The 72,089-nt window shown below is 34.8% G+C and overlaps 1 protein-coding gene across 1 annotated transcript; it reads left to right on the forward strand.

Annotated features, from left to right (window-relative positions):
* The first annotated feature begins 30,334 nt into the window (after positions 1 to 30,334).
* LOC115697262 (uncharacterized) lies at positions 30,335 to 32,874 on the forward strand. The gene has a single exon (XM_030624196.2). It carries the CDS (start codon positions 30,999 to 31,001, stop codon positions 32,511 to 32,513), a length of 1,515 nt encoding a protein of 504 aa, XP_030480056.1. The 5' UTR covers positions 30,335 to 30,998; the 3' UTR covers positions 32,514 to 32,874.
* The last annotated feature ends 39,215 nt before the right edge of the window (positions 32,875 to 72,089 follow it).

Genomic DNA, 72,089 nt, shown 5'->3' on the forward strand with positions numbered 1-72,089 from the left:
AATAATCAAATTTTAAAGGAAATAAGAAAAAAGGTAAGCAAAACTTGATTTTTCCTATTTTCAAAATCAAATTACACTAATATCTAAAATTAATTTTAAAAATAAAATTAATTTATTTCTGATAATTAGATTTGAAATTTGAAAAACAAAAATCAACATACAAAACTACACAAAAAATCGGAATTTAATTCCATGAAATAGCATGAAAAATCGAAAAAATTAAAAAATTGGATGAACTGTACGGATGGCATGCCATGCATGCCCATCCGTACGCGTTTCTGGGGTGCATGGTCGAGAAATCACGGCGCAGGAAGGCTGCAGGCAGCCATTCCGCGCGCGTGATGAGGTTGCTCGTCACCCCGATTTTTTCAATTTTCAAAAATTCATAACTAATTCAAATTAAATCGAAATCGAGTTCTGTAAAAAAGTAAATTGCTTAGAATTTTCCAAACTATCCAACAAAAATAATTACAGAATCAGAACAGTAACAATTTTTCCCAGAATTCACAAACAACAATCAAACATCAATATGACACTCAAAGCAACATGATACCATCCAAAAAACAAGCAAATCGTTTTAAGTCCAAATTTCTTGCAAGCAAATCAATTACCATGGCTCTGGTGCCAGTTGTTGGAAGTTATTTTACCAGGAACTTAGATCTACTCACAAGTATGTTGATTTAACAACCTAAATATGAACTTCTAAAACGATAGGAAATTAAACACATAAGAGTATCAGAAATCTTACAGTGATTGCAGCGGAATATATGTCTCCTCCCACTCAGATCTCTAACCCTTGATTCCTTTCTGTAGCAGAGTATAATCAAGATCTGAGCCCGATAGTCCTTCTTTGTTGTTTCTGAATTCTACAAAGCCTTCCTCACTATGATTGAGGTATTACTTGATGTGTGTGGGCACTACTCTAGCACTTATACTTTTCGAAACAGTGAAGGAAGAGAGAGAGAGAGGGTGGCGGCTCAAAGAGAATTTTCTGAGAGAAAATTCTTTCAGAATAATGTTGTGAAAAGGTTGTACAGTTGTGTTCAACTCTGAAGCCTTTGCCTTCTATTTATAGAAGACCACCCAGGGCTATGATTGACATTTGGAATTGAAAAAATCAAAGAGAAAAGGAAGCTAAGTGGCCGGCCTAGGCATTGTGGAAACAAGGCTTGCCACTTTTCCAACTTTCCTTTTTCCTACACTGATAGTTTCCTGTTTTGTCAAAAACTGCCAATTCCTTTGTTCAACCTCATAAATGTCAAATCTAATTATTTAATAATTAAAATTAATTATCAAATAATATATTGTCATTTATTTTATTAATAATGAAACTAATTAAAGTTTCCTAATTAATAAATATGCCCTTCAAAATCTCTATTTACTGTTTTGCCCTCAATAAGTGATAAATTCTCAAATAGACAAGTCTATCTTGAGAATTTTTAATTGATTAATTAAAATCAATTAAATGAGTCTTACAAGTAATATCATCTCAACTAGTGAGGGGACCATGGGTCTATATATCCGAGCTTCCAATAAGCAGATCTAGAATTTACCACTTAAATTCACTGACTTATTAATTCTTCGTTGAATCCACACATAGAACTCAGAATTGCACTCTCAGTATATAGAATGCTCTATATGTTCCACCATATAGACACATTATTAGTTATCCATTGTTATAATCCTAATGTGATCAATGATCCTCTATATGGATGATTTACACTGTAAAGGGACTAAATTACCGTAACACCCTACAATGTATTTTATCCTTAAAACACTTAACCCTGTATAAATGATATTTCAACTAAGTGAAATGAGTACTCAATCATTTATCTCGTTTGGTTAAGCTCGAAGGAAATCACCCTTTGCTTACTATTCGCCAGATAGAAGCTATAGATTCCATATTTATGTTAGCGCTCCCACTCAATCGCACTACCGTGTTCCCAAAATGTATGTATTGCCCAGACTAAAGATTAGGCTTAACTAACAAATCAAAGAACACGAATAATACTCTTCAAATTAAGCCTAACCATATCAAGATTTCGATCATGTGATCTAGGATCAACTTATGATATTGAATTGAATATATGTTTACGGTAAGTTTCAAAATCTAATTCAAAGTTCAATATCGGTCCATTCCAATGCATACTCCATGCATCCAACCTGAGCTTTACTTTAACCTATGTTCTGGAAAGAACATAACATTTCTCCAAATGTAAGTAAACTCTGTTGTAGATTATCATATCAGTAAAACCCAGTGTTCTGATAAATCTAGGAATACTTTATTCACATAGTCATGTTTATTTTCCACTGTTTTGACAACACAATAAACATGATCAAGTATGTGAAAAGGGGTTTGGATGAATTTATAAATCAAATAGACAAGCAATTGATTAAGTGAACCAAAACATACACAAGTGAATGAAAAATTACTTCTGTTACTTTATTGATATTGAATAATCTGGATTACATTGAAACAGAGTTTTATTTAGGGCATAAAACCCAACACTATCGTCATACTGGATAAATCCCCATAGTTTCCAACAAGGCCACACGACCAGGAAACAAGCATTGGACTAAGGTCAATCAATGCCTTAGATAAATTGTAAGATAATAGAGCATGCATGACAACATCAACATGAAGCGGCCAATTGATACGCACATCACCACACATGATGTATGTAGGGCCGAATTTGACACCCTTGCTGCTTTTTCTAAGGGTATTACTACTCTGAAGCCAACAGAGTACCAACTAGATTGAAAGCAATTTTCTCCTCTCTCAATTGAATCAAGGCTTTAGATATCCCCTCCAAATTCAAAATCTAGTGTGGCTACCATACACTGGAAAAGAAGACCATCACTCTCTCACATACATAACTTTAAAGTACAAACTGACCTGAAAGGGATTTGAGACGATTCTCATTGTCAAATATTTCTAGCCTCGTAATCAAAAGAATCACATCATTGGTATCTCAAGCTTTCCCTGAGATCTATCAATTCTTGGGTGACTCTCAAGCAAGCATTCTATGACCAATTCTCCCCATCAAGGTACAAACCAATTGAGCCTAACTATTTGGTCTACGCCAAGCAATAAGAAGATAAACCTCTAAAGGATTACCAACAACGATTCTTAGAGGCAACCACGTAGATGAAGATAGTCAGTGAAGATGCCAAGCTCATGGCAATAAAAACTGTTAACAGTAATGAGTCCATTTTGGAAAGAATTGAAACTCAAATCAGTACACATCATTTAAGAGTTTCTAGACAAACTTGACGGTTTTGTCAAGATCGAATAAGCAATCAAGGAGGTCAGAGAAGTTGCTCAGCTAGAAGCAAATAATAACACTGCTTATCTGTTGTCAAATGTCTGATAACGATTGGTATTTGTTACCTCCTTAGTTGTAACATTGTCAGGAGACCTCTGACTCATGGCTAGTCAAGTTTTCCCTTTCCTTTACCTACACCAGATAGCACCCGTGAGTCACAAAGACTTAGCAAGAGAAGCGGATAAAACATAATCAACACATAAAGCATAATCTTATAATAATACATCATATAGACTAAGTAATCATTCAACCGTAATGCCATAAAGATAATAAATTAGTTTTCTTATAAGACAAACCAATCTTGATGCTTTGTAAAGCATCCTTACTGCTCATTATTGTTATCCGCATTTTTGTAAGCATGATATATGGATCTTAATCAATGAAGGCCAAGGAGTCATCAGCTGCCCAGCCTCCTCTATTGATGCTTCGGGAAAACAAATGCACCAACTTCGCGGAAAGAGCCTAAGTAAACTTAGAACCCATAAAAGAAAAGAGATTGATAATAATGATGAAATATATCTATGGCATTTACGACTAGGTCATATAGGCTATGATAGACTTCGCAGGTTAACCAAAGATGGTCCATTTGTCATCTTGGGTGAATTACCAGTTTGTGAATCTTGCCTAGAAAGAAAAATGACTAAGTGTTCTTTCTCTACAAAGGGAGAGCGTGCCAAAGAACCCCTAGGGTTAGTGCATTCAGATGTCTGTGGACCTCTAAATGTAAAAGCCAGAGGTGGTTATGAGTATTTTGTCACTTTCATTGATGATTTCTCTAGATATAGTTTTCTATACCTAATGCAAATGAAATCTAAAACGTTTGAGAAGTTTCAAGAATTTCATGCTTTGGCTCAAAACTAATTAGGTAAAAAATTAAAGATCTTGCGAACAGATATGTGTGAGAGTATATGGATATGCAGCTCAAATATCATTTAATTAAACTTGGAATTGAATCACAATATACTGTCACTGGCACTCCACAGCAAAATGGAGTTGCAGAAAGAGGAAATCACACACTTTTAGAAATGGTCAGGTCTATGCTGAGCTATTCAACCTTGTGAACGTCCTTCTAGGGGTATACTATTCAGATGGCTAATGACATTTTAAATGTTGTACCATCTAAATCAATCCCTAAGACACCCGTAGAACTCTAGAATGGTTGTATACCTAGTTTACGCTATTATAGAATCTGGGGGTGCCCTACTCTTGTCTTAAGAAAGAAAGAAGGAAAACTGGAAGCGCGAACTGAAGTTTTCATATTTTTTGGAAATTCTAAGGAGACTAGGGGTGGACTATTTTATAGTTGCAAGGATGATAAAGTGTTTGTTTCTACAAACAACACTTTCCTTGAAGATTAATATGTAAAGAACTTCAAGCCGTAAAGTAAAGTAGTGTTCGATGAAATGCTTTTGGAAATAACTCCATCTATTGTTCCATCATCTTCTACTCAAGTAGAGGATAATCCCACTCCCGTGGTTGAACCAATGCAAGTTGTTACAACTGAGAAATCTACCATAAATATTCTTGTTCAGAAGGTCATGACTCCTTGTCGTAGTGGGAGGGTTTCCACAAAACTAACTCGTTATAGCTTGGATGGTGAAATCAATATGGTTGTTGGTGACGGTATTGATGAAAATCCATTAACCTATAAATAGGCAATGGCAAGTCCGAAACGAAAATAATGGTCAGCCGGCATGCATTCACAAATGGATTCCATGAAAAAGAACAAAGTTTGGAAATATGTAGACGCACTTAATGATTATCATCCAATTAGATGTAAGTGGGTCTACAAGAAGAAAAAAGGTGTTGGTGGTGAAGTCGAAACTTTTAAAGCTAGACTTGTCGCTAAAGGTTATACCCAAATAGAAGGTGTGGACTATGAGGATACTTTTAGTTTGGTCGCCATGCTGAAATCCATCAGAATTCTTCTCACCATAGCTGCTGCTTTAGATTATGAAATCTGACAAATGGACGTCAAGAAAGCTTTCCTTAATGGAATTCTTGAAGAAACCATCTATATGGAGGAACCAGAAGGTTATGAGCTTCCAGGACAAGAAAAGAAAGTTTGCAAACTCAATAGGTCCATTTATGGACTTAAGCAAGCTTCTCGTTCTTGGTACAAAAGGTTTGATGAAATAATCAAGACCTACGACTTTCACCAAAATGATGATGAACCTTGCGTTTACCAACTCATGGATAATCAAGTGGTAGTATTCCTGGTCCTTTATGTTGATGACATTTTTATTATTGGCAACAATATCAAGAAAATGACTCACATAAAGGAATGGCTTGACACTCAATTCAAAATGAAAGATTTGGGTGAAGCTACTTATGTTCTTGGTATTCAAATTATCAAAAAGTGGAAGAACAGATCCCTTGCTCCCTCTCAAACAACTTACATTGATAATGTGCTAGAGAGATTCACAATGACAAATACCAAAGGAGTAGTGATGCCTTCTAGACTTGGTATCTGTCTATCTAAGGAACAGTTCCCCACTAATCCTTAAGAGATAGAGGACATGAGAAGGGTTTCTTATGCTTCAGCAGATGGAAGTCTAATGTATGCAATGTTATCCATTAGACTCGACATTTACTATGCAGTAGGAATTGTGAGCAGGTATCAGACAAATCCAGGAGAGGAACATTGGACGACAGTTAAACATATTCTAAAGTACTTGAAAAGTACAAGGCATTATGTGTTAGTCTACAAGGGTGGTGCTTTAAATCTCGTAGGCCATACCGACTCAGATTTCTAAGCTTGTCTTAATGACAGGAAGTCTACATTTGGGATAATATTTACTCTTGTGGGTGGAGCAGTTGTTTGGAGAAGTGCTAAGCAAATCGCAACATCAAACTCTACCATGGAGGGGAAATACATAGCTGTCACTGAGGCTGCTAAGGAACTTGTCTGACTTAGAAAGTTTTTCTCAAGACTTGGTGTTGTTCCTGGAATGGAAAAACCATTGGTTTTACATTATGAGAATACTGGAGCTATAGCCAATAGTAAAGAGCCTTGAAACCATAAGAGACGCAAACACATAGAGAGGAAATATCATATCATCAGGAATATGTGGCAAGAGTGGATGTACTGGTGGAGAAAATAGATATTGAAGACAACTTAGCGGATCCATTCACCAAAGTTTTGAGTATAACTACATTTGAAAAGTACATACTGAATTTAGGATTACTTCAAATGTACTGATAGTTTTATGTTAGTGCAAGTGAGAGTTTGTTGGGCTTTGTGCCCTAAATAAAACTCTATCTCAATGTAATCTTCTCTATTCATTTATCAATGAAGAAACAAATTTGTTTTCATTACTTATTCAATGTGTTATTTGGTTAATGTGATCAGTAATTTGTTTATTTGATTTATAAATTCATCCAAATCCTTATCACATTGATATTCTTATTTATTGTGTTGTCAACACAGTGGAAAGTAATCAAGATTGTGTGATTAAATATATTCCTATGATTTATTAGTACCCAGGGTTTAACTGATAGGATAATCTACAATGCAGTTTACTTACACATTGGATAAGTGTTATGTCCTTTCTAGGGCATTGGTTAAAGTAAGCTTGGGTTGGATGTATGGAGTATTCATCCAAAGGGACCGATATTGAACTTGAATTAGATATACTAAACTTACCGTAATATCAATTCAATTCAATATCACCTAGTTGATCTTAGATCAAGTGATCTCAATCCTGAGATGATTAGGTTCTAGTTCTGTTGCATTATTTGTGTTCTTCAATCTGTTCGTTAAAGTTGACCAATGGATCTTTTCGTGACATATAGATTTAGGACATGGTAGTTCAATTGAGTGGGAGCGCTAATCATAGATAAGGAATCTATAGCTTCTATTTGGACATAGAAGTCAAACGATGATTTCCTTCGAGCTTGGCTTAATAGAGATAAATGTTGGGTTTTATGCCCTAAATAAAACACTCTTTCAATGTAATCCAGATTATTCAATATCAATAAAATAACAGAAGTATTTTTCATTCATTTGTGTATGTTTTGGTTCACCTTATCAATTGTTTATCTATTTGATTTATAAATTCATTCAAACCCTTTTCACATACTTGATCATGTTTATTGTGTTGTCAACACAGTGGAAAGTAAACATGACTATGTGATTAAAGATTCCTAGATTTATCAGAACACTAGGGTTTTACTAATATGACAATCTACAACAGAGTTTACTTGCATTTGGTGAAAGGCTATGTTCTTCCAGAGCATTGGTTAAAGTGAAGCTTGGGTTGAATGCATGGAGTATGCATTGGAATGGATCGATATTGATTTTGATATAGATTTATTAAACTTACTGTAATATCTATTCAATTCAATATCACTTAGTTGATCCTAGATCAAATGATCTTAATCCTGATATGATTAGGTTCAATCTCAAGAGTATTATTCGTGTTCTTTGATTTGTTACTTAAGCCTACTTTTGGGTCAGGGTGATACGTACATTTTGGGAACACGGTAGTGCAATTGAGTGGGAGCGCTAACATAAATATGGAATCTATAGCTTCTATCTGGCGAATAGAAAGTAAAGGATGATTTCCTTCGAGCTTAACCAAACGAAAATAAATGGTGGAGTACTCATTTCACTTAGCTGAAATATCATTTATACATGGTTAAGTGTTTTAATGATAAAATACATTGTAGGGTGTTACGGTAATTTGATCCCTTTACAGTGTAAATCATCTATATAGAGGATCATTGATCAAATTAGGATTATAACAATGGATAATTAATGACGTGTCTACATGGTGGAACATATAGAGAGTTCTATATAGCTGAGAGTGCAATTTTAAGTTCTATGCGTAGATTCAACGAAGAATTAATAAGTCAGTGAATTTAAGATGTACATTCTTGATCTGCTTATTGGAAGCTCGGATATATAGACCCATGATCCCCACACTAGTTGAGACAATATTACTTGTAAGACTCATTTAATTTGTTTTAATTAATCAATTATAATTCTCAAGTTAGACTATGTCTATTTGTGAATTTATCACTTATTAAGGGCAAAACAGTAAATAGAGAGTTTATAGGGTATATTTATTAATTAGGAAACTTTGATTAGTTTTATTAATAAATAAAATAAATGACAATATATTATTTGATAATTAATTATAATTATTAAATAATTAGATTTGACATTTATGTGGTTGAATGAGAAAATTTGTAATTTTTGAGAAAATGGGAAACTAGAAATGATAAAATAGGAAAGTTGCAAAACTGAAAGGCTTGTTTCCACATTTCTATGGCCGGCCACTTTACTTCCCTTTTTATCATTTATTTTTTTAATTTTTAATGCCAAGTAATTCAATCCTAACCCTATGTGGTATTCTATAAATAAAAGGTAAAGGCTCCAGGATTCAGAGACACATACCTGCATTCTTTTCTTTCACACAAACACTCCTGAGCTGCCACTCTCTCTCTCTCTCTCTCTCTCTCTCTCTCTCTCTCTCTCTCTCTCTCTCTCTCTCTCTCTCTCTCTCTCTCTCTCTCTCTCTCTCTCTTTCTTCTCTGTTTTCGAAATCCCTCTAAGTGATAGAGTAGTGCCCACACACATCAAGTAATACCTCAATCATAGTGAGGAAGGCTGTGTAGAATTCAGAGTCAACAAAGAAGGACATTCGGGCTCAGATCTTGATTATACTCTGTGACAGAAAGGAATCAAGGGTTAGAGATCTGAGTGGGAGGAGACATATTATTCCGCTGCACCCAATGTAAGGTTTCTCATACTTTATATGTGTTTAATTATATTCGTTTTAGAAGTTCATATTTAGGTTGTTAATCAACATACTTGTGAGTAGATCTAAGATCCTAGTAAAATAATTCCAACAATAAATGGTTGAATACTCATTTCAATGATTATATTAGTTCACTGCAATATCATTTATAGGTAGCTAAGTGTTTTAAGGATAAAATACATTGAAGGGTGTAAAGGTAAAATTTGTCCCTACTTAGTGTAGATCATCTATAAAGGATCATTGAATATTAGGATTATAACAAATGGATAATCTCATAGCGTATCTATATCGTAGAGCATATAGAGTGTTCTATATAATTTAGAGTGCAATTCTAAATCTATAGTGGTGCAAGGAGGAATTAATAAGTTAGAGAATGTACTTGGTAAATTCTAGATCTGCTTATTGGAAGCTCAGTTATATAGCCCATGGTCCCCATACTAGTTGAGACAAACTGCTTGTAAGACTCAGGTAATTGATTTTAATTAATTAATTATAATTCTAAAATTAGACTATGTCTAGTTTATGAATTTTCACTAAGATATGGCTTGATTGTGAAGAAATAGGATTTTAGGGTTTATTTGTTAATTAAAAGACTTTGTGGAGTCTAATTAATAAATAATATAAATGATAATTTTATTTGATAATTAATTTTAATTATTAAACAAATAGTTTTGGCATTTATAGGATTAGAATTGGAAAATATAGCATTTGTGAAATAATAGAGAAATGGTTGAGAAAAATGGCAAAAATGTAATTAGTGTTGGGCCTACATTGTAGCCAGCCATTAAGTCCTATTTTTGCTATTATTTTATCATTTTTTATTTCATATAAATTCAATCATAACCCTAAATGGATTAGTATAAAAAGAAAAGAATAGTCTCATTATCCAACTAATACTTTTAAACCTAGTTTTCATTCGATCAGACAATTAGTTGTTTGAGACTTCTTCTTCTTTTCTCACTTCTAATTCGAAATTCTATAGTGTTCTTTACAATAAAATTTGAGCCTTAATGATTGAGTGCATGCCCACCCATAGCAAGTTAGTCCTCAATCATAGTGTGTAAGATTGTGAAGAATCCAAACAACTAAAGCAGTGTCAGGCTCAGATCTTGATTATACTCTGCGACACAAAGGAACAAGGGTTAGAGATCCGAGCGGAAGGAGTCATTTAATTCCGCTGCAACCAATGTAAGGTTTCTCATACTTTATATGTGTTTAATTTTCATCATTTTAGAAATTCATATTTTGGATATTAAGAAAATACTTGTTAGTAAATCTAGGTCCTTGTAAAATATATCTAACACACCGTAAGTCCTTTTCTCTTTGGAATTTTGAAGAAAAGTTGGTTGTTATGTGTGATTTTGAGGTATTGTTTCTGTTCGAGTTTGATGTTGTTAGAAACTGTTTTAAACTTGATTTTATGATTTTTTTTAAGGTCGATTTGAGAGGCTAGTAGAAACTGTTGTGGCTTGAACCAAGTTTTGAGTTTTGGAATTTCAAAGTTTGGTCTCCAATGGCGGATTCCTTATCTGGGATTTGTTGTTGCATTTAAGTGGTGGGATATGTTTATTATGATGTTATAAGTATTCTAAAAAGATTGGTGTGATTTGGGGTAGAATTGAAGAAGAAAATGGAGTGTTGGAGTTTCTGCTATGAAACGGTCCACCGTTTTCCCAGGTAGAACCCAAGAAATGGTGAACCATTCGGGAATCCGGTTCACCAGTTGGGGTGATTTTTGGGTACCTCAGTTTTTGTGTTTTCTCGATATTTAAGGTATTTCCATGCTATTTATTGATAGGGAAACTCTTGGTTTTGAGTTTAAGTCCCTGAAAGTGTTTTAAAGAGATGCTTACCTGTTTTACGTGATTGGGACTTAGTGCCTTAGAATTGTTGAGAAGTATTTTCCACTGTGGTTGATTGACACACCTGATTATGGAAGTGAGGTAAGATTAGTATAAAAAATGCACATATGTACATGTTTAACATGCATGTTTTAGAAAGTACAAACTAATCCTACTAACATTAGTACTTGCAGGGTACTGAGTGTAGATGGTAAAACAATGGCTTGTGCTACTAATCCTACCAACACTAGTACTTTTGGGGTGTTGAGTACATATGGTACATTGATTAGTCAGATTACTAATCCTACCAACACTAGTAATTTTGGGGTAGTAGTGCATACGGTTAACAATTATTCAGGCTACTAATCCTACCAACACTCGTACTTTCGCGGTACTGAGTGCATATTGTACAATGATTAGTCAGGTTACTAATTCTTCCAACACTAGTGCTTATGGGGTGCCAAGTGCATATGGTACAATGATTAGTCAGGTTACTAATCCTACTAACACTAGTACTTTCGGGGTACTGATTGCATATGGTACAATGATTAGTCGTGCTACCAATCCTACCAACACTAGTATTTTTAAGGTACTGAGTGCATTTGGTACATCGATTGGTCGTGCAACCAACACTACCAACACTAGTACTTTCAGGGTACTAAGTGTATGTGGTATAGTTATTGGTTCTACATAGTCAAGAACGTTCGAGATTCATACATGTTGGACGCAGGTTAGGCTTGTGATTAGGTGTATTCACACCTAAGTTACAAGTCAGGATATATATGTTTATGATTTATGCTTTTCTTACTAACTCTGTCGACTCACAGATATGTGCTTCATGTGTAGGTAAAGGCAAGGCGACAGCTGAATCGCAGTGAATTTGGAGTTCAATAAAGATTGTACATATCTAGATGATTAGACCTAAAGTGTTCAAATCTTCGAGACATCATGGCCTCAGTTTTGTTAGTCTCTGGGTGACACCTTTCGATTGGTTATATTTTGTAAACGTTTGAAAAAAGGATTCGGGATCCCAGAGTGCGTAAACTTTATATTTTATTTGATTAGTAAAGTTTATGCTTATTGTAAAAGTTTTTGTTAAACACAATTTTATATTAAACCCTTGAATTAGCAAAGGTTGACACAATAATTTAGAAAAAAAAATAGTATTTTTATTTTTACACTTCAAAGTAGTATATTTTGTATTTTTACGAAAATCTACATAACAATACACATATTAAATGACGGAGCAATCTAAATCGTAACTAAATCCAAATAGCAACTCACATAGAAACTACCAAAACAATCTAAACTGCAAATTTAAAAGAAAAATTAAAAAAAAATAATATATAAAATAATTCATCTTATATGAAAAGGTATATTTTTTATGGGGTTTCCTTCTGGACTCTTCCTTCAAACCTGTGCTAGGGTTTCTTCGTGTGCTGCCTCCATGTTCCTGTCGTCGTCGTTGTCGGTGCCCGGCATTTTTGTCCGTCTGGGGTCTGCAACTCTTGGTGACGGTAGCTCTCAACCTACGAAGCTCCTTGGTTCACACCGTTAAAGGCTTCGTCAATCCACAGCAACACTTAGAAGCAATCATCACCACCTACGACGCCTCCTTGGAAATAGACTCCCCCAAAACATGTATGCATCACTTCCCACATAAATTCCTCTTTTATCTCAATTTTTCCATAAATGTGCATGCCCTAATATGGTTTTCTCCCTATTTTAGCATTAACCGTATCTCCCCCTTTAATTTCGGCCTAATTTTTCCACAAATAGACTTAATTCACCATCAAATCTCTGCTCCCTAGTTTTTCATCATTACCCTACGATCCTCAAAATTCACTCTGATTCCAGGCATCCTTTGGATATCTATAGGGGGTACTGACAGCATCTACCCATTGACCCCTGAATTTACTGATATGTAGAGCCTTACATTCAATTTCAAGGCATTTGTTCTATTGTGTTATCTGTATGGGCTCACTAATTCCTTTTGTCATCGTGTCTCACCAACCTCTCAGAGGTCTTCTCACTTCACGATTATATCACTTAATCTTTCCACTATAAATACCACATTCTCCATTCCATTTCCCCCCCAGCCTGATGATCACTGCTCAACCAAAGTCACTCCATCGCTCCAACACTGCTCAAACATATTCCCCCCAACCCGTCCAAATTCACTTCCTCACTTCCCAAACATATTCACTTCGCACTACAACATAAAACGATTACTACACCTCCACAAACATCTCACAACATTTCTCTGGTCCTTCTTAATTGTTTTGTCTAAATTTACCATGGAAGAACTTTCCCATTCTCTCAACAGTGCTCTAAACCTCACTGATACTGAAAACAAAATTCACTCTCTCTCTGAACTCCCCAATGAGCCTGAAGAAGATGCAGGAGAAGAACCATCTATTTTCCTTGTTGTTAAGTTGCTCACTAATCACCATTTTACTGAAGATGATTTCAAAAAACGCCTTCACCAAATGTGGCTTGAGCGTTACTATCAATGTTCTGATGAAAGAACCAAACTTATTCATTGTGGAATTTGGATGTTTTGGTGATCGACAGCGTGTTCTTATTGGCCAACCATGGAATTTCGATTATAAGCTCATTGTTATGACCCCTCTCGAAACTAGTTCCACAGTCACTACCGAGATGCTAACTTCCACCCCTTTTTGGATTTAAGTTTTTGGAATCCCTTTCCTTCATCATTCCCAGGCTTTAGCAAGAAAACTCGGTGAGATTCTCGGCCGCTTCATTGAAGTGGATACTGCCTCTCTCAAAGAAACATGGGGGCCTTATCTTAGGGTCCGAATAGAAATGGACGCTACTCAGCCCCTTCCTCGTGGAATTGGTTTCCATTTCACCAACATGGCTGCCCTTGTTTGGCTTGAATTTCGGTATGAAAACCTGCCTGATTTTTGCCATTACTGTGGTCACCTAAGTCACATTGTGAACCACTGGGCCGAGTTTTTGGCCAAATGTGATTCGTCTTCTGTGCCCCCCTCGCTCAGCTATGACCACACCCTTAGAGCTAAGGTCTGCATCACCTCCAATCCTTTTTACATGGCCAATACCCGCGCCACGCTTCGCCCACACATACACCATCCTCACCTTATGGCTACCCACCAATTTATGTTTGTTCCTCAGGGACAGAACACACCAACTCATGCCTATAATGCCCCCACTTTGGATTATGGCATTCAACACTTTAGTCAAGCCCGTACGGTTTCAGCAGGCCTTTTTGTGGTGGGATCTTCCAACACACACGAAACGCTGCCCTTACACTTAGTTTCGTATGCTCCCTCCTTTGCGACAGGATGGAATCCCCATCTAACCGCACCCATACGCAACATCATGCTCCCTAACACCTCCCACCACCCCTGTCCACCCAATGAGCCCTACACCGACACCCATCAACTCCCCTAGATTTAACGCTGATGTCCCATTAGAAACCAATACTCACCCACCACTTTATCCTGCTGTCACAACTGTGGAGCAACTCCATAACCCGATGCCACCACTATCCACACCTCCTTCTATACCGATCCCCTGTCACGGAAGGCACAACTTGGCACACCGTTCCCTCAAAGGCATTCTCCACTATACTTGCTGACCTAACGACCTCTTAGCCACTGCAATTCTCTCCCAGAGCCTCCTCTACACCATCTACAAGTGCTCCACCTGGTCGTAAAATCAAGCCTAAGCGACCCTCTGGAATCAATGAAGCTGAGTTTAGAAAGCTCCTCAAGCATAATCATAGTCAAGCCAAGTCCTTAGATGAAAGCTACCTCGATGAGGCGGGTGAAGCTCAGTGCACCCGCCAGGAGCCATGAGCATTATAAATTGGAATGCTCCTGGATTAGGGAGTAAACGAGTATTCCGTCGGCTCTCCCTTTTAGTTAAGCAATATAAACCAACCATTTTGTATATTATGGAGACTAGACTCCATGTTGGTGCTATAAATAAATTTAGAACTAAGCTTTCTTTTGCTAATGGACTTGAAGTCCCTCGGCTCGGCCTTAGTGGCGGTCTCCTTTTGTTATGGACTCAGGATGTTGATGTAACTTTACTTTCATATAATATAAATCATTTTCACTGTTATATCTGGTTTCCTAATCATTGCCCTTTCACTTTCACTGGTTTTTATGGAGCCCCTCAACATAATAATCACCCCATTACGTGGCAACTTCTCCATCGTCTTAGTGACACTGTATATAACAACCCTTGGCTCTTAATGGACGACTTTAATGCTTTTCTCTCCCATGCAGACAAACTTGGAGGCTCCATTAATAAAATTCCGTCGCCTTCTTTCCGAACTTTCTTAGACACTTACACACTCCATCCCATCCATGGCAATGGGAACCCTTACACCTAGACTAATAAACACTCACACCCCACCTGTATCCAAGAACGATTAGACTGGGGGATCTCGAACCCCCTGTGCACATCATCCTTTCCCAATGCTCACCTTCGCCACGGTGATTTTTTTGGCTCTGACCATCGAACCTTAATCATTTCTCTTAGAAAAACTGAAGCCAGCTCCTCTGCCTCCCACCAACGATTCCATTTCGACAACAGATGGCTCACCAAAACTGACTTTGAGAATTGCATTGGTGAGGCATGGATTTCCACCAATAATTTTCATGACCAGGATCCCATATCCAGTCTTATTACAAAGCTTCAGAGTTGTGCTTCTAATCTCTCCAAGTGGAAACAAACGGTAGGACCTCCCCTTCCTCGCCAAATCAAAAACATCCACTCTCAGCTCTATATGCTCAAAACAACCCCTAACCTTCCAACACTCTGCTTCTCCAATGTCGTCAGCTTCAAGGGGATCTTGGTAGACTTCTCTTTAAAGAGGAGGAATATTGGCAACAACGCTCCCGTGTTACTTCCCTAAAACTTGGTGACAAGAACACACGTTACTTTCACCAATTTTCTTCTTCCTGACGAGCCAAAAACACGATTCGTTCCCTTACACGCCAAGATGGCTCAATTGTCACTGATACTCCAAGCATTCTGACAACAATTAAACAACACTTTGCTCAACTCTTCACCAGCCAACAACCCATTGAGATGCACATGGACTTTGGTCTTTACGGTATCTCTGAGAGACTTAATGACACAAATCGCTAATGCCTGGAGACCCCTTTCACGGCCGCTGAGATCAAGCATGCAGTGTTTCAATTGGCTAGTGACAAGTCACCTGGCCCAGATAGTTTCAATGGAACTTCTTACCAAAACAAGTGACACTTAATTGGCAATGAAGTGACTCAAGCTGCGCTTAGCTTCCTAAACAGCAATGCTGATTTATCTCCTATCAATAAGACCATCATCGTTTTAATTCCCAAAAAGAGTCACCCACTTTCCATTACAGACTATCAGCCAATTAGTCTTTATTCTACAATGTACAAAATCATTTCCCACACCTTGGTCAATCGTCTCAAACCAATTCTTTAACGAATTATCTATCCGGCCCAAAGCGCCTTCTTGCCCAATCGCTTGATCTCTAGTAACATTATTATCGAACAAGAAATCTTTCACTCTCTAAACCATTGCAAGCATGGAAAGGTTGGTTGGATGGCCTTAAAACTCGACATGGCCAAAGCTTTTGATCGTGTTGAATGGAATTTCCTTTGGAGAGTCATGGAAAAATTTCAATTCCCGCCCAATTTTACCAACCTTATTATGTCCTGCATCTCCACTACCTGATTCACCTTTTCAATTAACCGACAGCTGAATGGTTCTGTAACCCCATCCCGTGGAATTCGCCAAGGCGACCCTCTCTCCCCTACGTTTTCCTTCTATGTTCTGAGGGCCTCTCTTCGCTCATAACCCAACATGTCCATCAACGCATTCCCTGGAAGCATGCCCTTGGACTCAAGATCTACCAGAATGCGCCTATCATCTCCCATCTTTTTTTCGCTGATGACAACATCCTTTTCAGTGCTGCCTCCCCTATTACAGCCGCACAAATTAAGGATATCCTTCACACCTATAGCTTGGCCTCGGGTCAACTTGTCAATTATGACAAATCATCCCTCTATTTGTCACCCAATACCACTGCCTCTGTGAAGGATCAGATCACAACTTTGCTTAATGTGCCTATTCGTACTTCTATAGAAAAATACCTAGGTTTGCCTCAATCTTTTGGGCGTTCGAAAAACGAAGCCTTTGTTTACCTCCAAGACTGTGTGTGGTCCCACCTCAATAGGTGGAACTCAACTTTTTTCTCAAAAGGAGGCAAAGAAATTCTTCTCAAATCAGTGGTTCAAGCGATTCCGTCTTATGCAATGACTTGCTTTAAGTTACCCCACTACTTTTATCAAAAGGTGGAATCCATGATGGCTCAATTATGGTGGGGCGGTACAAATCAAAGTAGGAAAATCCATTGGAAGAGTTGGTCCTCCCTGTGTAAATCCAAGTTTCATGGTGGTCTCATATTCCGTTCTATGAAAGCTTTCAACCAAGCCTTGTTGGCAAAATAAGCTTGGTGTATTCTTCAGGCTCCTTCCTCTCTTGTTGCCCAACTTCTCAAATCACGATACTAACCCCACTCATCCTTCCTTGACTCTGGTAGAGGACATTACCCTTCTCTTGTTTGGAATAGCATCTCTTGGGGAAAAACACTTCTCCGATCTGGGTTACGCAGTCTTGTGGGTAATGGTACCTCCATCTTTATTTACAAGGATGCCTGGATTTCGGGATATGAGAAACTTCTCTATCTTCAAACGCCAGCTACCCTTGATAATAAAGTTTCCAGTCTCATAACCCCTAATCGAGATTGGGATTCTTAGCAACTTCAACACCTCTTCCGACCGATATCTCCCAAGCTATCCAGTCCATCCCACTCCTACAGCCTCCTGGCCAAGACCGCTTATACTACTCCCGTATGTTGGAATTATTTTACCAGGATCTAGATTTACTAACAAGTATGTTTCATTAACATCCTAATATGAATTCTAAAACAATGAAATAAACACATAAGAGTTTAAGAAAACCTTACATTGGGTGCAGCGGACTATTATGACTCCTTCCATTCAGATCTTTAGCCCTTGATTCCTTTCTGTAGCAGAGCATAATAAAGACCTGAATCTGGATCTCTTTCTCTCCTTCTTTGATGCTGATTTTCCATAGTCTTACATACTATGATTGAGATACCACTTGATATGTGTGGGCACTACTCATCACTCAAAGAAATTTCGAAAAACAGAGAAGAAAGAGAGCGGGAGTGGGGCTTCAGAGTGTTTGAGTGAAAGAAAATAATACAATAATGTGTGTGTAAAACCTGAAGCCTTTACCTTCTATTTATAGAATACCACATAGGGATAAAGTTGAATTACTTGGCATTTAAAAATGAAAAATAAAATGAGAAAAAGGAAGCAAAGTGGCCGACCATGGAATAAGGAAACAAGCCTCTCACTTTTGCAACTTTCCTATTTTATCATTCCTAGTTTCCCATTCTCCAAAATTGCCAATTTTCTCATTCAACCACATAAATGTCAAATATAATTATTTAATAACTATAATTAATTATTAAATAATATTTTGTCATTTATTTTATTTATTAATAAAAACTAATCAAAGTTTCCCAATTAATAAATATACCCTTTAAACTCTCTATTTACTGTTTTACCCTTGCTTAGTGAAAATTCATAGAGTAGACATAGTCTAACTTTTAAAATTATAATTGATTAATTAAAATCAATTAACTGAGTCTTACAAGCAATATGGTCTCAACTAGTATGGGGACCATGGGTCTATATAACCGAGTTTCCAATAATTCGAACCGAATTTACCAAGTAAATTCCCTAACTTATTAATTCCTTATTGAATCCACTCTTAGAACTTGGAATTGCACTCTCAGTCATATAGAACGCTCTATATATTTTATGATATAGACACGTCATTAGTTATCCATTGTTATAATCCTAATGTGATCAATGACCCTCTAATAGATGATCTACATTGAAAAGGCACTAAGTTACCATTACACCTTCAATGTATTTTATCCTTAAAACACTTAGCTCTGTATAAATGATATTTCAGCAAAGTGAAATGAGATCTCCACCATTTATCTCTGTTTAGCCAAGCTCGAAGAATATCATCGTTTCACTTCTAAATTCCTATAGAAGTTATAGATTCCATATTTATGGTAGCACTCCCACTCAATTATACTATCATGTTGCCAAAATGTACGTATCAAAGAACATGTATAGTACTCTTGAGATCGAACCTAACCATATCAGGATTAAGATCATTTGATCTAGGATCAATAGGTGATATTGAATTGAATAGATATTACGGTAAGTTTTAATATATCTAATCAAAGTTCAATATCGGTCCCTTCCGATGTATACTCCATACATCCGATACTGGTAAACTTTGCCTATGTCCTAGAAAGGACATACCACTTTTCCAAGGTGTAAGAATACCTATCGCTGATTATACCATGTCAGTCTAAATCCAGTGTTCTGACACATCAGGGAATAAAACTTTCGAACATATAATTAAGATTATATTCCACTGTGCTGACAACACTATAATCATTAACAAATTCATATGTTCTGGACTTAAATAGAATTCATACATTATATATAATCATGAAATAAATCATGTGAACCATGCAACATAAAATGTTAATTCTGATCTTTATTAATAAGTAAATCTGATTATATTGAAATGGGTTTTATTTAGGGCACAAAACCCAACAAACTCCCACTAGCACTAATATAAAACAAAATGTGCATTTCAAATAATCATTAACACCTTGATATACAAATCAAGTGTAGTAGTAGTAAACTCCTCGTAATAGGATCTGACAGGTTGAATTAACAACAACCTTTTCTCCACCATTACTTTCCCTTAATCACAAAATCCTTGATATTGTGAAATTCCTCTCTATATGTCTACTCTTTTGGGATACTGGATTCTATACCTTTGGCAACTACTTTTGGTTATTCAGGAAATAACACTAGTAGTTAAGACAGGTTGGAACGGTGCCACAATTGTATAGAACTTTCCTTAGACTGAATAAGTATGTTTCCTGCAACTTTAACATTCAGTCTCTCTCTGGTAGACTAAGAGATTTCAGATAGGTTTTTACACTTCTCCAAAATCACTACTCCACCCCCAGAGTAATCACCATCAGCAGACTTTCTAGCACAAAGGCAAGTCTTGAAATCTGATATGGTGTAGTCTAAGAGTTTTAAACACACCCTTATTAACTAACATATAGTTCCTCTTCTTAATCTTAAGATTTACTTGATTGTCTTCCAATGTTCCTCTCCTGGATTAATCTGATACGTACTATTACTCCCACTCAACAGCAGGTGTCTGGTCTAAGGCATACTAAAGCAAATCTGAGACCTCTCACTGTTGATTTAAGAAATTCTTTCATGGCTTTATCTTCTCTGGAATAGTTGAGACTTTTCCTTAGATAAATAAAATCTATGTCTAAGAAGTTGTGAAGCTTCTATAGATTGCCATTGGAAAGAAAATGCTTTAGCATCTTACTAAAGTAAGTTGCTTGCATTAGAGTAAGTAATTACCAGGTATACCACAAGCCATAGGTTTAGATAAACTCAAACCTATAATACTAGGGACAGGAAGTTTTGTTAAGTCCATTGAATAGATTTATTAACGAAAATTTCCTTTTATGTCCTTGTAATAGAAAACTTTAGGTTACTCCATGTGAATGGTTTAAACCATAGTTCTCTTAGCTTTCTTCTTAGTTTCTTATCTTGACAATCCATTACTTGTTTAAACTCACAATGGATTTGAATCACTAGTGTCTTCCAAGTCATAAGAAGGTAAAGTTCCTTGAAACTCTCCAACTATGACAATGTACCGTGAATTATGTCTAAGAAAACTAAATGGTATTGACCTCTTCGGTTGTGTTAAGACAACAGAGGTAGTGGGATCATCTTGTAACGAATTTGATGATAGAACACTTATGGAATCAAGAAAAAAATATCTCCTTTATTTGCTACTTTATTTTCAGACTTAGTCATTTTCTTAGAAAAGTAGTATTTGTTTAAACAAACACTTTCTTATATAATGACTATGGGATGATCCACCCCTAATCACTTAGAATAGCTAACAAACATGCAAACCAGGGTTAGCAGTTCTAGCTTTTCTTAAGATTTCGATTAGGTCATCCATGAATCTAGTAATGATTTACATTAAGTATACAACCATTGCATCATTCTGAAATTATATTACCATAGAAGGATTTAGGCAACGACTAGTAACTAATTATCAATATGCAAATTGAATTTCAGGGGACGTAAGTTTGGATATAATTCAAAAATCAAATTAATGATCTTTGAGCTGCATATCTACTAACTTTTTCTCCACCCCTATCAGTTCGCAAGATCTTTAACCACTTACCTTCACCATTGCTAGAAATTCATGAAATTTTTCAAACATTTCAAAATTTCTTTTGCATAAGGTAAAATCTAGAGTAATCGTTTTAAGAATACAACGGAAACTCATATCCACCCCTGAATGTACATCCATCTACGAATGAGATGATTATACTTTCAGTGGATATAGGCATATTAACTCTTTGCAGAGAATGATCTTGTCAAAACCACTATGAACAAGATACAAATACCATATATTTATAAAATATGTGGTTGTATATTTTGATGACTTAAGTTTAGTTACATCAAAGAGTTCATAGAATAGTGCAAGTGGATTCTGGTCAAAGAATACTAAACTCATACAGTTTGAATCCATTGATAGAAAATGGTTATGAAACACTTGTGAAAGTGTAACTGTATAATGAGTAATTCTTTCTTGGACCACCACTACTAATTTAACTCTAAGTTGATTTGCCCATACAAGTAGGAGATTTCTAAGATTAAGGATTTATATCATTTTGGGATAGAATTTCGAGAATATCATCATATGCGTCATTTAATTTCTTAAGAGAAAATATAGAGTGACTTTACATGATTTATAGACCATTCATCCAATGATATGTCGTTGAGCTAATTCGAAATGAATAAGCTAAGAGGAATTAGGATAATTTCGTTTTAAATAAGAATCCAACGATGCTCCGATTAGCGAGAGTCAAAGTAATCTTATTTATACAATCTTCTTGTTTCATATTGTAAAATACTAGTCTAAGGTGTCATCAATTGATGAACAGCTAGATGTTGCATATACAATATTTATCTTTCGAGATCTAACACTATTATGTTAGTCTAATGGTGAAAATCCATTAGGGATTTATCTCATTAGAAAAACAAACCAAGTTAGACCAACAATGAAGATTCGAAATTAAACTACAATTTAATAACGGAAAATAACATGGTTCAATATAAATTCATACACAATTCAGAAATTATTAAACATATAGCAAGTAGGAATGACAAGTGAAAATACTAAAACATACAATCCTAAATAATTTCCAAGGTCTTCAACAAACTGATATCAGTGTCCCATTTAGGCGAGAGTCAAAGCTACCATCCATTGAATAGAGTTGTCAGCTCATCTAAAATGATAAACATTCTAGCAACCTTTTATTCGATCAAGATTGGAATCCGCGTTGTCCCGTTTAGGCGAGAGTCAAGGCTATTCTATCTTATGAGCTTCCACTAATGTTTCATATTCTTGCAAGTCTTATACAGTCGCCACCATTAGGGTGATCAATACTATATAAAAAACTTACAAGATTACTTATCTTTTGAGATTAAACGGTGCTAACTTGCTAATGAACGTTCCTCCATTAGGGAGGATTACTCACTAAAATAATAGCTATGTAAAACCATCAATGGAGATCGAATGTCTTAATAATAAAGCTCATTATTTAATGAAAGTTGTATTTTCTTCTAATATTTATTTTAATCAATTTATTTTAAATATATATATTAATTAAAATTTCCAATTTAGAATAAAAAAATTCTAAATATAAATTTTAATGTAATATTTATAAATTATACTTAGAGGGATATGAAAATAATATGAATTATTTCCATCTTAGTAATAATTTCCATAAATATTTAGAAAATTATTCAATTTAAGTTGTTTCAAAATTAATTTAAATTAATCTACAAATCAAATTTAATTTTCTATAAATATATATTGCATTTCGAAAAATGAAGTGTATAAGAATACTACTTTCGAAAATACTTTAAAATAAAATAAAAATAAATCTTGGAAAAATTATCTTAATTTTATGTTGGCCCAAAATTAATTAATAGAAATTAATTTACAACAAAAATATAATTTTCCTATTTAATTAAATATTAAAGAAAAATTTCAAATATTTAAGTATCATGATCAAGAATCAACTTAAATATTAATTTTCTATTTAATTAAATACATTAGAAAAATACTTCAAGCAAAACAGATAATAACTATCTAGACTTTCATGGACTAATTAATTCAATTTCTAATTATAATATATTTTAGTTCATTTATTTTAATTAATCCTTAAATGAAAAAATCATTGATTTAAGTTGGTCCAAAATAAATAATTTTCAACTTTAATCTATTTTTCAAATAAAATTCGAAATTTCTGCATTAAAGAAATACAATTTCGAAATTGTGGGAAAAAGATTAATAAAATAAAATAAAATATATTTTGAAAATTATTCAGATTTAAGTTATTCTGAAATAATATTCCAAACTTAAGATAATTTTCAACTTTAATTAAATAACATGAAAATAACAATATTTAAGTATCATGATGAAAATCAACTTAAATATTGAAATTTTCAATTTAATTAAATGTATTAAATTCAAGAAATAAATAATTAAGTATAGAGGAAACTTAATTATTAATTCTAGTTTAATACTAAGAAAATATTCTAAACTTAGATTGTACCAAAATTAATTATGAAACAATTATTTCACAATCAATAATATTTTCCTATTTAATATTAGAAATAATAACTAGTACTAGAAATAACTATCTAGAATATATATCATTAACTAAGTGTTTTTCTAAAATTAACTTTAAAATATTAAAATGAAAAATAAATTTCATATATTTTAAAAGTTAATTATGTTGCTAATTCAATTTTAATTAGGTTAGACTAATATAATTAACCTAATACAATTATTTAAATAAGGCAAATGGGCCTTCACAATTGGAGTAGTTCATGTGAGGGGGAGCTGGGTTCAGTATATCGTACCCACTTCTATTGGCCCCCAACTCTCACACAAGGCCCAAAAGAGAGGAATTTAACCTTAAAATAAACAATTGTTATTCATTGAATAAGCCCAAACCTAATTGGGCTTAAATAAAATTACTTATGTCAAATTTTATTTTAGCAACCTAGTCCATTTACTTAGTAAAACTTAAATGGGCTTCCTATATGCATCTAAGCCCAATAGCAAACATATAGGCTTACACATGTCAAATGATTTGGATGGGTCCTATCATGTTACTAGGTTCACATAGATGAAAGAAGTACAAAATTTACCTGTTACAAATTATTTACAAGATCTATTGACAATTGGACTATGATTAAAATCAGATCATTGGATCTGTCAACAAGTTAATCATAGCAATTTAGATCAGATAAATAATAGGTTTGTTTAAAAAATTTTGAATAAACAATATAAAGAAATAAACAAACATTGTCCATGTAACAGATGTGAAATAAGATATTAATATAATTAAATTATTATTCTTAAACTAACCAAATAAATTTTGAAAATTTAGGGTTGTTAAAACAAACCTTAAATCTCAAAATAAAGGAAACTAATTTTAAAATATATTTTTTTTATTTGAATCAAATAAAATTAAATATCAAATAAGATCAATGATTTAAAAGAATGAATCTTCAATATCACTTTCAAATCTTATAATTTAATTAAAATAAATCAATTTTAAAATAGATTTGATTAGATAATTATTATTTTAGGAATAAAATAATAAATAAATAAATAATAATTACCATAATTATATGTCAAAATATATCAAATTAAGCAATATTCAAATTTCTACAAAATTTCTAAGTTATTTAAATATTTAAGATATGATTTATAAATTTCAAATAAGAAAACAAATGATATAAGTAGAAAAATATCATTTTTAGACTTATAATTTATAAATAATTAAATATTTAACAAAATAACAAATTTTAAATTTAAAATTATTATGGTAAGTATATTTATAAAATACCTATGTTAATTTTAAATTTATTAATGATTTAATTTGTCATATAAGATAATTTTAATATAATATTTTAAATGAAAAGATAAAGTTATCTTTTTATTTTAAAATATGTTAAATATCAAAATATCTAATCTTATAATTAAATAATATACAAATATTAAAGAAGTTAACAAATTTTTAAATCTTACCATAATAGGAAATATTTAGAATTGGAAATATTCTAAAATGGAAATATTAAAAATTGGAAAAAATTCCATATTGAAAATATTTTAAATTAGAAATATTTAAAATTGGAAAATAAATTTTGGGAAACAATCCCATGTAAAAATTGGATTTTTGGGGAAAAAACCCAAAAAATCGCAATATGGGAAAGGCAGCCCAGGAGGCTGCACGTACAGCCCAGGAAGGCTGCACGCAGCCTCCTACGCGCGTGCATAGGAGTGATGTGCCGAGAGACTTCGGCGTTTGTAGGGTACCTGACTGAGAAAGCTCGGTCAACTGTAGGGTGATGGGTGCGCGCGTGTTCCTGGCTCATCTGAGTGCCTGGTGCACTCGATGCACCCACTCGACCGCCATGGCACCCAAATTTCAAAAATTCATAACTTTTCTAATTTTTCTCGGAATCGAGTTCCGTAAAAAAACAAAATTGCTTAATTTTTCACAAGGAATCCAAATAAAATATTTTCAAAAATAGAAAAAATATTTTTCATGGAAAAAAATTGTACAACATATACATTCATCACATAAGCACATAAACCAACATGAAACCATCTAAATCAACACAAAAACATATAAAACATCGTTTTAATCATATTTCATGAAAGTAAATCATTACCATGGCTCTGGTGCCATTTTTGGAATTATTTTACCAGGATCTAGATTTACTAACAAGTATGTTTCATTAACATCATAATATGAGTTCTAAAACAATGAAATAAACACATAAGAGTTTAAGAAAACCTTACATTGGGTGCAGCGGAATATTATGACTCCTTCCATTCAGATCTCTAGCTCTTGATTCCTTTTTGTAGCAGAGCATAATCAAGATCCGAATCTGGATCTCTTTCTCTCCTTCTTTGATGCTGATTTTCCATAGTCTTACATACTATGATTGAGGTACCACTTGATGTGTGTGGGCACTACTCATCACTCAAAGGAATTTCGAAAAATAGAGAAGAAAGAGAGGGGGAGTGGCGGCTTCAAAGTGTTTGAGTGAAAGAAAATAATACAGTAATGTGTGTGTAAAACCTGAAGCCTTTACCTTCTATTTATAGAATACCACATAGGGTTAAGGTTGAATTACTTGGCATTTAAAAATGAAAAATAAAATGAGAAAAAAGGAAGCAAAGTGGCCGGCCATGGAATAAGGAAACAAGCCTATCACTTTTGCAACTTTCCTATTTTATCATTCCTAGTTTCCCATTCTCCAAAATTGCCAATTTTCTCATTCAACCACATAAATGTCAAATCTAATTATTTAATAACTATAATTAATTAGTAAATAATATATTGTCATTTATTTTATTTATTAATAAAAACTAATCAAAGTTTTTCAATTAATAAATATACCCTTTAAACTCTCTATTTACTGTTTTACCCTTGCTTAGTGAAAATTCATAAAGTAGACATAGTCTAACTTTTAGAATTATAATTGATTAATTAAAATCAATTAACTGAGTCTTACAAGCAGTATGGTCTCAACTAGTATGGGGACCATGGGTCTATATAACCGAGCTTCCAATAAGTCAAACCGAATTTATCAAGTAGATTCCCTAACTTATTAATTCCTTATTGAATCCACTCTTAGAACTTGAAATTGCACTCTCAGTCATATAGAACGCTCTATATGTTCCATGATATAGACACGTCATTAGTTATCCATTGTTATAATCATAATGTGATCAACGACCCTCTAATAGATGATCTACATTGAAAAGGCACTAAGTTACCATTACACCTTCAATGTATTTTATCCTTAAAACACTTAGCTCCGTATAAATGATATTTAAGCAAAGTGAAATGAGATCTCCACCATTTATCTCTGTTTAGCCAAGCTCGAAGGATATCATCGTTTCACTTCTAAATTCCTATAGAAGTTATAGATTCCATATTTATGGTAGCGCTCCCACTCAATTATACTATCATGTTCCCAAAATGTACGTATCACCCTGACCCAAAAGTAGGCTTAACTAACAAATCAAAGAACATGTATAGTACTCTTGAGATCGAACCTAACCATATCAGGATTAAGATCATTTGATCTAGGATCAACAGGTGATATTGAATTGAATAGATATTACGGTAAGTTTTCATATATCTAATCAAAGTTCAATATCGGTCCCTTCCGATGTATACTCCATACATCCGATACTAGTAAACTTTACCAATGTCCTGGAAAGGACATACCACTTTTCCAAGGTGTAAGAATACCTATCGCTGATTATACCATGTCAGTCTAAATCCAGTGTTCTGACACATCAGGGAATAAAACTTTCGAACATATAATTAAGATTATATTCCACTGTGCTGACAACACTATAATCATTAACAAATTCATATGTTCTGGACTTAAATAGAATTAATACATTATATATATATAATCATGAAATAAATCATGTGAACCATGCAACATAAAATATTATTTCTGATCTTTATTAATAAGTAAATCTGATTATATTGAAATAGATTTTATTTAAGGCACAAAACCCAACACCGTACCCCCATGGAACATACACTGTCAATTCGGGATACCACCTCGCCCATGACATTATACACCAACTTGAGCCCTCTCCCTCTATCACAACTCACCAAAAGAAATGGTGGAAGATGACTTGGAACATGAAGATACCCTTGAAAATAAAACACTTCATCTGGTGAGCTTACCATGATGCTCTTCCTACTAGTGTGAACCTCTACTGCCATCATGTAGTAAGATCCTCTACTTGTTGTCGATGCAATAATCACGAGGAAACCTTAGCACATGCTTTGTTTAGTTGTCACTTCGTCCAGAAGTTTCGGAAATTAACTACATTTTATGATAACATTGTTAAATTAAAATCCTTACCTTGTCATGATGTTTTCTATATATGTACTGATATTATGACACCCAAAGAATTTCAGTTCTTTGTTTGTCTTCTTTGGAAAGTTTAACATTGCAGGAATCAAGTCTTACACCATCAACCAAACCAAGATGCCTCAACTCTTATCCAGTGGATGGAAGATTATCTCTACCAGTATCACCAGCACAATGACGGCACAGCTCCACTCAAGTTTCAAGATGGTAGTCAGCCCCCATTTCAGTGGCAACCATCGCCAATCGGTCACCTAGAACTCAATGTTGATGCGGCCCAAAACACACACGAGAACAGAATGGGGTTTGGAATGATAGTTCGCAACCATAAGGCAGAGGTTGTTGCTGCCTTGGCTATCCCCTGGAAAGGAATACACCAACCGTTTATAATGGAAGCGCACGCTCTTCAACTCGCTCTTGATTGGTGTCAAAAGAACTTAATTGGGGTAAACTACATTGAATCTGACTGTCAAACTCTCATTCATGCAATCCATTCAGGTTGCACCATTAACATCCATCTGCAGGAGCTTCTTGACAAAATTATTAGCTTACTCTCTTCTCTTCCTCAAGCTTCGATTGGCCACATCCGACGAGAGGCCAACTCCGTCGCTTATCTGCTAGCAAAGTAAGCTTTAGGCCTAGATCAGTAGGCTATTGATTACCTGATCTATTCATTCAGTCCTTTACTTGAGATTGCTTTTGGCTACATATCTATTTCTCTTTCAAAAAAAAATATCTTATAATTATTATTTTTAGGGATAATTGCGGCAAAAGTCCCTAAAAACTTAGGGTTGATGCAGATTAGTCCCCAACCTCAAAAATTGGCGGTAATAGTCCCCAAGGTGACATTTTCTATAAGTCCATTGATCCCTTTTTAACTGATCTATTAAACCCAAATAAAGTGCCACGTGTCAATTTTTTATTGGGCCAAATAATAATTTTAATTAAAAAATTAAAATAAAATAAAAAACTAAAAAATATATATTAAATTTATAACTTTATTTAATTTTATTTTATTATATATTTTTCTTTTGTTTTTTTTTTCATTTTTTTTCTTGTTCATCTTTTTCATCATCCCAGCCAATCACGAGAGTTCAACAGGAGCACCACCACGATTTGTGGTCTCCATTTTGGCTTGCAGTTACCGGAGCACCACCATTGTCGTTCACATTCGAGAAGGAGAAAAGGAGAAATACGGACAGGCAATGGGCTGGGCTCGAGGGTGGAAGGTCAGGTTTGGGTTTCGATTTTTTCGAACCGAGAATGGCCGACGTCGGGTTTGGGCGTGGCTGTTTGACGAGAAGAAATAAAGACGAGAGAGAGAGAGAGAGAGAGGGTGGGCTCAAGAGATCGGACATGAGGGAAAAGTGGGTTTTGGGTCCTGGGGATTATGAAATTTTGGTCTGGTAAGTGTTGCGGGTTTGGTTTTGGTAGAAAGAATTTCCTAATTTCTATTCATCAAATATAATTTGATTCATCTAGAGATAATTTGGTCTGGTAAGTGTTGCAGGTTTGTTTTTGGTTTGTCTTTTTCGTTGCTTCCCATTATTGAAACCTAAAGATAATACAAACCCATAGAAATATATATATATATATATATATATATAGAGAGAGAGAGAGAGAGAGAGAGAGAGAGAGAGAGAGAGAGAGAGAGAAAATCATGTCCCATCCTCTCTGCTGCATTTTGTTTGATCTTCTTCTTGCTTTTAGAAATCGTATTCGATGCTTTTGCACACTCATCTCATATGGTTTATTTAGGAATATTTTATTTATTATCAAAAAATTATTTTAAAATGGGTTAGTTTTTGGTGGTCGACTGACAACATTGGAGTTGGAGTGGGGGTGGCTAGGGCTGGCTGGGGTTGGCTGGAAATGCTGGCAATCGGGATGTGGTTGGGGTCGTGGTGATGCTCCGATCGAACTTGGTTGAAGAAGATGAATAAGAAAAAAAAAAGAAAAAAAATATAAAATAAAATAAATTTATAATTTTAAAATATATATTTTAGTTTTTTATTTTATTTTAATTTTTTTAATTAAAATTATTATTTAGTCTAATAAAAAATTGACACGTGTTACTTTATTTGAATTTAACGGATCAGTTAAAAAAGAACTAACAGACTTAGAGAAAATGTCACACCATTATACTAATTTGCATTAACCCTATATTTTTGGAGACTTTTGCCTTATTTTTATTACTAAATTATTTTTATTATTATTGTTATTACTTTAGAGATTTTGATAAGGGCTGAAGTGTATCAAGGCAGAAAGTTCAAAGTCAAAGTGAGTCGATGATTTTTTGTTTTGTTTTTTCAAATAGTTATACGGAGAAAAATTATTTGTGGAACACGCTACGAGACATACTCTATGGATGCAACATCTTGCTTTCCATTCTCTGTATCCCTTGTGGGTTTCGAAGATTTCAAGAGATTCGAATGGCTAGGTTTGGATATAGTCTTTCTTTAGCGTTTCGTAACAATCTCTTCCGTCTTTTCTTTCTCGTTTTCTACAAAGTTTGAGGTCAAACAGATTTGATTTGATTTGATTATATCTACTTCTTCGATACTTGGTTTTAAATTTTTGGAGTTTATTTTCTATGGATCTCTTTCATTTACGTTTTCCTTTACCCCAATTTGTACTTATTTTGGTTCATTGTTCTGGATTTTGATGTGGGTGTGTGAGAAATTTTGTTATTTGATTGTAAACCTAGGCTTTTGATGGAGGGGAGATATAGTGGGGATTGAATGTTGAAGGTGTTTATAGGGTTGTTTACTTGAATTATTTTTGGAATTGCGATGATATATCCGCCGCCGACTCCGAGAACAATAAAACCCTCCAAGGAATTGAATTGAAATGGGAGATTCACGCCTTACTTCCCTTTCAATGGAGAATCATCACCCTTCCACCATGTTGTCCATGGATTCCAGTGCCTCCTCCTCTCACGACGAATTGGATTTGGAGATGAATCGCCAAATCATGCCCTCTCACCCTCCAGATATCAATCTACCTCTCTCAGTTGAGGGCAGCCCTCCTCAACAACCCTGGAATATCGACTCTTGCGATATTTTAGATGTTGGGCTCTCTTCACAAGTCTGCGAGACTGAAACTTTGATCAGTATTTCCAAGATTGGCCGGAAATGTGCCAAGCGATTGGATAGCATATGGGGTGCTTGGTTCTTCTTTACTTCTTACTTCAAGCCTGCGCTCAATGAGAAGTCCAAGGCCAAAACTATACGCGACCACAATGGAATTTCTGGGTTCGATAAATCTGATCTTAACCATGACGTGTTTATGGTCCAGCATGACATGGAAAACATGTATATGTGGGTCTTTAAGGAACGACCTGAGAATGCACTAGGTAAGATGCAGCTGAGAAGTTACATGAATGGTCATTCTCGCCAAGGGGAACGCCCCTTTCCATTTAGTGTTGATAAGGGTTTTGTTCGATCTCACAGGATGCAGCGCAAGCATTATAGGGGTCTATCAAATCCTCAGTGTGTGCACGGAATCGAGGTTGTTCCGACCCCCAATCTCACTGGTTTCAGTGAGGAAGAGCAGAAACGGTGGGTGGAGCTTACTGGTAGGGATTGGAATTTCACAATACCTCATGAAGCAAGTGATTTCAGTTCATGGAGAAACCTTCCAAACACTGACTTTGAGCTTGAAAGGCTGCCTTCCCCCATAAAAAACACCTCAAATTCACATCCAATGAAACTGCTTAACGGGTCTGGGCTGAATTTGTCAACACATCCATCCAACCACAATAGTTCTGATGTGGTAGATCTTTCACCTGTCAGCAGCAAAAGAAGGAAGGGCTTTTTTCCAAATGGAAACAGTGACGAGTGCTGTTTGGCGATTAACCCTCCATCTAATGGTATCCCAGATGCAGAAATTCACCCAAATGGACCAAACTGGTTGAATGACTTTAGTGGGGTGATGAAGGATGTGTATGGGCCTGTTACTGGGGCGAAAACAATTTATGAGGATGATGAAAGCTATTTGATTATTATTAGCTTGCCTTGTGTTGATCTTCAAAGGGTAAAAGTTTCATGGAGAAATACGCTCACACATGGTATCATCAAGGTGTCCTGTGCTAGTACATCTCGCACGCCATATATTAAGAGACATGATAGGGTTTTTAGGCTTACAGATCCGTCATCTGAGCACTGCCCACCAGGAGAGTTTGTTAGAGAAATACCACTTTCAACCCGAATCCTTGAGGATGCTAACATAGAAGCTTACTACGACGGGCCAGGATCTGTACTCGAGATTGTGGTGCCAAAACTTCGATCAGAGCCTGAAGAGCACGAGATTCGTGTTTGCTTTCGTCCTCACCTTGGAGGCAAAAATGACCTAATGTTTACTTGACAAAAGAAGCGAAGAGACTTGTAAGGATCGAAGCTGTTATGCAGAGGCTTAATTGTTTGCTGAACTCTGTATTATACAATGTATTTTTATAAAATAGAATGGTTTTCTTTTCTTCTTTTTTTTTTTTTTTTTTTTTCATTTCACATTTATTTAGAGTTTTGGCTATGGATGTTCTTGATATTTAGAACATGCGCTTGGCTCTAGTCATTGTTGTAGAGGTCTTTGGTAGTGGCGCATTGCCTTGCATATCTTTTGGGTAGTGAATTATGATGAGTATGTTCAGTATTGTGGAAAACTTAGACATGTGAACAAGTAATTAATTACAAATTGAAATATTTCTGGCACTTGGTAGAGTGCATAATACACAGTTTATTCATTTACAACTATGATTTCATCATCTCATTTCATTTGTGTATGGCAGAGCTGACTATGACATGGAATGGGACATTGCTCTTTAAATCAAATGATGGCTTACTATTTTGGCCATCTATGTTCTCTTTTTTACTTTATTAACTCGTCGTCTTGTTTTGATATTCAATTGCTGTTTCCATTGAAATGTTAGAGAATTTCTGATATTGTTGATAGTATATGTGTAGATATTGTTGATGGATTGGATAATATATTAGTGCTATACTCATAATACACGAAGTATAATATAATTTTTTTAAAAAAATTTATAATTTATTAAGAAAGAATAAATTATAAATTTTAGAGGTTTAAGCCCAGTGGACCATTTCCAGCCATCAGCTTTGTTTGTCTCTGTCAAAGCAGCCTTTCTTTCTCTATCTCTCGTCAGTACAGAGAACCAACATAAGAAGCCGAATGAAGCCCCTTCCTTTTTAGCTGCTTGCTACTTGATACTTGCTACTTGCTAGGATTATACTTGTATTGTATTTCCACATTGAATTGGAATTTGTGATTTCCTCTAACTGCCTTTCTAATCTTCACATGCTTTTAAGAAACGGTCGTCCCCTCTACGTTTCCTCTAGAAATTGATACGCATTTAAACTCAAGCCTCCTGCTTCACAGCCTTCCACTCGCTCTAGGTTTCAGAGTACATCATCATTTGGGTAAGCTGAAGTTAAGTATCGGGATTGAATTTTACACAGCCATCATTTCAGTAAGCTGAATCTCTTTCTCTCTGTATATGTTATTTTATATTTTCCATTGTTAGACTTTGCCCTGGAGAATATTGGCAACACTTGCTACTATAACAACGTTTTGCAGGTATGTTTATTTTGATTTTACATTGGAATGAGTTGGTTTTCTTTAGTTTGCTCTTATCTTTGTTGAATTCTTATGTTACAATCGTTAAAGTTTTATTCTTATTATGTGAATTTTGTGTGGTTACAAATTCCATCATTTGATAGTTTCTCTTTTTCTTGGTGACTTGTTTTATTATTATTATTTTTTTGTTTGAGAATATTATCTGCTTCACAATTTATTATTACTGTCTCTCAAACAACTCAAGTATATACAGCTCTAATTTTGTGATCTACTTCATGGAACTATCCAGGCTGGATTTAGATGGAGAAAATTTTGTCTCACTATCAGTATCAGCCAACAACCTTTAGAAGCTCAGGTTTGTATTCAGCTGATCTGCCTTTGGATGAACTTCTTGTACTCTGTTCAGCTAGCTGATAAGTTGGTTTGTGATAGATTAAACTCAAATGATAGCCAGGTTAAGCAATAGAAATAAGATGGAAAAGGGTGAATAGTTGCTGGTATTGATTTAGCCAAGACTTCGAGAGCTTGATTCTCTCCCACAGGATTACAATTACTAAAATTCGCCACACTCGCAAAAATAGATTCCACTCACTATTTATTCTCACAATAAGCCTCACTTCAAGAGCTTCACCTTAGCTACACAAATACCCAACCCCAATAACCAATTACTAACAAACTTACTGCTGCCCATTTTTCCCAGCTGAATCAGCTGCTGGCATTTTTTTTTGTTTTCCTTCAGTAATACTGCCCGCCCAAAGACGCACCTTGTCCACAAGGTGAAAATGAGGAAACTTCTCTTGAATGGTGCTGAAGTCTTCCCATGTTGCCTCAAATGCTGGCAAGTTAAGCCACTAAATTAGAGCTTGAGGCTGAATTTTTCGAGTGCCTGGACGAACATCCAACACTCACTCGGGTTCTAAGGTCCATTCGAGCTTAGCTGTCAACCTAGGAGGCAGAATGGAAGCTTGCTGATGGGTGCCCAACGTAGCAGACAACATCGACACATGGCACAACAAATGGATTCGTGAGTCCGGTGGTAATTGGAGGCGGTAGGCAGCTGTTCCCACGCGGTCAAGAACAGGGAAGGGGCCAAAAGAGAGAGGGGCAAGCTGTAATATCCGCTTTCTTGAAGGATAATTAATTTTTTTTTTTTTTTGATTTTTTTTTTTTTTTTTTTTTTATGTTTAGTTTATTTGGTTTGCTAATGAAAGATAATTTATCATTTTGAATATTTATTAGTTTAGTAGAGTTTGAGATTTTTTTTAGTGACAGTAAATTTTTTTTATTTATTTTTTATTTTATTTTGAGGGTGTGTATAATGCTAGATAAATAATTAAATTATTAGAGATAATTTAATATTTAATTATTTGTAAATATTATTATAAATATATTATTAATAATAAAATAATATGAGTAAATATATTATAGCATATTGTTTAGTTTTTTTTTTATTATTATTATAATTATTATCTAAATTAGTATTGAATATACGTATTTGTTATGTATGTATATATATTTTTTAAAATTTTAAGTTGTTGATCTAGGGTTATATCAGGGTCAGGATTATATATAAGATGTTTATATGATTGTTGAGGGTTTAGAAACAGTGGTGAGATACTGTGAGAGAGAGAGAGAGAGAGAGAGAGAGAGAGAGAGAGAGAGAGAGAGAGAGAGAGAGAGAGAGAGAGAGAGAGAGAGAGAGAGAGAGAGAGAGAGAGAGAGAGAGAGAGAGAGAGAGAGAGAGAGAGAGAGAGAGAGAGAGAGAGAGAGAGAGAGAGAGAGAGAGAGAGAGAGAGAGAGAGAGAGAGAGAGAGAGAGAGAGAGAGAGAGAGAGAGAGAGAGAGAGAGAGAGAGAGAGAGAGAGAGAGAGAGAGAGAGAGAGAGAGAGAGAGAGAGAGAGAGAGAGAGAGAGAGAGAGAGAGAGAGAGAGAGAGAGAGAGAGAGAGAGAGAGAGAGAGAGAGAGAGAGAGAGAGAGAGAGAGAGAGAGAGAGAGAGAGAGAGAGAGAGAGAGAGAGAGAGAGAGAGAGAGAGAGAGAGAGAGAGAGAGAGAGAGAGAGAGAGAGAGAGAGAGAGAGAGAGAGAGAGAGAGAGAGAGAGAGAGAGAGAGAGAGAGAGAGAGAGAGAGAGAGAGAGAGAGAGAGAGAGAGAGAGAGAGAGAGAGAGAGAGAGAGAGAGAGAGAGAGAGAGAGAGAGAGAGAGAGAGAGAGAGAGAGAGAGAGAGAGAGAGAGAGAGAGAGAGAGAGAGAGAGAGAGAGAGAGAGAGAGAGAGAGAGAGAGAGAGAGAGAGAGAGAGAGAGAGAGAGAGAGAGAGAGAGAGAGAGAGAGAGAGAGAGAGAGAGAGAGAGAGAGAGAGAGAGAGAGAGAGAAATATCTGAAAACATATGTTCAACCTTATCAAACCGAGTATCTCAAAACATGCATGACTAAATTGATCATAACAGAGAGGATTCACTGAAACCCCAACTTCATTATTAACTCAAAAAGTTTCTTGAACGACCCCAATCTGACATTACGTACACACATACATAATATGTATATGTATATATAGATAAGTAGTTTTGATCATCGAAGCGAAAGGTTCTTCCATATATCTTTGATTTCTTCTTTCACCATGTCCTTGAACTTCCGTACACGCTCACGATCCTGTTTGTCATAGTCATAGACACATCTAAACTTACTCTTCACATTACTTATCATGCAACTTGTCACACCCAATTCAGTGAAAAAGGGTTTGTAGTTAGAGTCATATATATTGGAGAAGAGAGAGAGAGAGAGAGAGAGAGAGAGAGAGAGAGAGAGAGAGAGAGAGAGAGAGAGAGAGAGAGAGAGAGAGAGAGAGAGAGAGAGAGAGAGAGAGAGAGAGAGAGAGAGAGAGAGAGAGAGAGAGAGAGAGAGAGAGAGAGAGAGAGAGAGAGAGAGAGAGAGAGAGAGAGAGAGAGAGAGAGAGAGAGAGAGAGAGAGAGATTTTAGGTTTGTTGAGTTTGAGATAAATTGAATTGCTCTAGATTATTTCTTTGAGTTTTATTTCATCTAAGAGGAGTTTTAGATGCGATTAGAAGGTCTGTAATCACACTTTTCGACAGACACCATTGTTTACGTTTGAAAATACCGTTCTTGAAATGGATCCAGATTTAAACGAGTTTAAATTATTTCAGAGATCAAAGGAGGTTGTGTTTATGATTATGGGACCCCAAAGATCAGATTCAGCTTGAAGAATCAGAGCTTTAAGGTCTTAAACGAAATTTGTCGTTTTTTACAACATTAACAACAGTACACCGGAGTTGGAGAAGGCGACTCCGATCAGATGCATTGGGGTTGTTATCATGGGTAGTTCTTGATCGTTTTGAGGTCCTAAGCACTGTGGAAAGTTTTCCCATTCGAAAAGACGCGTCAAGAGCAATCAGGGACAAAGTTACACTTTGTCGGCGACGAAACCGACGTGAACGCTGGCGACCGTGTTATGGGAAGTTCTGAGGTGTTTTTCTCACATATTTTTGTAGATTTCGATCCTTATTTTATTCTAAGGTGCTTGATGAAGTTTCATAATTTTTTAAATTTATTTAAAATTATTGTGAATTATTTAATTTATTTCACAAATTAATTATAAAAAATATCTAGGTTTCTCAGCAAATTTTAAATTAATTTTATGTGATTTAGTATTGATTTTAAATGGTTATTGACTGATTTTATTGAGTTTCAGTTTGTTTCGGTAATTTTCATGAATTTATCAAGTTATTCCTACAAATAATTATAGAAAATAGCTAGAATACCCAGAAATTATAAATTAATTTTATCTGATTTTATATTGGTTATAAACTGTTCTAAAATTATTATATTGGATTTTCGATCGTTTTTGTATTTTTTATGAAATTATTGTGTTAATGCATAGATTAATTATGAAAAATAATTAGGTGATGTTAAAATAGCAAAACTTATTTTTTTTAATACTACTTATTGTGTATGCTATGATATAGAATAGGGTTTATAATTTATTGATTAATGTAGATATTTATTTTAATTATTTGTGATTGATTGACTAATTAATTAGTTTTTAATTAGAATAAATATTAAAAAATTATGTTCACTGATTGAGAACTGTCAATATGGTGTTACAATATAGTTCTAATCTATGGAATTAATTTAAGACTAGGTTGAGATATTTTGTTATTTATTTATTTATTTAATTAATTGGTACTTTATATAAACTTTGAAATGTAAATTAGTACATAAATATGGATAATAAATCGTACGTGTTTCTAAGCAGATTAAATATGTTTTATAATCTGTATTAATGATTGAGAAATATGCTTGTTTGGAGGGGAAAATATCAGGACAGAACAAAGGCCCAATAAAACAAAATAAAAGCATCAAAAGGCCCAAACGGAATGGGTACTCAAAAGTCTGAAGTCCGGGTACATTAAAAAGGCCCAACACTGTGCAGCCCAACAAGAACCCTAAAGGTTAGATACGAACAAAAAGCACTAACGACAAAAAAGAGAAGTAAAAACGACAGAAATTGAAGGAAAGAAGAGATGGAGGGCTAGAACCAAAGTTTCCCAACGGAATAAGGGCCACGCGCAGGATATATTAAATGTAAGAACCCCCAAAAGGAGTCCCTCGACCAACCTACCGACAGAAGACTTGTCCCCAGAACGTAATAAGAAAAAATACCAAGATAGCGCCTTAGTAAGGACAAATATCTCCGACGGGAGGAGACCCAATCCGCATCAGACAAAAATCCAGATGGAGAAAAGAGATATAATCTACAAAGGGAGAGATAAGAACTTCCTAGAAGGATATAACACCGTCGGACCAAGAGAGAGCAATAATAAAAATAGCTGTTGGCTCAAACGCAGACACGTAGCAAGGTGGAAGGAATAGAAAGAAAGGACACGCGTCAAGAGGAGAGTAGGTAAACAACAGGTTACCCATGCAATCAAAAGAAAGTACCATATAAATAAAAGCGACCCACGTGCAAGAAAAGGGGATTAAGAACTGAAAAAGAGAGAACTCACAGAGAAAACAAATGATGACTGTTCTTGACCAAAACAGTTTGGCGCCATTTGTGGGAAACTAAAATTTCTTCTTTTTCAGAAAAAACCTTTTCATAGGACAATCAATCTCAGAGTAGAAAAGGCAAAAGAAAAAGACAGTAGAAAAGTTGGGTAAAAAGGCAAGTTCCAAAAAAGAAGGAGAGAAGATGGCGAATGAACAGGAAGATCTTGTTCTTCATGACGATCCAAAAAACACTCACGAAACCCAGATGAACACCGGCAACGCTAACAGAGATGCATCACACCCAATCCCACCATGGCGGGAGATTCTGGAAAGGCTAAAGCAACAGGAAGGGAAAATGAAAACTCAAGGTGCGGAAAGTGCCCTCCAAAAGGAACACATTCAGAGGCTCGAAAGTGAAAATGGGCAGATGAAAGTTGTTCTCGAAGGATACCAGCGCCCCTTGCATGCGGAAGAAACCGACAATCATCAAGTGGGAGAAGCTGTTGAGAAAGAAAACCACGCCAACAATAACCACCCTGGCAACCGCATCTGGTGCATGCATGAAGAACCTAGGGAAAAGGGAAATCCAGCGTTGTTGGAGGCCTCAATACATCCGCAAGATTAGCAAAGGAGAGCCAGGGACGAGGTGGAGGAAATAACTGAAGTAGAGGCACTTCGCACGGCACCGCAAAAGCGAACTACGGAGCTGATGATTACCGGAAGTCGATCAATGGCAAGTAGAGAAACGGAAAAGCTGCAAGAAATGATGTGGAATAAGTTACTAGCCTTGGAGGCAAAAAGCCAGATGGGAATACACAGTGAATGGGCTCGAATGGAGGGGTCAACCCTCTCACCTTTCGGAAATCATATTTTACGTACAGAGGCTCCACCACGTTATGTAGCCCCAAAGCTACCAGAGTATAACGGGGCAGGGGACCCCTTAGAATATGTATGCCAATTCGAACAGAAAATGCTAACCGTGTCTGTCCTGTTGGAAGACTTGGAAGCAATCAAATGCAAAACCTCCACCCAGGGATTAAGAGGTCCCGCTCTACGCTGGTTCACAACTTGCTGTCCGGAACAGTAAACTCGTATCAGGACCTAATCCTAAGGTTCCAGACAAACTTCGCAATAAGTGTCTGGACTGCGAAAGTAGATACAGATCTGATGTTAATACACCAGCGATTTGATGAACCTTTGGAGAGATTCATTAATAGGTTCAGTGAAGAATATGTCAGTATCCCGAAGTGTACTGATTCAGTGGCGACAAAAGTGCTAATGCAAGGATTGCTGCATGGCTCGAAGTTAAAAAAGGCAATAATAGTGGAACCCGGCCTGTCCCTAACAAGGGCCCTAACCATAGCGCGGGGGTACGTGGCTCTGGAGGTAGAAGAGAAACGACACGCTGAAGATGTGTCTCAAGAAATGTTGGCGATGGGAGATACGTTCCTATTCGAATCAAAAAATTGAATGCCAGCTGTACGACCTCACAATAGGACTGAGAACTGCTCGGCCAATGAAAGAAACACCCGAGGGACAGTAATTGCGAGTATGGGACAAACTAGGCAGCCAAATACTCAGTGGAGCGAGGAGGAGTTACCTCGGATGACCATTACTTTAACCGAGATGATGAGGCAGCTGCGGGGAATGAAGGAAACAAAGTGGCCCACCAAAATGAACACCGACCCTGACAAAAGAGATAAGAGCCGATACTGCGCCTTTCATGGGGAGCATGGCCACGCTACCTATGAGTGTAGGCCACTGAAGATCGAGGTCAATAGGCTGGCAAGAGAAGGATTTTTCCGGGATTGCCTAGCCACAGATTCAACACTACATGTCCAGCAGGGATGCGATAAGAGATCAACCCCTCCCACCATACATTAAAAAGATTGTGAACGTAATCTCGGGAGGGTCGGACCTAAGTTGGAATTCGGTGCGAGCATCATTAGCCCATACTCGCCGGATTCACTCCGTGAAAGCGATGGCAGTAATCGGTAATGAGGGACCTGACATACTTATATCATTCAACCAAGGGGAGGCCTCCGAGCTAGAGCACCCCCATGATGACACACTTGTCATCACATTAGATGTGGCCCATGTACGAATGAAATGCATGTTAGTCGATACTGGGAGTTCAACCAACATCTTATTCGTTGGGGTTCTGAAGGAAATGGAGATCGAGGACCTAAAGGCCCAAGATACTTAAGTTACATTAGTTGGGTTCTCGGGGGAAAGCGCTGTCACCCGAAGCTTCGTCCAATTGCCTGTCTACGTGAATGGAGTAAACAGGTCAGTTAAGTTCTTGATTGTGGACTATCCCTCGACCTATATAATGCCATCCTTGGCCAGCCGTTGATCCATGCAATGAAGGCGGTTGCGTCGTCTTACCATCAAGTGATCAAGTTCCCTTATAAATGCGAAGTAAGGGAAATACGAGGGGATCAGTTTGGAGCCCAGAGTGCTACACTTCTTTGAGGAGCAAAAAAAAGTTATAGCAATTAATTAACTCCTCGACACCAGCAAAAAAGCAGCCACCTGTTAGGCTAAAATTAGTCTAAGATTCGGGTCATATTTCGGTTAGTTTTCACTCTTTGTTTCTAGTTTTAGGGCTATATTACGCTTGATTCTTTTGTTTCAGGTCCTCGGGCATTTAAAGAAAGTATGTACAAGAATTGAGGAAAAACGGTGAAAGAATCGAGAAGAAAAACCAAAATTGGTGTCGCTGCCTGTTCCCGTCGCGACGGGGAATTTTCCAGTCGCGGCGGGAACTGGCAGAAAGTTTCAAGAAATTCGAAGTTGAACTCCCGTCGCGACGGGGGCTTTGCCAGTCGCGACGGGGACCCCAGTGACGGGATTTTTGGGCAGTTTCGTAATTTCACGAATTTTTAAGTTGAGACTTGGTTTAAATAGTGAGAGTTCGTGAAAATTAGGGATTATTCAGAATTAGAACCCTAGAAACAAAGAAGGAGGCTAGAAGAGCGGCTTGTGGCGACCCGGATCAATTGCTTCAACTAGTTCTTTCTCTTCTCTTTAATTTTTCTATGCTATTTTCTATTTCAATGTTAATTATGGATTTGATTATGGATGTTTTGAACTAAACTCCTATTTAGGGAGAATGATGAATGCTGTTTAAGTTTTTCCTAGTTAATGAATAATTGTCATTCCTCCATCTTGATTGTGAACACTATTCATATTTGTGTTTAATTTCCATGTGCAAGATTGATCACCTTTTACATGTTTTATGATCTCAATTTGAAATCTGAAAAGTGAGAATTGAGAATGCTAAAATTGGATAGTCTAGGTTTTGATGTGAAACGAAAGTATTTACATAGCCTTTGTGACATTTAGATTATTGCTTAATGCTGATTTCATGTTAGTTTAATTAAGAGATTAATTAGAGAGCATGAGATTTAGAACCTAGAAGATCTGAAAAGAGCTAGGTTAATTCATAATCTGTCATTCACTTCAAGAGAAGGATAGCAATTAGACATTAACATTGGTAACTCAACAACAGGATTCGTCTCCCTATTTTCTTATCTTGATTAATCTTCCTTTGTTATTTTTAATTTCTGAATTGTCTTATTTAATTCATAAAAGTATTCTTTTACCAGATAGAATCAATAGTATAATTTAGTAGTAATTAGTCCGATTCCCTCTGGTTCGACCTCACCTGTGTGAGTTTACTACTTGATTGCGTATACTTGCGTAGTGTTTATAAATTATAGCAACACCACCCACAGTCGAGGAGTTACGGGAGGTACCTATACACCTGACGGACCCGACCAAGACAACTTACATTGGCATGGGGCTTAAGGAGGACCGAAGGAGCCCGGCTGTAAGTTTGTTGAAGGAATACTTCCAAGTGTTTGCATGGGAACATTCAGACATGCCCATGATATACCCAACCATAATTACTCACAAACTAAATGTGAACCTGAACTATATTCTGGTTAAACAGAAGAGGAGGAAGATGGGAGTAGATCGAAACAAAGCGGTGAACGACGAAGTTACGAAAATGCTGAAAAATGATACCATTGAAGAGGTACAATATCCTACTTGGCTCGCCAATCCGGTAGTAGTTTTGAAAAAGAATGGAAAGTGGAGAGTGTCTATAGATTTCACCGACCTTAATAAAGCTTGCCCAAAAGACAATTTTCCGCTACCCCACATCGACATGATAATCGACGCTACCGAAAGCATGAGTTGATGAGCTTTATGGATGCTTTCTCAGGCTACAACCAAATAATGATGCATCCTCCCAACAGAGATAAGACATCATTCAGCACTGAGAGGGGAACATATTTTTATAAGTTAATGCCCTTCGGGCTCAAAAATGTCGGAGCAACGTACCAACGGATGGTGAATAAAATGTTCTCTCAGCAGCTGGGTCTGACCATGGAAGCCTACATTGACGACATGTTGGTAAAGTTTAAAGACAGGTCTGACCACGTTGATCGCCTCCGGGAATGCTTCCAGATCCTCCTTGCTCACTCGATGAAGCTCAACCTGGCTAAGTGCGCTTTTGCTGTTGGGTCAGGAAAGTTTTTAGACCACTTAGTGACACGGCGAGGCGTAGAAGTAAATCCAGATCAAATAGATGCTTTCCAAGCAAAAAGACAACCCCAGACCGTGAAGGACATATAGAAGCTAACTGGGAAAATAGCTGCACTAAGCCGCTTTATTTCAAAGCTCTCTGATAAAAGCCTGCCATTTTATGACCTACTGAGGGGAAACCAAAAGTTCAAGTGGGATGAGAAATGCCAGCTGGCCCTGGAAGCATTAAAAAGGTACCTGACGACGCCCCCCGTCCTATCAAAGCCTGAGACAGGGGAAACCCTGCTCCTTTACCTCTCCTTGTCCAAGTATGCTGCCAGCTCAGTACTGGTACGAGAACAAGGAAAGGCACAACTGCCGATTTACTACACCAACAAAACCTTTTTAGGAGCAGAAGGTAGATACCCGGTAATCAAAAAATTAGCTTGGGCCCTAGTCATATCGGCAAGAAAACTCCGACCGTACTTTCAGTGCCATACGATCTCAGTAATGACGTTGTTCCCATTAAAGCGGGTCTTGCATAAACTTGAGATATCTGGGAGGCTAATGAAATGGGCAGTAGAGCTGAGCGAATTTGATATACAATACCTTCTACAGACTACGATCAAGGGATAAGCGCTGGCGGATTTCTTAGTCGAGATAGCTCCGGAACCAATTCCTTATGAGAAAAAGCCCGTCGAAAGGGACTGGTTGCTGAAGGTAGATGGGTCTTCAAACGTCAGGGGGAGCGGGGTAGGAATAGTACTATTATCACTAGACAGAGAAATGATGGAGCAATCAATAAGATTATGATTCCGAGCCACCAATAACGACGATGAATATGAGGGCTTAATTCATGGAATGAAATTGGTTAAGGAGATGAGGGCCGACAGGGTATTAGTTCAGTCAGATTCCCAATTAATAGTTCAGCAGGTCTAAGGGGATTTGAGGCCAAAGAGCCAAAAATGATCAGTTATCTGGCCGAGGTAAATAAATTAGCGTCAACCCTTGAGTATTTCCAGATTAACCAGATTCCTCGAGGAGAAAACATGCACGCTGATGCCCTGGCAGGCCTAGGATCCTCTTCCTCCCTCCACATCACAAGAACAATACCATTCGACTTTGTCACGGAGCTCAGCATCACGAAGGAAGAAGAGTTTCAATGCACTGAAGTTCTGGCGGAGGCACTGGAAGACTGGAGGCAACCGATTCTAGAATACTTAAGGGATGATAAATTGCAATCAGACCCTAAACAGGCGAGGAAAGTTGTGACGAGAGCCTCAACGTACGCGTTGCTCCAGAATCAGCTGTATAAGAGATCCTACAATGGGCCATACCTAAAATGCGTGAAGAGGCAAGAAGGAAAGCTAATTCTAACAGAGGTTCATGAAGGAGAATGTGGCAGCCATTCTGGGGGACGGGTAACCGCCCAAAGAGTCCAAAGGCAAGGGTATTATTGGCTGACAATCCGGGAAGATTCGGCAGACCACTCCAAGAAATGTGAAAAATGTTAGAAACACGCCCCCTCCATTCTAGCCCCTCCGATAGAGCTAACTGTTGGGTTTGATGCCCTAAATAAAACCCATTTCAATATAATCAGATTTACTTATTAATAAAGATCAGAAATAACATTTTATGTTGCGTGGTTCACATGACTTTTTTTCATGATTGTATATATATAATGTATGAATTCTATTTAAGTCCTGAACATATGAATTTGTTAAAGATTATAGTGTTGTCAGCACAGTGGAATATAATCTTAATTATATGTTCGAAAGTTTATTCTCTGATTTGTCAGAACATTGGATTTAGACTGACATGGTATAATCAGCGATAGGTATTCTTACACCTTGGAAAAGTGTTATGTCATTTCCAGGACATTGGCAAAGTTTACCAGTATCGGATGTATGGAGTATACATCGGAAGGGACCGATATTGAACTTTGATTAGATATATTAGAATTTACCGTAATATATATTCAATTCAATATCACCTGTTGATCCTAGATCAAATGATCTTAATCCTGATATGATTAGGTTCAATCTCAAGAGTGTTGTTCGTGTTCTTTGATTTGTTAGTTAAGCCTACTTTTGGGTCAGGGTGATACGTACATTTTGGGAACACGGTAGTGCGATTGAGTGGGAGCGCTAACATAAATATGGAATCTATAGCTTCTATCTGGCGAATAGAAAGTAAAGGATGATTTCCTTCAAGCTTAACCAAACGAAAATAAATGGTGGAGTACTCATTTCACTTAGCTGAAATATCATTTATACAGGGTTAAGTGTTTTAAGGATAAAATACATTGTAGGGTGTTACAGTAATTTAATCCCTTTACATTGTAAATCATCTATATAGAGGATCATTGATCAAATTAGGATTATAACAATGGATAACTAATGACGTATCTATATCGTGGAACATATAGAGCGTTCTATATGACTGAGAGTGCAATTCCAAGTTCTAAGAGTGAATTCAATAAGGAATTAATAAGTTAGGGAATTTACTTGGTAAATTCGGTTCGACTTATTGGAAGCTCGGTTATATAGACCCATGGTCCCCATACTAGTTGAGACCATACTGCTTGTAAGACTCAGTTAATTAATTTTAATTAATCAATTATAATTCCAAAGTTAGACTATGCCTACTTTATGAATTTTCACTAAGCAAGGGCGAAATTGTAAAGAGAAGAGATTATAGGTTTATTTATTAATTAAGATACTTTATATGTCTAAATTAATAAATACATTAAATGGCAATATTATTTAATAATTATTTTTTAAGTTATTAAATAATTAGAATTGGCATTTGAATGGTTAAATTGGAAAATTGGCATTTTTGAGAAAATGGGAATGGAAAAGAACAAAATGGGAAAGTTGCAAAGTGAGGCCCAATTTCCTTTTATGGGCCGCCCACTATGTATAGGTTTTTACCATTTTATTTTTCCATTATTTTAATGCCACACAATTCTAACCTAAACCTAGAGGGCGTTCTATAAATAGAAAGTATTGCCTTCAGGAAACTCATGACTTTACACATTTGTTTCTTTCAGAAAAGCCTACACGCCCCTCTCTCTCTTTTCTTCTCTCAAATTTCGAAATTCCCTTGAGTGATAGAGTAGTGCCCACACACATCTAGTGGTACCTCAATCATAGTATGTAAGACTGTGGAAAATCAGCATCAAAGAAGGAGAGAAGGAGATCCAAATTCAGATCTTGATTATGCTCTGCTACAGAAAGGAATCAAGGGCTAAAGATCTGAATGGAAGGAGTCATTATATTCTGCTGCACCCAATGTAAGGTTTTCTTAAACTCTTATGTGTTTATTTCATTGTTTTAGAATTCATATTAGGATGTTAATCAAACATACTTGGTCGTAAATCTAGATACTGGTAAAATAGTTCCAACAACTGGTATCAGAGCTAGGTTAATGATTTACTTTCATGTAATATGAATTAAAACGATGTTTTATATGTTATGTATTGATTTGGATGGTTTCATGTTGGTTTATGTGTTTTTGTGATGAATGTATGTGTTGTACGAATTGTTTCCATGAAAAATATTTTTTCTATTTTCGAAAATATTTTATTTGGATGGCTTGTGAAAAATTAAGCAATTTTGTTTTTTACGGAACTCGATTCCGATAAAAATTGAAAAAGTTATGAATTTTGGAAAATCGGGATTCATGGGTGTCGAAGCTACGTGCACCCATGCACCAGGTGCTTCGGACAACCCCCCATCCGCGTGCGTACCTCAGTCATTCACCCAGCAGCACGCTTGTGCGTCTCGCCTGGGAACCCTGCAGCCCGCCGAGTTTTCTCGGCAGATGGGGCTGCAATCCCTCTGCTCCGCGCGCGTATTGGCTTTTTTGCAGCCTTTGGAGGCTGCACGTGCAGCCTCCTGGGCAGCCACTTTCCCAATCCGAATTTTGTGGGATTTTTCCCCAAAATTCAATTTTTCATGGGATTGTTTCCCAAAATTCATTTTTCCTTTTTTTTAAATATTTCCAATTTTAAAATATTTTCAATTTGGAATTTTTCCAAGTTTAAATATTTCTATTTTGGAATATTTCTAATTTTAAATATTTCCTATTATGGTCAGATTTAAAAATTCGTTAACTTCTTTAATATTTATATATTATTTAATTATAAGATTATATATTTTGATATTTAACATATTTTAAATTAAAAGATTACTTTGTCTTTTTTATTTAAAATATTATATTAAAATTATCTTATATGACAAATTAAATAATTAATAAATTTGAAATTAACATAGATATTTTTATAGATACACCTACCATAATATTTTTAAATTCAAAATTTGATATTTTGTTAAATATTTAATTATTTATAAATTATAAGTTTAAAAATAATATTTTTCTATATATATCATTTTTTTTTTCTTATTGGAAATTTATAAATCATATCTTAAATATTTAAATAACTTAGATATTTTTGTAGAAATTTGAATATTGCTTAATTTGAGATATTTTGACATATAATTATGGTAATTATTATTCATTTATTATTTTATTCCTAAAATAATAATTATCTAACCGAATCTATTTTACAATTGGTTTATTTTATTAAATTATAAGATTTTAAAGTGATATTGAAGATTCTTTCTTTCAAATCATTGATCTTATTAGATATTTAATTTAATTTGATTCAAATAAATCTAGATATTTTAAAATTAGTTTCCTTTATTTTGAGATTTTAAGGTTTGTTTTAACAACCCTAAATTTTCAAAATTTAGTTGGTTAGTTTAAAAATAATAATTTAATTATATTAATATCTTATTTCACACCTGTTACATGGACAATGTTTGTTTATTTTTATATTGTTTATTCAAAACCTTTTTTTAACAAATCTATTATTTATTTGATCTAAATTGCTATGATTAACTTGTTGACAGATCCAATAATGTGATTTTAATCATAGTCTAATTGTCAATAGATCTTATGAATAATTTGTAACATTTAAATTTTGTACTTCTTTCATCTGTGTAAACCTAGTAACATGATAGGGCCCATCCAAATCTTTTAACTTGTGTGAGCCTATATTAGGCTTAGATGCATATAGGAAGCCCATTTAAGTTTTACTAAGTAAATGGACTAGGTTGCTAAAATAAAATTTGACATAAGTAATTTTATTTAGGCCCAATTAGATTTGGGCTTATTCAATGAATAACAATTGTTTATTTAAAGGTTAAATTCCTCTCTTTTGGGCTTTGTGTGAGAGTTGGGGGCCAATAGAAGTGGGTACGACATACTGAACCCAGCTCCCTCTCACATGAACTACCCCATATGTGAAGGCCCATTTGCCTTATTTAAATAATTGTATTAGGTTAATTATATTAGTCTAACCTAATTAAAATTGAATTAGCAACATAATTAACTTTTAAAATATATGAAATTTATTTTTCATTTTAATATTTTAAAGTTAATTTTAGAAAAACACTTAGTTAATGATATATATTCTAGATAGTTATTTCTATACTAGTTATTATTTCTAATATTAAAATAGGAAAATACCATTGATTGTGAAATTAATTGTTTAATAATTAATTTTGGTACAATCTAAGTTTAGTATGTTTTCCTAGTATTAAACTAGAATCAATAATTAAGTTTCCTCTATACTTAATTATTTATTTCTTGAATTTAATACATTTAATTAAATTGAAAATTTCAATATCTAAGTTGATTTTCATAATGATACTTAAATATTGTTATTTTCATGTTATTTAATTAAAGTTGAAAATTATTTTAAGTTTGGAATCTTATTTCAGAAACACTTAAATTTGAATAATTTTCAAAATATATTTTATTAATCATTTTCCCACAATTTCGAAATTGCATTTCTTTAATGCAGAAATTTCGAATTTTATTTGAAAAATAGATTAAAGTTGAAAATTATTTATTTTAATTTTGGACCAACTTAAATCAATGATTTTTTCATTTAATGATTAATTAAAATAAATGAACTAAAATATATTATAATTAGAAATTGAATTGATTAGTCAATGAAAGTCTAGATAGTTATTATCTGTTTTGCTTGAAGTATTTTTCTGGTGTATTTAATTAAATAGAAAATTAATATTTAAGTTAATTCTTCATCATGATACTTAAATATTTAAAATTTTTCTTAAATATTTAATTAAATAGGAAAATTATATTTTTGTTGTAAATTAATTTTATTAATTAATTTTGGGCCAACATAAAATTAGAATAATTTTCCAGGATTTATTTTATTTTAAAGCATTTTCGAAAGTAGTATTCTTATATACTTCATTTTTTTTTCGAAATACAATATATATTTATAGAAAATTAAATTTGAGTTGTAAATTAATTAAAATTAATTTTGAAACAACTTAAATTGCATATTTTTCTAAATATTTATGAAAATTATTACTAAGATGGAAATAATTCACGTTATTTTCATATCCATCTAAGTATAATTTATAAATATCACATTAAAATTTATATTTAGAATTTTTCATTCTAAATTGGAAATTTTAATTAAATAAATGTATATATTTAAAATAAATAAATTAAAATAAGTTTCAGAAGAAAATACAACTTTCATTAAATAATGAGCTTTATTATTAGGACATTCGATCTCCATTGTTGGTTTTACATAGCTATTGTTTTAGTGAGTAATCCTCCCTAATGGGGGAATGTTCATTAGCAAGTTAGCACCGTTTAATCTCGAAAGATAAGTAATCTTGTAAGTTTTCTATATAGTATTGATCACCCTAATGGTGGCGACTGTATAAGACTTGCAAGAATATGAAACAATGGTGGAAGCTCATAAGATAGAATAGCCTTGACTCTCGCCTAAACGGGACAACGCGGATTCCAATCTTGATCGAATAAAAGGTTGCTAGAATGTTTATCATTTTAGATGAGCTGACAACTCTATTCAATGGATGGAAGCTTTGACTCTCGCCTAAACGGGACACTGATATCAGTTTGTTGAAGACCTTGGAAATTATTTAGGATTGTATGTTTTAGTATTTTCACTTGTCATTCCTACTTGTTATATGCTTAATAATTTCTGAATTGTGTATGAATTTATATTGAACCATGTTATTTTCTGTTATTAAATTGTAGTTTAATTTCGAATCTTCATTGTTGGTCTAACTTGGTTTGTTTTTCTAATGAGATAAATCCCTAATGGATTTTCACCATTAGACAAACATAATAGTGTTAGATCTCGAAAGATAAATATTGTATATGCAATATCTAGCTGTTCATCAATTGATGACACCTTAGACTAGTATTTTACAATATGAAACAAGAAGATTGTATAAATAAGATTACTTTGACTCTCGCTAATCGAAGCATCGTTGGATTCTTATTTATAAACGAAATTATCCTAATTCCTCTTAGCTTATTCATTTTGAATTAGCTCAATAACATATCATTGGATGAATGGTCTATATATCATTTCATGTCATTCTATTTTTTCTCTTCAGAAATTAAATGACGCATATGATTATAATCCCGAAATTCTATTCCCAATTGATATAAATCCTCAAACTGAGAAATCTCCTACTTGTATGGGCAAATCTGACTTAGAGTTAAAATTAGTAGTGGTGGTCCAAGAAAGAATTACTCATCATACAGTTACACTTTCACAAGTGTTTAATAACCATTTTCTATCAATGGATTCAAACTGTATGAGTTGAGTATTCTGTGACCAGAATCCACTTGCACTATTTTAAGAACTCTTTGATGTAACTAAATCAAGTCATCAAGAGATACAACCAAATAAATCTATGTCTTTTGTATCTTGTTCATAGTGGTTTTGACAAGATCAATCTCTGTAAAGAGTTAATATGCCTATATCCACCGAAAGTAAGTTCATCTCATTCGCAGATGGATGTACATTCAGTGGTGGATATGAGTTTTAGTTGTATTCTTAAAACGATCACTCTAGATTTTACCTTATGCAAAAGAAATTAGAAATGTTTGAAAATTTCATGAATTTCTAGCAATGGTGAAAAACTATTAAGGTAAGTGGTTAAAGATCTTGCGAACTGATAGGGGTGGAGAAATAGTTAGTTGATATTGTTGGAATTTATTTTACCAGGATCTTAGATCTACTCACAAGTATGTTTATTAACACCCTAAATATGAACTTTCTAAAACGATGAAATAAACACATATAAAGTTTAGGAAACCTTACATTGGGTGCAGCGGAATATTATGACTCCTTCCGTTCAGATATCTAGCCCTTGATTCCTTTCTGTAGAAGAGCATTATCAATATCTGAACCTGGATCTCTTTCTCTGAATCTTTGATGCTGAAACTCCTTCTTGCTGAAAGTCTTTCTTCACGATCTTCCTCACTATGGTTGAGGTATCACTTGCTGTGTGTGGGCACTACTCATACACTAAGAATTTCGAAATTTAAGAAAGAAGAAAGAGAGAGTGGGTTCGGCCAAAGATAGGGAGAGAGAGAGGCTCAGTTTTTTCTGAATCAGAAGTGTCAGAAGAAAAGTGTAATTTTCCTGAAGCCTTCACTATCTATTTATAGCATTCCACTAGGGTTAGGTTTGAATTATTTGGCATTAAAATAATGAAAATATCAGAGGGAAAACCCTACAAAAGTGGCCGGCCCTATACATGTGGATTTGGGCCTCACTTTTTGCAATTTTGCAGTTTTACCTTTTCTGCATCTGATTTTCTCAAAAACGCCAATTTTCTAATTCAACCATTGAAATGCCAATTCTAACTATTTAATAACTATAAATAATTATTAAATAATATTGTGATTTATCATATTTATTAATTGAACCATACAAAGTATCATAATTAACAAATATGCCCCTATAAACTCTTTCTTTACAATTTCGCCCTTACTTAGTGAAAATTTCACAAATAGACATAGTATAATTTGAGAATTATAATTGATTAATCAAAACCAATTATATGAGTCTTACAAGAAATATTATCTCAACTAGTGCAGTGACCATGGGTCTATATAACCGAGCTTCCAATAAGTAGATCAAGAATTTATTACTAAAATTCACTAACTTATTAATTCTTCGTTGAATCCACGCATAGAACTTAGAATTGCACTCTCAGTTATATAGAATGCTCTATATGTTCCACTATATAGACACATCATTAGTTATCCATTGTTATAATCTTAATGTGATCAATGATCCTCTATATGAATGATCTACACTGTAAAGGGATTAGATTACCGTTACACCCTACAATGTATTTTATCCTTAAAATAATTGACCCCGTATAAATGATATTTCAGCTTATGTGAAATGAGTACTCCACCATTTATGTTCGTTTGGTCAAGCTCAAAGGAGATCATCCTTTGCTTACTATTCGCCAGATAGAAGCTATAGATTCCATGTTTATGCTAGCGCTCCCACTCAATTGCACTACCGTGTTCCCAAAATGTACGTATCACCCTGACCTAAAAGTAGGCTTAACTAACAAATCAAAGAACACGAATAGCCTTTCAAGATTGAGCCTAATTATATCAGGATTAAGATCATTTGATCTAGGATCAACTAGGCGATATTGACTTGAATAGATATTACGGTAAGTTTAATAAATCTAAGTCAAAGTTCAATATCGGTCCCTTCCGATGCATACTCCATGCATCCAACCTGAGCTTTACTTTAACCAATGCTCTGGAAAGAACATAGCATTTCTCCAAATGCAAGTAAACTCTTGTTGTAGATTATCATATCAGTAAAACCCTATGTCTAATAAATCTAGGAAACTTTATTCACATAGTCATGTTTACTTTCCAATGTGTTGACGGCACAATAAACAGGATCAAGTATGTGAAAAGGGTTTCAGATGAATTTATACATTATGTACATATATAATCATGAAATAAATCATGTGAACCATGCAACATTAAATGTTATTTCTGATCTATATTAATAAGTAAATCTGATTATATTGAAATGAGTTTTATTTAGGGCATAAAACCCAACAAATATGCAGTTCAAAGATCATTAATTTGATTTTTGAATTATATCCAAACTTACCTCCCCAGAAATTCAATTTGCATATTGATAATTAGTTACTAGTCGTTGCCTAAATCCATCTATGGTAATATAATTTCAGAATGATTTAATGGTTGTATACTTAATGTAAATCATTACTAGATTCATGGATGACCTAATCGAAATCTTAAGAAAGGCTAGAACTGCTAACCCTGGTTTGCATGTTTGTTAGCTATTCTAAGTGATTAGGGGTGGACCATCCCATAGCCATTAGATAAGACAATGTTTGTTTAAACAAATACTACTTTTATAAGAAAATGACTAAGTCTAAAAATAAAGTAGCAAATAAAGGAGATATTTTTTTCTTGATTCCATAAGTGTTCTATCATCTTTTTCTTTACAAGATGATCCCACTGCCTCTGTTTTCTTAACACAACCAAAGAGGTCGATACCATTTAGTTTTCTTAGACATAGTTCACGGTACCTTGTCGTAGTGGGAGAGTTTCTAGGAACTCACTCTTCTTATGACGTGGAAGACACTAGTGATTAAAACCCATTGTGAGTTTAAACAAGTAATGGATTGTCAAGATAAGAAACTAAGAAGAAAAGCCAAGAGAACTATAGTTTGATCCATTCACATGGAGTAACCTAAAGTTTTCTATTACAAGGACATAAAAGGAAATTATCGTTAATAAGTCTATTCAATGGACTTAACAAAACTTCCTGTTCCTAGTATTATAGGTTTGAGTTTATCTAAACCTATGGCTTGTGGTATACCTGGTAATTACTTACTCTAATGCAAGCAACTTACTTTAGTAAGATGCTGAAGCATTTTCTTTCCAATGGCAATCTATAAAAGCTTCACAACTTCTGAGCATAGATTTTATTTATCTAAGGAAAAGTCTCAACTATTCCAGAAAAGATAAAGCCATGAAAGAATTTCTTAAATCAACAGTGAGAGGTCTCAGATATGTTTTAGTATGCCTTAGACCAGACATCTGCTGTTGAGTGGGAGTAATGAGTAGGTATCAGATTAATCCAGGAGAGGAACATTGGAAGACAATCAAGTAAATCTTAAGATTAAGAAGAGGAACTATATGTTAGTCAATAAGGGTGTGTTTAAAACTCTTAGACTACACCACATCAGATTTCAAGACTTGCCTTTGTGCTAGAAAGTCTGCTGATAAAATGGTGATTACTCTGGGGGTGGAGTAGTGATTTTGGAGAAGTGTAAAAACCTATCTGAAGTCTCTTAGTCTACCAGAAAGAGACTGAATGTTAAAGTTGCAGGAAAGGTACTTATTCAGTCTAAGGAAAGTTCTATACATTTGTGGCACCGTTCCAACTTGCCTTAACTACTAGTGTTACTTCCTGAATAACCAAGAAGTAGTTGCCAAAAGTATAGAATCCAGTATCCCAAGAGAGTAGACATATAGAGAGGAATTTCACATTATCAAGGATTTTGTGATTAAGGAAGAGTAATGGTGGAGAAGAGGTTGTGTTTAATTCAACCTGTCAGATCCTATTACGAGGAGTTTACTACTATTACACTTGATTTGTCTATCAAGGTGTTAATGATTATTTGAAATGCACATTTTGTTTTATATTAGTGCAAGTGGGAGTTTGTTGGGTTTTATGCCCTAAATAAAACCCATTTCAATATAATCAGATTTACTTATTAATAAAGATCAGAAATAACATTTTATGTTGCATGGTTCACATGATTTATTTCATGATTATATATAATGTATGAATTCGATTTAAGTCCAGAACATATGAATTTGTTAAAGATTATAGTGTTGTCAGCACAGTGGAATATAATCTTAAATATATGTTCGAAAGTTTATTCCCTGATTTGTCAGAACACTGAATTTAGACTGACATGGTATATTCAGCGGTAGGTATTCTTACACCTTGGAAAAGTGTTATGTCCTTTCTAGGACATTGGCAAAGTTTACTAGTATCGGATGTATGGAGTATACATCGGAAGGGACCGATATTGAACTTTGATTAGATATATTAGAATTTACCGTAATATCTATTCAATTCAATATCACCTGTTGATCCTAGATCAAATGATCTTAATCCTGATATGATTAGGTTTAATCTCAAGAGTGTTATTCATGTTCTTTAATTTGTTAGTTAAGCCTACTTTTGGGTCAGGGTGATACATACATTTTGGGAACACAGTAGTGCAATTGAGTGGGAGCGCTAACATAAATATGGAATCTATAGCTTCTATCTGCCGAATAGAAAGTAAAGGATGATTTCCTTCGAGCTTGGCTAAACAGAGATAAATGGTGGAGATCTCATTTCACTTTGCTAAAATATCATTTATACGAAGCTAATTGTTTTAAGGATAAAATACATTGAAGGTGTAACGGTAACTTACTGCCTTTTCAGTATAGATCATCTATTAGAGGGTCATTGATCACATTAAGATTATAACAATGGATAACTAATGACGTGTCTATATCGTGGAACATATAGAGCGTTCTATATGACTGAGAGTGCAATTCCAAGTTCTAAGTGTGGATTCAATAAGGAATTAATAAGTTAGGGAATTTACTTGGTAAATTCGGTTCGACTTATTGGAAGCTCGGTTATATAGACCCATGGTCCCCATACTAGTTGAGACCATACTACTTGTAAGACTCAGTTAATTGATTTTAATTAATCAATTATAATTCTAAAGTTAGACTATGTGTACTTTATGAATTTTCACTAAGCAAGGGCGAAATTGTAAAGAAAAGAAATTCTAGGTTTATTTATTAATTATGATACTTTATATGTCTAAATTAATAAATACATTAAATGGAAATATTATTTAATAATTATTTTTTAAGTTATTAAATAATTAGAATTGGCATTTGAATGGTTAAATTGGAAAATTGGCATTTTTGAGAAAATGGGAATAGAAAATAACAAAATGGGAAAGTTGCAAAGTGAGGTCCAATTTCCTTTTATGGACCGCCCACTATGCATAGGCTTTTACCATTTTATTTTTTCATTATTTTAATGCCACACAATTCTAACCTAAACCTAGAGGGCATTCTATAAATAGAAAGTATTGGCTTCAGGAAACTCATGACTTTGCACATTTGTTTCTTTCAGAAAAGCCTACACGCCCCTCTCTCTCTTTTCTTCTCTCAAATTTCGAAATTCCCTTGAGTGATAGAGTAGTGCCCACACACATCAATTGGTACCTCAATCATAGTATGTAAGACTGTGGAAAATCAGCATCAAAGAAGGAGAGAAGGAGATCCAGATTCAGATCTTGATTATGCTCTGCTACAGAAAGGAATCAAGGGTTAGAGATCTCAGTGGAAGGAGTCATTATATTCCGCTGCACCCAATGTAAGGTTTTCTTAAAGTCTTATGTGTTTATTTCATTGTTTTAGAATTCATATTAGGATGTTAATCAAACATACTTGGTAGTAAATCGAGATCCTGGTAAAATATTTCCAACACTAACCGCCTTCCAAAGTCCATGGCCATTTATGAAGTGGGGAATGGAAATAGTAGGCCCCCTACCTATGGTGCCCGCCCAAAAGAAGTTGATGCTAGCCCTCACAGACTACTTCTCGAAGTGGATCGAAGCTGGCTCCTTCGCCCAAGTCAGGGACAGCGAAGTGAAAATGTTTGTGTAGAGGAATATAGTGTGCAGGTTCGGGTTATCCCAAGAGATCGTGGCGGATAATTGATCTCAATTCATTAGCCACAAGTTCAGGAACTTCTGCGAGCAGTGGAAAATTAAGCTTGTGTTCTCAACGCCACGCTATCCGCAAAGCAATGGACAAGCAGAGTCATCAAACAAAGTCATCATAAATAACATAAAGAAGCGGCTTGAAAAAGCTAAAGGGAGATGGGCCTAAGAATTGCCTGGAGTACTGTGGGCCAACCGAACAACGCCACGCACTAGCACAGGTGAAACCCCGTATTCACTAGTATATGGAATGGAAGCAGTTATCCCGACGGAGATACAAGTACCCACTTTGCGAACCGAGTTAAACTGCGAGGACAATGCTTCCCTTTTGCTACAAGCAGCTGACGATGTAGAAGAGAGAAGAGAATGTTCTGTTGGGTTTTATGCCCTAAATAAAACTCATTTCATATAATCAGATTTACTTATTAATAAAGATCAGAAATAACATTTTATGTTGCATGGTTCACATGATTTATTTCATGATTATATGTATATAATGTATGAATTCTTTTTAAGTCCAGAACATATGAGTTGGTTAAAGATTATAGTGTTGTCAGCACAGTGGAATATAATCTTTATTATATGTTCAAAAGTTTATTCCCTGATTTGTCAGAATACTGGATTTAGACTGACATGGTATAATCAGCGATAGGTATTCTTACACCTTGGAAAAGTGTTATGTCCTTTCCAGGACATTGGCAAAGTTTACCAGCATCGGATGTATGGAGTATACATCAGAAGGGACCGATATTGAACTTTGATTAGATATGTTAAAACTTACCGTAATATCTATTCAATTCAATATCACCTGTTCATCCTAGATCAAATGATCTCAATCCTGATATGGTTAGGCTCAATTTCAAGAGTGTTACTAGTGTTTTTTGATTTGTTAGTTAAGCCTAGTTTTGTATCAGGGTGATACGTACATTTTGGGAACACGGTAATGCAATTGAGTAGGAGCGCTAACATAAATATGGAATCTATAGCTTCTATTTGGCAAATAGAAGTAAAGGATGATTTCTTTCGAGCTTAACCAAACGAAGATAAATGGTGGAGATCTCATTTCACTTAGGTGAAATATCATTTATACATGGTTAAGTGTTTTAAGGATAAAATACATTGTAGGGTGTGACGGTAATTTAATCCCTGTACAGTGTAAATCATCTATATAGAGGATCATTGATCACATTAGGGTTATAACAATGGATAACTAATGACGTGTCTATATCGTGGAACATATAGAGCGTTTCTATATGACTGAGAGTGCAATTCCAAGTTCTAAGTGTGGATTCAATGAGGAATTAATAAGTTAGGGAATTTACTTGGTAAATTCGGTTCGACTTATTGGAAGCTCGGTTATATAGACCCATGGTCCCCATACTAGTTGAGACCATACTGCTTGTAAGACTCAGTTAATTGATTTTAATTAATCAATTATAATTCTAAAACTTAGACTATGTCTACTTTATGAATTCTCAGAGTTTAAGGATGAAATCGTAAAGAAAAGGGTTTCTAGGTTTAATTATTAATTAAGAGACTTTGTATGTCTAATTAATAATTATTTTAAATGACAATATTATTTAATAATCTATTTTAGTTATTAAATAATTAGTTTTGGCATTTAAATGATTAGAATTGGAAAAATGGCATTTTTGGAGAAATTGAAATAAAATTGAGGAAACTGCAAAATCCAAGTGAGGCCCATATCTCTCTATGGCCGGCACCTCTTTGTGTGTTTCCCAATTATTAATTTCAATTTTAATTGCCATGTAATTGCTAATCAAAGCCTAGCTATAATAGGAAAGTGGTGGATCACACTAAATAAGGCAGTTAATTGATTACACAGTAATTAAGGAAACTGTTTTATTTGAAAAGTTGTGCTCTCCCTTCTCCCTATATATAGCAGCCCTTGTTATCTTCTCTTGCAAATCATATGAAGCCATAAGCCACGAAATTCAAGAGAGAAAAAGAGAGTATTTTCGAAAATCCTTGAGTGATGAGTAGTGCCCACACACATCAAGTGGTATCTCAATCATAGTATGGAAGACTATGGAAATTCTACATCAAAGAAGGAGAAAAGAAGATCCAGGTTCAGATCTTGGTGATGCTCTGCTACAGAAAGGAATCAAGGGCTAGAGATCTGAACGGAAGGAGTCATATTATTCCGCTGCACCCACTGTAAGGTTTTCTAACTTTATATGTGTTTATTTTCATTGTTTTAGAATTCATATTAGGTTGTTAATCCAACATACTTGTTAGTAAATCTAGATCCTGGTAAAATAATTCCAACAACTGGCACCAGAGCCATGGTAATGATTTACTTTCATGTAATATGAATTAAAACGATGATTGCATGTTTCTGTGTTGATTTGGATGGTTTCATGTGGTTTATGTGTTAGTTGATGAATGTTGATGTTGTACAGTTTCGTTTTCCATGAAAAATATTTTTTTTTCAATTTTTGAAAATATTTTATTTGGATTCCTTGTGAAAAATTGAGCAATTTTTGTTTTTACGGAACTCGATTTTCATGAAAAACGAAAAAGTTATGATTTTTGGAAAAATCGAATTTCGGGTATGCATGGGTGCTCAATCGCACGCGTGGGCTGTGCATCCAGCCCGTGTGCACCCTGCACCTCCGCCCGTGCGCACACTGCAGCTGACCGAGTTTTCTCGGTCAGGCATGCTGCAGGCGCCGAAGATCCTCGGCGTGAGCCCCTCCTCCGCGCGCGTAAGGGGCTGCTGGCAGCCTCCTGGGCTGCTGCATGCAGCCTCCTGGGCAGCAGTTTCCCAAAATTGCGATTTTTGAGTTTTTTTTTTCCCAAAAATCCAATTTTTTCATGGGATTGTTTCCCAAAATTCATTTTTCCAATTTTAAATATTTCTAAATTGAAATGTTTCGAATTTTAAATATTTTCAATTTGGAATTTTTCCAATTTTAAATATTTCTATTTTGGATTGTTTCCAATTTTTAAATATTTCCTATTATGGTCAGATTTAAAAATTTGTTAAGTTCTTTAATATTTATTTATTATTTAATTATAAGATTAGATATTTTGATATTTAAGATATTTTAAATTAAAAGATAACTTTGTCTTTTTATTTAAAATATTATATTAAAATTATCTTATATGACAAATTAAATAATTAATAAAATTTAAAATTAACATAGATATTTTTATAGATATACTTACCATAATGTTTTTAAATTCAAAAATTTGTTATTTTGTTAAATATTTAATTATTTATAAATTATAAGTTTAAAAATGATATTTTTTCTATATATATATCATTTTTTCCTTATTAGAAATTTATAAATCATATCTTAAATATTTAAATAACATAGATATTTTTGTAGAGATTTGAATATTGCTTAATTTGAGATATTTTGACATATAATTATGGTAATTATTATTTATTTATTATTTTATTCCTAAAATAATAATTATCTAACCAAATCTATTTTAGAATTGGTTTATTTTATTAAATTATAAGATCTGAAAGTGATATTGGAGATTCTTTCCTTTCAAATCGTTGATCTTATTAGATATTTAATTTGATTCAAATAAACCTAGATATTTTAAAATTAGTTTCCTTTATTTGGTTAGTTTAAGAATAATAATTTAATTATATTAATATCTCGATTCACATCTGTTACATGGACAATGTTTGTTTATTTAATATTGTTTATTAAAAATCTTTTTAAACAAACCTATTATTTATCTGATCTAAATTGGTATGATTAACTTGTTGACAGATCCATTGATCTGATTCTAATCATAGTCCAATTGACGATAGATCTTATAAATAATTTGTAAGAGGTAAATTTTGTACTTCTTTCATCTGTGTAAACCTAGTAACATGATAGGGCCCATCCAAATCATTTGACCTGTGTGAGCCTATATGTTTGCTTTTGGGCTTAGATGCATATAGGAAGCCCATTTAAGTTTTTACTAAGTAAATGGACTAGGTTGCTAAAATAAATTTTGACATAAGGAAATTTATTTAGGCCCAATTAGATTTGGGCTTATTCAATGAATAACAATTGTTTATTTTAAGGTTAAATTCCTCTCTTTTGGGCCTTGTGTGAGAGTTGGGGGCCAATAGAAGTGGGTACGACATACTGAACCCAGCTCCCCCTCACATGAACTACCCCAATTGTGAAGGCCCATTTGCCTTATTTAAATAATTGTATTAGGTTAATTATATTAGTCTAACCTAATTAAAATTTAATTAGCAACATAATTAACTTTTAAAATATATGAAATTTATTTTTCATGTAATATTTTAAAGTTAATTTTAGAAAAACACTTAGTCAATGATATATTCTAGATAGTTATTTCTAGTACTAGTTATTATTTCTAATATTAAATAGGAAAATATCATTGATTGTGAAATTAATTGTCTCATAATTAATTTTGGTACAATCTAAGTTTAGTATATTTTCCTAGTATTAAACTAGAATTAATAATTAAGTTTCTTCTTTACTTAATTATTTATTTCTTGAATTTAATACATTTAATTAAATTGAAAATTTCAATATCTAAGTTGATTTTCATCATGATACTTTAATATTGTTATTTTCATGTTATTTAATTAAAGTTGAAAATTATTTTAAGTTTGGAATCTTATTTCATAATAACTTAAGTTTGAATAATTTTCAAAATATATTTTATTTTATTTTATTAATCATTTCCCAAAATTTTGAAATTACATTTCTTTAATGCAGAAATTTCGAATTTTATTTGAAAAGTAGATTAAAGTTGAAAATTATTTATTTAATTTTGGACCAACTTGAATCATTGATTTTTTCATATAATGATTAATTAAAATAAATGAACTAAAATATATTATAATTAGAAATTGGATTAATTAGTCAATGAAAGTCTAGATAGATATTATCTGTTTTGCTTGAAGTATTTTTCTAGTGATATTTAATTAAATAGAAAATTAATATTTAAGTTGATTTTTTTTAATCACGATACTTAAATATTTGAAATTTTTCTTAGATATTTAATTAAATAGGGAAATTATATTTTTTGTTGAAAATTAATTTTTATTAATTTTGGGCCAACATAAAATTAGAGTAATTTTCAAGGATTTATTTTTATTTTATTTTAAAGCATTTTCGAAAATACAATATATATATATATATTTATAGAAAATTAAATTTGAGTTGTAAATTAATTTAGATTAATTTTGAAACAACTTAAATTGAATAATTTTCTAAATATTTATGGAAATTATTACTAAGATGGAAATAATTCACGTTATTTATCCATCTAAGTAAAATTTATAAATATTAAATTAAAATTTATATTTGGAACTTTTCATTCTAAATTGGAAATTTTAATTAAATAAATATATATTTAAAATAAATTGATTAAAATAAATATTAGAAGAAAATACAACCCTTCATTAAATAATGAGCTTTATTATAAGGATATTCGATCTCCATTGTTGGTTTTACATAGCTATTGTTTTAGTGAGTAATCCTCCCTAATGGAGGAACGTTCATTAGCAAGTTAGCACCGTTTAATCTCGAAAGATAAGTAATCTTGTAAGTTTTTTTTATATAGTTTATGATCACCTTAATTGTGGCGACTGTATAAGACTTGCAAGAATATGAAACAATGGTGGAAGCTCATAAGATAGAATAGCCTTAACTCTCCCCTAAACGGGACAACGCGGATTCAAATCTTGATCGAATAAAAGGTTGCTAGAATGTTTGACATTTTAGATGAGCTGACAACTCTATTCAATGAATGGTAGCTTTGACTCTCGCCTAAACGGGACACTGATATCAGTTTGTTGAAAACCTTGGAAATTATTTAGGATTGTATGTTTTAGTATTTTCACTTGTCATTCCTACTTGCTATGTGCTTCATAATTTCTGAATTGTGTATGAATTTGTATTGAACCATGTTATTTTTTGTTATTAAATTGTAGTTTAATTTCGAATCTTCATTGTTGGTCTAACTTGATTTGTTTTTCTAATGAGATAAATCCCTAATGGATTTTCACCATTAGACTAACATAATAGTGTTAGATCTCGAAAGATAAATATTGTATATGCAACATCTAGCTGTTCATCAATTGATGACACCTTAGACTAGTGTTTTACAATATGAAACAAGAAGATTGTATAAATAAGATTACTTTGACTCTCGCTAATCGAAGCATCGTTGGATTCTTATTTAAAACGAAATTATCCTAATTCCTCTTAGCTTATTCATTTCGAATCAGCTTAATGACATATCATTGGATGAATGGTCTATAAATCATATCAAGTCTTATTTTCTCTTAAGAAATTGGATGACGCATATGATTATATTCCCGGAATTCTATCCCAAAATGATATAAATCCTCAATCTTAGATATCTCCTACTTGTATAGGCAAATCATAGAGTTAGATTAGTAGTGGTGGTACAAGAAAGAATTACTAATTATACAGTAACACTTTCACAAGTGTTTCATAACCATTTTCTATCAATGGATTCAAACTGTATGAGTTTAGTATTCTGCGACCAGAATCCACTTGCACTATTCTAAGAACTCTTTGATGTTGATGTAACTTAAGTCATCAAAAGATACAACCACATATTTTATAAATCTATGGCATTTGTATCTTGTTCATAGTGGTTTTGACAAGATCATTCTCTGCAAAGAGTTAATATGCCTATATCCACTGAAAGTCATTTCATCTCATTCGTAGATGGATGTACATTCAGGGGTGGATATGAGTTTTCGTTGTATTCTTAAAACGATCACTCTAGAGTTTACCTTATGCAAAAGAAATTTGAAATGTTTAAAAAATTTCATGAATTTCTAGCAATGGTAAGTGGTTAAAGATCTTGAGAACTGATAGGGGTGGAGAAAAAGTTAGTAGATATGCAGTTCAAAGATCATTAATTTGATTTTGAATTATATCTAAACTTAGCTCCCCAGAAATTCGAGTTGCATATTGATGATTAGTTACTAGTCGTTGCCTAAATCCTTCTATGGTAATAAAATTTTAGAATGATGTAATGGTTGTATACTTAATGTAAATCATTACTAGATTCATGGATGACCTAATCGAAATCTTAAGAAAAGCTAGAACTGCTAACCTTGGTTTGCATGTTTGTTAGCTATTCTAAGTGATTAGGGGTGGAGCATCCCATAGTCATTAGATAAGAAAGTGTTTTTGTTTAAACAAATACCACTTTTTCTAAGAAAATGACTAAGTCTGAAAATAAATTAGCAGATAAAGGAGATATTTTTTCTTGATTCCAAAAGTGTTCTATCATCTTATTTTACAAGATGATCCCATTGGCTCTGTTGTCTTAACACAACTGAAGAGGTCTATACCATTTAGTTTTCTTTGACATAGTTCACGGTACCTTGTTGTAGTGGGAGAGTTTCTAGGAATTCACCTTCTTATAACTTGGAAGACACTAGTGATTAAAATCCATTGTGAGTTTAAACAAGTAATGGATTGTCAAGATAAGAAACTAAGAAGAAAGCCAAGAGAACTATAGTTTGATCCATTCACATGGAGTAACCTAATGTTTTCTATTACAAGGACATGATAGGAAATTTTCGTTCATAAGTCTATTCAATGGACTTAACAAAACTTCCTGTTCCTAGTATTGTAGGTTTGAGTTTATCTAAACCTATGGCTTATGGTATACCTGGTAATTACTTACTCTAATGCAAGCATGAGATGCTGAAGCATTTTCTTTCTAATGGCAATCTATAGAAGCTTCACAACTTCTTAGATATAGATTTTATTTATCTAAGGAAAAGTCTCAACTATTACAGAGAAGATAAAGCCATGAAAGAATTTCTTAAATCAACAGTGAGAGGTCTCAGATATGCTTTTGTATGTCTTAGACCAGACACCTGCTGTTGAGTGGGAGTAATGAGTAAGTATCAGATTAATCCAGGAGAGGAACATTGGAAGACAATCAAGTAAATTTTTAAGATCAAGAAGATGAACTATATGTTAGTAAATAAGGGTGGTTTTGAAACTCTTAGACTACACCACATCAGATTTCGAGACTTGCCTGTGTGCTAGAAAGTCTGTTGATGAGATGGTGATTACTTTGGGGGTGGAGTAGCGATTTTGGAGAAGTGTAAAAACCTATCTGAAATCTCTTGGTCTACCAGAGAGAGATTGAATGTTAAAAGTTGCAGGAAAGATACTTATTCAGTCCAAGGAAAGTTCTATACATTTGTGGCACTGTTCCAACTTGCCTTAACTACTAGGGTTACTTCCTGAATAACCAAAGAGTAGTTGCCCAAAAGTATAGAATCCAGTATCCCAAGAGAGTAGACATATAGAGAGGAATTTCACATTATCAAGGATTTTGTGATTAAGGAAGAGTAATGGTGGAGAAGAGGTTGTGTTTAATTCAACCTTTCAGATCCTATTACGAGGAGTTTACTACTATTACACTTGATTGGTATATTAAGGTGTTAATGATTATTTGAAATGCACTTTTTGTTTTATATTAGAGCAAGTGGGAGTTTGTTGGGTTTTATGCCCTAAATAAAACTCATTTCATATAATCAGATTTACTTATTAATAAAGATCAGAAATAACATTTTATGTTGCATGGTTCACATGATTTATTTCATGATTATATGTATATAATGTATGAATTCTTTTTAAGTCCAGAACATATGAGTTGGTTAAAGATTATAATGTTGTAAGCACAGTGGAATATAATCTTTATTATATGTTCAAAAGTTTATTCCCTGATTTGTCAGAACACTGGATTTAGACTGACATGGTATAATCAGCGATAGGTATTCTTACACCTTGGAAAAGTGTTATGTCCTTTCCAGGACATTGGCAAAGTTTACCAGCATCGGATGTATGGAGTATACATCGGAAGGGACCGATATTGAACTTTGATTAGATATGTTAAAACTTACCGTAATATCTATTCAATTCAATATCACCTGTTGATCCTAGAACAAATGATCTCAATCCTGATATGTTTAGGCTCAATTTCAAGAGTGTTACTCGTGTTCTTTGATTTGTTAGTTAAGCCTAGTTTTGTATCAGGGTGATACGTACATTTTGGGAACACGGTAATGCAATTGAGTGGGAGCGCTAACATAAATATGGAATCTATAGCTTCTATTTGGCAAATAGAAGTAAAGGATGATTTCCTTCGAGCTTAACCATACGAAGATAAATGGTGGAGATCTCATTTCACTTAGGTGAAATATCATTTATACAGGGTTAAGTGTTTTAAGGATAAAATACATTGTAGGGTGTGACGGTAATTTAATCCCTGTACAGTGTAAATCATCTATATAGAGGATCATTGATCACATTAGGGTTATAACAATGGATAATGAATGACGTGTCTATATCGTGGAACATATAGAGCGTTTCTATATGACTGAGAGTGCAATTCCAAGTTCTAAGTGTGGATTCAATGAGGAATTAATAAGTTAGGGAATTTACTTGGTAAATTCGGTTCGACTTATTGGAAGCTCGGTTATATAGACCCATGGTCCCCATACTAGTTGAGACCATACTGCTTGTAAGACTCAGTTAATTGATTTTAATTAATCAATTATAATTCTAAAAGTTAGACTATGTCTACTTTATGAATTCTCACAGTTTAAGGATGAAATCGTAAAGAAAAGGGTTTCTAGGTTTAATTATTAATTAAGAGACTTTGTATGTCTAATTAATAATTATTTTAAATGACAATATTATTTAATAATCTATTTTAGTTATTAAATAATTAGTTTTGGCATTTAAATGATTAGAATTGGAAAAATGGCATTTTTGGAGAAATTGAAATAAAATTGAGGAAACTGCAAAATCCAAGTGAGGCCCATATCTCTCTATGGCCGGCACCTCTTTGTGTGTTTCCCAATTATTAATTTCAATTTTAATTGCCATGTAATTGCTAATCAAAGCCTAGCTATAATAGGAAAGTGGTGGATCACACTAAATAAGGCAGTTAATTGATTACACAGTAATTAAGGAAACTATTTTATTTGAAAAGTTGTGCTCTCCCTTCTCCCTATATATAGCAGCCCTTGTTCTCTTCTCTTGCAAATCATATGAAGCCATAAGCCACGAAATTCAAGAGAGAAAAAGAGAGTATTTTCGAAAATCCTTGAGTGATGAGTAGTGCCCACACACATCAAGTGGTATCTCAATCATAGTATGGTAGACTATGGAAATTCTACATCAAAGAAGGAGAAAAGAAGATCCAGGTTCAGATCTTGGTGATGCTCTGATACAGAAAGGAATCAAGGGCTAGAGATCTGAACGGAAGGAGTCATATTATTCCGCTGCACCCACTGTAAGGTTTTCTAACTTTATATGTGTTTATTTTCATTGTTTTAGAATTCATATTAGGTTGTTAATCCAACATACTTGTTAGTAAATCTAGATCCTGGTAAAATAATTCCAACATGTTCCTTATCCCGGATGCCGAACTATTACTCTGCAGTGGCAAGGCAGTATAATAAAAAGGTTAAGGTCAGAAATTTTCTCCCAGGGGAGTTGGTTCTCCGGAAAGTCTTCCACAACACCGAGGAGTCCCGGGCGGGAAAATTTTCCATCAACTGGGAAGGCCCATACCGCGTGGTGCGCTCGGCGGGAAAAGGAGCTTACAAGCTGGCTACTATGGATGGAGCCGAGATATCGAGAAGCTGGAACGCAAGGTATCTTAAAAAGTTCTACGTATAAAAACTATAACTATGACTACAACCTTAATTATAACTGTAGCTATGCCTTGTTATCATGTGTATAAAAAAAAGGGAAGGATGGATTATAAATAATGGGATGAAAAGTTTCAGTCCAGACCATGCATATCTAAGACCTTTCACGAAAGGCAAGCGATGAAAGAATAAATGAGCCGGATTCACGAATATAAGGCGGCAATCAGTGACTAAAGCATGATTAGAAAATGAGTCGCTGCCACGGAGTAAGACGACACCAAAGTAAGAGTTCACATGAACTTGAAATTTACATGGCAACACTTAATAAAGTCAGGAGAAAAAGCATAAAAACCCATTGGTAATGGTAAAAACTAATTACATTTACAAAAAGCCACTCCCCCGTTATAGCATGTTCGAAGTTTTCCACTCTATTGGGGGAGTAGTGGCAGGGCAAAACATCATGCATGGGCAAAGATACCCATACCAAAACACTTATGCAAACTTACAAAAAATGCAAGTTCTAAACACACGAAAAATAAAATTAAAACAAATCAGCCCTCTACACAGAAAAACTTTCCCGTTGCTGAAAGGTTCTTCGCATTGCAATCCAGCCTCGGCAGTTGGAAGAGGTAGGAGGACGTATAATCTCAGAAACCACTCAGGGTGACTCCTAAGGAAAGGAAGAAGCAGATTTGCAAAAAACCGACGGTGAATCGTCAGTTTAGACAGACTTCTTCAAGGTTCTCAGATTGGGCAGTAGCTTCAAGCTCTGGATAATAAGCTGCTGTCGTTTGAGTCAAACTCCCCTCTGACACCTCGGGATCTTCTTTAACCTCCTCGATAGGTGCCAAAATAGGAGGAAAAATGGAAAAAGGACACAATGCCAAGGGTGGCACAGGCTCGACACCGGAAGAGGCATAATTCCCTAAGCCTAAAGCAGCTTGCTCAAAACAGGGACAGCTGCAGACCTCCGAGAAGTGTAATGGGGGAACAGGGATTGGTTCGAAATCGTGAAAGCTTGAAAAGGGATTCAGAGAAAGAAAAGAAGGGTCCAGAGGCTACAAGCTTGAGAAAATGTTAGAAAAGGAAGAGTGGTCTTTTGTGTTATGTATCTAGTCTTTTGGCAAAAAGGCCATAGTTCGAAAGGAAGAACAGAGTACCCTTGGAAGAAACTATTTAAACACAAGAAAGTCTTTGAAGAATTTTAGAAAGAAATGGCAAGGTTACAACGTATTTATAAACGGAGAAGCCTGCATGCAATAAGTATGGATGCCACGAGAACGAAAACCAAAAGCCATTGCGACATTAAAACGAGGATATATGTCAATCAAATACATATACCCGAATCACGAAAAGCAGCTAAAAAAGCATATATGTCTTTCCACTTTCCAAGGTACCTCGTCCAGTTTTTAATAAAAAAGTGCAATAAATTAAAGTAAGGAAGTAGTAAATAATCTTAAAAATGATACTTGTTTAAGGATCGAAGCCCAAAAGTTCCATTTTTTCGGAGATTACAAGACAAAGATTCACAAAGTCTAAATGATAAATACTATAATATATATAATAATACGTACACACGTATACATGAAAAAAGCTACAAGTAAAAGGCTTTCGCAGAAAGCCTGAGGATCAAAAATTCTCACGGTTAGGGTGATGCCAGCAAAGAATACATAAAGAGCCAGGGATCACAATGAATCCCAGCACTACCCTCTTCGAGCACTGACGACAGCCTGTAGGAAAGCCAGGGGGTAGATGGGAACCCCCTCCCTCAAGCCTTCTTTCATCCGCCTTTCGTTGGCCAAGTGCTCACGTTCCAAGTCTGCATCCCAGGCCCGACGGTTCTTGGCTTGCATACGACAATGGTCACGACGACGCTCGACGCGCAATCGGAGAGCGTGAAACTCAGCAGGAACTCTGGTTGTAGCTGAAATATAACGTTACGTCCCTCGTTCTCAAAAGAGTTTTGAAGCCACTCCTCGTCAGAGGACGAAGATGATCATCACGCCTAGCACGATAGGCCCGCATCATTCTCCCAACAATAGCCTCACCAATAGGTCGATAGCAATAGGAAAAAGTTGCAGGGCTAGGAGGAGATCGATCCCCAATATCTGAGTGGAATTTATCTCCACTTGAAGATTGTGGAAGGGGGGAGCCTGGAGAGTTTGACATGTTTTTAGACTAAAGGAAGAAAAGAGGGAAGACACGTATAAAAGGAAAACATAGAAAGTTTAAGAGGATGGTACAAACAATAAGGAAGGATGCGTGTATAAACAAGCTTAAAAGGAGAGGGAAGGTGGAAGGGTAAGGCCACCAGTAACCAAAATATTAAATTCCAGTAAATAAACACCCCCAGGTGTCGAGACGCCTCGATAAAAGACCATACACATATAAATAATGATAATTAAGGCGAAATAAATGAAAAACATCAGTCAAATATTAATCCTTACAAACTATAAAATAAATATTGTTCAAAATAATAATAATAATAGTAATAATAAAAAAAGACGGGGATGGTAAACAAGGAAGAAACATTCTCCCCGAATTTCTCAGGCCCCGTCGACATCCTCATCCTGGTTGGTCTCATCCGAATCTGAGGAAGACTCCACAAGATCCTCATCCTTCTTAAACTCAGCATATTTCTTGAAGAACTCGTCCAAATCCCAGGAAGCAGATATACCTTCTTTAAAATCAGAGTACAACTTGAAGGCAGACTGATAACTTCCACTAAGAAACGCCTTCTTAACTTGACTAGTCAGGACCTTGATCTCTTTTGTTAAAGATCCTTTTTCTTCTGCTAGAGTTTTTTAGGCCTGCTCAGCTGCCTTCCCAGCTTCGAACAACTTGTCATTTAGAGAAGAGATTTTCTCCTTCACCACCTCGGCCTCAGATAGGAGGGTATCGTGCTCTTAAGACAAGGCGACCTTTTCCAGTCTCATCCCGGACAAGCTAGCCTCTAAGGAAGCAACCTTGTTGCTCAAAACCTGCTTCTTAGATTCCAGAACGGAGCGGGTGAGATCCCAACCTCTTTTCTCCGACTCGAGACCGTCATCCTTACTCTTCAAGAGCTTATTATCAACTTCCAGGGCGCTAACTTTAGTAAGAGCGGTCGCCTTCGCAGCAACGACCGCCTCATAATTCTTCTTATAACGAGAATAGCCCCTGGCTAAGCTTTCCTTCTCCCTATCTGTCTGCGGGGCAAACTTCATGGCATGGGCACACCTTAAGGCCATCTGATGCACATATATATAAAAAAAACACACACACTTAGCAAAGGACAAAAAATAAAAGGGAGGAGGATAATGTACACTTGAAAAACTACGTTAATTCCCTACATAGCAGTGTCCTTCAAAATTGAATCCCGTCTTTGGGAAATATAGAAATCATCATCAGGTTTTCTGACGGCATCCAAAAGAGCTTTTAAGTAGTTCTCGGCCGACTCCTCAAATGGGAAATCTTTCTGAATCCTAAAAGCAGGAATTTCGTCCCACTTAGTCTGGGCACGTGGGGAATGGGTAGCTAAAGGTGGGGAACCTCGGCTGGAGGGAAAAGTTGAGGGATGCACTAAAAGAGGAGAAAGGGCAAGTTGAGAAGACGACGGAGCCCCTAGAGGAGAGAGAGAAGTCTGAGCAGGAGAAGTAGGCAAAGGGCCCAGGTTCTAGCCCAAAGTAGCTGTTGAAAGATTCTTGGACTGAGAAGTCCCCCTAGGGTTAGGAAGTTCCGTCGGGACCAAGCCCCCAAAAGTTCCCTCGGCTTCGCAAGCACCTGACGTAATCTCGGGGAGGACATTGAGCAGTGTCCCGATGGCCTCATCTGTGGCTGAGTCATGCTGAGATGACATGCCAAAATCCGACTAATTGGCCTCCTCAAGCCTCGCAACTCTACTCTTCTTTGCTTTACTTTTACATTTTGGAGAATTTGTGTAAAGACCGCTTAGTTTAATTTGGAAATTAGCAGTTAATTATGGTTAATTATGAAAATTATTTATAGATATTTAAAAAATTATTTATGCTGTTATTATTGAATTCTGAAATGTTTTTTATGTCATATAGTGAATTTCATAATTTTGCATTTCCGGTGCCCGGCAACATGGTATTCGGTGTTTGGCTCAGTAAAAATCACAATTTAGAATTTTAGTATAGTGGGATGGTTATTTAGACATTGGGAATGTCGGGAGTGGTCGGGAATTTAGAATTTCCCAAAAGTCCCTTAGTGCCCTTGTATGTTATTTTAGTGTGGAGGATTTTGCCCCATTGTTATTTTGTCCTTTTGTGGACTTAGTGTGATTTGAATATGTGACTATGTGGCATTTGTTTTGGCTGAAATAATAAGGAATTAAGATTATTTCATTTTTTATTCAAAGTTTCAAAAGTGAGGAAAAATCAAAGTTAAAGGAAAAATCATTTTCTCTCAAACTCTCTCTCTATTTTCAGCCTCCTTGAGCAGCAAGG

The sequence above is a fragment of the Cannabis sativa genome, chromosome 7 (genome assembly GCF_029168945.1).
Source record: "Cannabis sativa cultivar Pink pepper isolate KNU-18-1 chromosome 7, ASM2916894v1, whole genome shotgun sequence".
Lineage (NCBI taxonomy): Eukaryota > Viridiplantae > Streptophyta > Magnoliopsida > Rosales > Cannabaceae > Cannabis > Cannabis sativa.

What these genes read in the sequence shown, in the direction of transcription:
- LOC115697262 (XM_030624196.2), top strand. Translation starts at nt 30,999, where the DNA reads ATGGGAGATTCACGCCTTACTTCCCTTTCAATGGAGAATCATCACCCT.